This window comes from Haemaphysalis longicornis, unplaced genomic scaffold, assembly GCF_048455015.1.
Source record: "Haemaphysalis longicornis isolate Haplotype H1 unplaced genomic scaffold, Haemaphysalis longicornis Haplotype H1 scaffold_2, whole genome shotgun sequence".
NCBI classification, from domain to species: domain Eukaryota; kingdom Metazoa; phylum Arthropoda; class Arachnida; order Ixodida; family Ixodidae; genus Haemaphysalis; species Haemaphysalis longicornis.
In genome coordinates this window covers 7,143,641-7,215,563 of record NW_027526295.1, presented here as the reverse complement: position 1 = coordinate 7,215,563, position 71,923 = coordinate 7,143,641, and the positions used below count along the sequence as shown (strand labels likewise).

The 71,923-nt window shown below is 48.5% G+C and overlaps 1 protein-coding gene across 1 annotated transcript; it reads left to right on the top strand.

The window, feature by feature from the left end:
• Window positions 1–15,311: 15,311 nt before the first annotated feature.
• Window positions 15,312–68,965, top strand: LOC144166958 (uncharacterized). Its single transcript, XM_077696392.1, has 3 exons — window positions 15,312–17,870; window positions 47,413–48,234; window positions 66,579–68,965. Exons 1-3 carry the CDS (start codon window positions 15,336–15,338, stop codon window positions 68,814–68,816), a joined length of 5,595 nt encoding a protein of 1,864 aa, XP_077552518.1. The 5' UTR covers window positions 15,312–15,335; the 3' UTR covers window positions 68,817–68,965.
• Window positions 68,966–71,923: the final 2,958 nt, after the last annotated feature.

Sequence of the window (71,923 nt, the reverse complement as noted above, 5' to 3'; positions counted from 1 at the left end):
CCGAGTCACCGACCTTCGAGCCGACGATGTACGCCAGTGAACCAACGCGAGGCCTAAATGCAGTGATCGCTAGCGGAGAGTGGCTTATTAAAAAGAACGTGGTTGTTCATCTGCAATGTGGTTGAAGGTAAGATTTGCACGTTTTTTATTGTAACCAACATTTTGGGGACTTGTGCCCCCTTCTAGTGTCAAATACACTCGGTGTGTTTCCCGCGTCACCGCACGTGCGATTCTCCGCCACTGGAGGTGAGCGTTCTGCGTGAGAGAGGGCGCCACGCCCGGAACGTCACTGGCGAGGCCGAACGGTGTGAAAGCAATGCGTATTTGCGCTGGTCTCGAACAAGACACTCACTCGTTCACACTCGCGAGCTGAACGAACAGTGACCGCACTGTGAACGGCTGTTAATTCTTTTTGTTAGGCTGTGTCTGTGGCTGAAATTGGCCGGTCAAACGTCGCAGGGCCGCTTTTCTAGAGAAGTACGTGTGGTGCCCGCCGCGCCTGCTACAAGGAGGGTGACTGCCGCGTGCAGCCAGCGATTCATTGCTTTCACTGAAAAGGGAGAAGGTCGGGGCCCCGTGAGAGCTCTCCGTGTGCTAGGCGTGTGTTAACTATAACCAGCAAACGCCATTCGAGGGAGTATTCTGTAGAGTCGACGGACGACTCCTTATTTTAGTTTTGTGTAGCGTTAGCTACACTGGCTGAGGTTGAGCAGTTTCGCGTGGCTCCTGGAGAGCCGTGCTTCGCATGCGCGAGGATCAGTGACGTCACACGGCACACAAAAGGTTGCTCGCTGCCCGGCGTTTCTCACACACCCCACGTGCCCAGAGTCTTTCACCGACCTCCGTTCCGCACGTGGCGGCCCGGTCCACTTCATGATCACACGAGGGCTGGACAGGTGCCGAACCGATGGCTGGTGCGTCGCAGCAACACCGGCGTGTGCTTGTGGAACCAGCTTAGCTCTGGGGCGGTTGGTGACGCTGCGCCGGGGCCGCTTGATACATGTGAGTTAACAAAACTTGCTGCTCAGCTAGTTGGTACATACTTCAAGAAAGAAAAAAACGTGGCGCAAACTAGACATGGACGAAGAAAACAACGTAAGACATATACAGGTATATGTCTTACCTTGTTTTTTTCGTCCACGCCTAGTTTGCGCCACGTTTTCTTCCTTGATACATGTGCTACATGTACCATGATACATGTGATGTGATACATGTGTCGCGTAATGCGTATACCATGTGTGTGTCCTTAAAGCAGCAGTAAGGATGATAATCAAGTCAATCCTAGGCAAGTAGAGCTAAGGATGACCAGCTGAACCTTAGCTCGAGCTACGCACATCCTGGCATAGCCAAGCTAAGCCACTGCTATTTATTTTTTTTTTTTGAGAGGGGGGGGAGGCGGGGCGGGGGGCGCCAGCTTCACACGGAACGATATTTTTTCTTAACTTTGGGTGAGGGGAGAGAGAGGGGAAGTGCGGCTGGTAAAACGTGAAGCTCGCTCCCAGAACACTACACGCGAGGAAAAGAGGGAAATGAAGCATTCTGAGAAGTTGGTCGCCACAATGGTCGCGCTCCCTTTTGAACAGCACTTCATTCTGACCAACAGGTAGCGCAGGTGCCTCGGACGGAAGTACAAGTTTGCCTAGATTTAAATTACGGAAAGTTTGACACAAGAGGGACCAGTGCGGCGTCCTACAATGCCGTTTCTTTTTTTTTCCAGGTCGTATGCCCAATATGCATCTGTATTTGTTGACGCAGATTTAAAGCGTTTTGTTATCCCTATAATGCATGTGCTACTGTGACTTTCTGGGTAACATGACAGGAGGCGCGGCAACGTCAGCGTTTGCGAGGCAAGTGCAAGCAAGCAGCGCATCGACGACATGGTGACCTTATTGTTTGCAAATGGCTTACATATTTTTTTTTTGTTGAAGAGTGTTGTAGAAGATAAAGTTCTTACCAAGATACCGTGTATTGTCGTTGTTGGTGTTTTGTTGATTCAGTGTGTTTATTGTGTTATTAATATGTTCGCACGTATATCGTATTCAAGTAATTGCTATGCAAGAGATTAACTGTGTGCAAAAAACAAACTTTTCACGTTTTAGTATTCTACGTTTGAAGCGGAAAAAGACTAGCATGGCCAGGATTTCGGGACACGGCGTCGAGTTTCGAAAAACTGACACCACGTGGCGTCGCGACCTGAAGACACAATTCCTTCTCTCTTGTTCTCTCCCCCGCGGTGCGAGAAGCAGGGCCTTCACACAGGGTCTAGCCGCTCGCGACGGTTTCCCAAACAGGCCAGCTTTTCGCCTTTGAAATTCGCCGAACCAGGAAGGAAAAAAAAAAAAAACAAACAAGAGGGGAGCCATCACAAAACGACCCCGCATGGGCTGCGGTTCCCCCGTGTGTAGGGTGCCTCGATGCGCCCCCGCTCTGCGGGCGCGCATCGAGGCACCCTACCCGTGTGGACGGGGAGGGCTCGCCCCGCACGGACGCCTGCTTTTTTCGTGGCGCTCATGCCGCATTTCTCACTCGAAGGAAAGAGCCGGGTAAAATTTTCTTTCGACTTGTGAAACAATGTGCGTTAGTACGTATCGAGCAGGCTCGGGTCAACTGTAGCGTCGCTAATGAGTTAACTTTTGCCAGTGTCGTCTTGTCGTCTGCTACGGACGCATCGTCTGCTCACCGCGCCGCTCGACCAGCCCGGTGTCCTGGCTATTTCACGGAATGAAACGTGTTGTTGGGGGACGTCGGTTCCGAAAGCCTTTCAGGTCCCATGGGTCACCTTTTCGACATTAAGGGGTCATCTGTTCAATTTGTCACAGGGCATTTTTATTTCCTTCCGCTTGCATGATACTTGTTCGCACTTGGCACATCCCGAACTTTTTTTTTTTTTTGCTGTTGAACAACTTGCACAAATTGCGTTGGTACATTGATTCGTACATTAGAATTAATCAGGTGTCTGATATGTGGGCGTCTTTTGAAGACGTATGCAATTAAACGAAACGAGCTTTTCTTTTTCTGCTCGCTTTTAATTTCTACGCGCGAACATTCACACCCGAATTCAGGAAAATTATTTTTCCTATGCTAATATCTGCATTGACAAATAATTTGCAGCACAAAAACATTTTGCGTTATTGTTGCAAAGCACAAGCGGTAGAGCAAGATCATAATCTATTATTTCGGGGTTCATAAAAAACCAAAAATCAAATGCCTCAACCCTTACCTACTTTGCGTTAAGGTTGAGGTGCAAGTATACTAACATTATGAGTAACGGAAAACAAAGAAATACGCAATTAACGCGACAGTGTCAAAACAAGCAGATGAGCATATGCAAGTCTTCGGCAAGTAAAAGAAAAACACGTTATGAATGTTTTCTATTGCGTGGGACGCGTCCGCTCAACGGGCTTTCCGGTGCCTCCAAAGCTAAAAAAGACGCACGCCGGCCCGACGAGAACGCTTCTGAAAAGAGCACGTGCTGGATCGACTTGCACGCGCTAGCCCCTGAGGCAGCTTTGCTCAAGAAGAGAAAGGTGCTACTGATTGCGGGTAGGTTCTTCTTTTCTTTTAGACGTACACTAAAATATTTTAATACTCCCCGCCCCAACCACCGGCTAGTGTGCGACATGATCAGTGAACAATATTCTTGGACTAGCGCTCTTACGTGAAACGCCCTGTCCGTCATACTACCTGAAATGGGGTATGCTACCGTACTGTAAGTAGTATTTTTATTTACAGTACGTTCCCCGGGTATGTGCCGAGTCATAGTCACGAGGAGAAGATAAGAAATTGGCTGCGTATCTGGTTGCTTCGCTGCAAATGTATACCATAGCCTTCGGCCGCCCCCGCCTCGTAACATCCTCCCCTCTCCCCCTCACGCTGTTCTTCTCCCCCTGCCTCCCCCATAATTAATGAAATTGAAGTTTGATGAATTCGATTAAATTTTCCTTCGTTTTCTTGGTTCGCGCGCCACCTGTTGGGACCTTTTCTTTCAATTGTTCTTGGAACAGCGCCTCAAAAACCTCACCCCGCCTGGGTTCCTGGCTTCTCTACCTACGCTTCCAAGAGCTGCTGAGGTATTCGTGAACAAGTGCCACTCCCTAACCAAAGCTGATCTGCACCACCTCATTTGGTTTTGCCCCAAATTAACTCGCTATAGAAATTTCTCTGCCCCCACCAACCACCCCGCGATAGCCATAGACCCTCACTCCGTAGGCACTCCCATCCTTCACAAGATTGCTGTATTCGCAGTCACAAGCGGTCTAGCACGAGCTGTATAGAACGGCCGGTCTGCTCCCCTTCCTTACCCATTCCTTTGATCCTATTCCCCCAACAGGCCTAGGGCCAGCCTTGCCCCAAATAAAGGTTTCTCTCTCTCACTCTTGAGGAGACATCTTTCTTTTATTATATTTACTTTTATCTGGCCTGTTTTTGACACCGTCTTTTACCGCATTTTTATTAAAACCAATCGCACGTCTATTTTTGAATAAAAGAACGCTGCTGCGGCCAGTTATGCACTAATGTTTTGCCTCAATTATGCCTAATGCTTTTTTAAAGACGATAGTCTTTCTTGGGCTACTTAAACGCGATTGATTGATTGATATATCTTTATTTGGCGAGCATGAAGCGCAGATGTTAGGGCGCCCGCCCGGTGGACGGCACCGATTCAGCCACCGGTTCAAAAGTTATAAATATTATTAAACAAGACGCTTATATACGCAAAACCGTTCCAAACTTCTAAAACTGCCAAGATTTGTCATACATGTCCCAATAATATGGCGCGAAGGAAACCCCAGGTAAATTTGAGGCAAAATGTAAGCACATAACCGGGATTACGCGCGTTCTTTTAAATAAGCATAGACATGGCCTTGGTTTTCACGATAGCAATTCAAAAAAGAGGCGTTAAAACAATGGTTTGACCAAAAAATACGAAAAGAAGCTGGCGCCCGAGCCTCGAGCTCGAGCGCAACCCTAAGCCGAACAGTAGCAAAGGTTCCAACAGATGGCGTGCGAGCTCTGCAGCGCGGGAAAAGTGGATTTAATTTAGCTAACCTCCATCGCGTCAGACGCGCGAGGAGTGAGAGAGGGGGGAGGAGAATGTATGAGACGGCAGGGGCTGCAGAAGACTATCGCCTTTCGACGACATTTGCAGCGAAGCGAGCAGATACGCGGCCAAGTTTTTCTTCTGAACAATATTGATACGTAGAAATATATGCACTCCGCCAGGTTCAGTAGCTTGGGATGGTTTTGCCTATATATACTCCTTGTTCCAGCATTGTTTCATGTTTGGCCCAGCGTCTGAATCGAGTGACAGACGGACAGATAGACAGACAGAAAAGAAAAAAGGACGATTGAGAGTGCACGTTCGGCAACTGGACACTAATGCTTTCACAATCACTGTATCATAAAAAAGTGCTTAGGTGTCCTCGGAATTTACACCTAGGAAAGAGAGCTGCAATTATTGTGTGTGGCACCGAAGGGTGCACAGAAAAGGCACAGTTCAGAAGCTTGGTGCGCAAGCTTAGCAATAGACGTCTTTTTTTGGAAGTGCCTACGTTTGAGCAAGTTTTATTTGTTACAAGTCTTAATGAAAACCGTTTCTTCAGCTCATTTACACAAAGTTTCATGAACGACAGCATAAAGCTTTAAGAGCTGCATAATTTGTCCCTTTCGACGTCAGTGTAACATTATATGTGCCGTAACATCGTTAAATATCTCTTTTTGCGCAGATGCAAGGCGCCACACAAGGCGGCAAGAAGCTGCTCTTTTTGTGACTTTCTGAACCCTCGCCCGCGCCCCTAGAAAAAAATAAGATACATAATAATTGGTATTGCCTAAAGGAGTTATTAAATAAAGCTCTAAAAAATCTTCAATTCTGACCGAAAACTTTCAAAGCATAAACACAAACGATGCAATTAGTGCGTAGACAGTCATCCATAACCTAATACCTACGCAAATAATAAGTTGCCGAAAGTTTCACACAAATAAGCACACAAATCCGTTCGCAGAAAAGTTGGCGTACGAAAATGTCGGTGCACCGGAATGCTTGCACCGTAACATCCCGCATTGAAATGTTCCAGTACATCGAAATGTCCTAGACCCGTCTAAAATGGGCCGTTCATAGGCGTCTAAATAGTAGTAACTTGGAATCCCAAACATCAATGCTCAACATTGGGGTTAATTTCAGGTGCAGCGCTACCATTGCGTTCGTATAATTCACGACACTTTAACTGTAACAGTGTGCTGTAAATGTATAATTGCTTCCATTTCGGTTAAGCGCCATTGACTTTTTCACGTATATGTATGCTTCTTACGGCGTCGTTTATACTTTTTATAACCGTTTTTAACGCATATCAGTTTTTAACAGGTGCTGTTCTGATGGAAGCGCCTTGGAAGCAGTGGAGCGCGGCCACAATTTTAATATTTACAATTAACAAAATATCAAACACATTCTCTAGAGCGCACACAAGAATGAGAAAATTCGCAAAGCTTAAAGGCAACAAATATTGAACAAAAAGCTGCGAGAAAAAAACTGCGAAACTACGGCAATATACTGGGAATTTTTCAAAAGGATGAAAAACAATTAATTAAACTTGAACACACCTCTAATTAATATATTCCCTCTGGTAAAAAGCGTTTAAATAGCATTGGGATGAATGGTACATAAATTGAATAAAATAACAATTTAAACGAAAAAAACCAACGAACATTGGTGAATTTATAAACCGGCATTCGAGAAAACGATTTTTGATAAAACGGACGCCGCTTCGATATAATAGCGTTAAAAAAGCGGCGCTCGTTCAGCTCTTGGCAACCCCCCTTGCGCCATAATTTCAGTCTCAGAAACTTGAAGATAGTGCTTTATTTTTATTTATTTACTATTTATTTCATACTTCCAGCCTGAGTGCCAGGCCTTAGGCATGAGTGGGAATAGATATATACAGTAACAAGTACGGCATGATTACCTGTATACATAAGAAAAACACAATACAGCAAAAGAAGAGAAAACGCTAAACAGATTACAAATACATTCATACTAATCCGTATGTAAAAAAAGACAAAATGGCATACCTGCGCGCAAACATATACGTTTTACACCATTTAACGCATCACTGCAGGAAACCGTGCGGATAACTTATTTTCACATTTGACACCGTACTAACATAGCGTTATTTGCCACCTCAGAAAAAAGAAAGAAAACGAAGAAGCAAAAACTGTACACAGTAGCGCGTGTGGACACGTCGTAGGTCCTTCAGGCACAGTTCTTGTGCTGGAAAGTCTTCCCCCCCCCTCCCCCCCCCCCCCCCCCCCCGCGCGAAAAAACCAGGGGAGCACGCTTTGTTTGCTCTGCGCAATCTAAAAATGAGGAGGGGGGACAGTCAAGTCAGCCAAACCTTTTCAGTGGCAGCAATTATCTCCCCCACTTCCTTGGGATAAACCAGGGGAGCAGGCCTTGTTCGTACTCGTGCACACTACCGACTGCCTCTTTGTTACTCTCAGCGACAACAGATGGGAACCCTCCCTGGTTCCGCTGAGGAGAGGCGAGTGTTCGGGTGGAGACGGTCCTCCTCTCCACTCCTTCCAGGAAAAAGGAGGGGGACGGGGGCGCCACGTAGCGTCAGTTTTTCGAAGTTTGTGGCGATACGCCTCACCCCGGGCATGAAAAGTGTTGCAGGGAACCTACACAAACAACGTTGCAAAAAATCTACAATAACAGATTTGTAGCCCACAACCTGAAGTACTCAAACCCGGGAGTCGTTTTTTCTATCTGTTTTCTGAGCGCCACAATTTTGTGTTAACTAGTGCGGAACGACCTGAAATCCAGCCTGTTCTCATAGGCCGCAGCAGAAAAATTTTAGACGGCCCGGGAACCTCGTGAGTTAGTCGTACAAGCCCAATATTTTGCCACGGCATGCCGCTAGAGCCGTGCTACGGATATCCCGGAGTCGATTTTTCTAGCTGTCTTCGTTATTAAACGGCGGCCGTTTCTTTTTTCTGCCCCATTCAGTTACGCCCCGGACGGGCGAAGCGCCGGGAGAGGGGCGCAGTCAGGTTTCCGCGGCGCGTGTCCCTCAATCCTGGGGATGAAATTACGTAATGCTGAACGAAAATCAAAATACGGCCTGTGAGCTCATTAAGAACTCCCAAATACCGTGATAAATTCCTCTACGGCGGTTATATCAAACGGCCAAAACAGAAAAAAGTACCTCAAATGCAGGTCAACATTACTCCCAACGCGCCCCCTGAAAACTCCCAGGTGGAGGAAATATATAAAAACTCCCATGGTAGTGGCAGTAAAATGAAACTCTCATATACTACTGGAAAAACTGGAAATACTGGGAGTAAGGCGATACTCTCATCGGAAGGAGTTTTGAACACTTCGAATTTGTACTGAGTTATGCGACAAGCCGTTTACTCCAATTTCGGCTTATTTGTGTTGTGTGTGTAACACATTTGATAATATACACTGTACACACAATGAACACAAGCAATGCTGACATGACACAACAGAACAGATAAACAGCCTAAAGATTAAAGCATCTCTATCGCTATTACGCTTAGAAACATGTAAACTTGTATAATCAGTCATTAACAGGAACAAAACAATATTCCGTGTCAGTACGATCAAACCCGGTTATAGCGAACTGCATTATGCGCCACGATTAGTTCGACATATCCAATAGTTCTAAATAGCCGAACCCGCCTATAACGAATTTTTTGTTACGAGTTCGCAATACACGGGACATCCCCCCCACCTTCACGCCCTCTCGTTCTGCCATCCCCGCATGCAGAAACGAACATAATAAACTATGCCATTGCCTTACATAAAACTATCTATTCATTGCAAGCAATAAAGCCACTTTCCGCTGTAAATACCTACTTTCCTGACCCGCCGCGGTGCCTCAGTGGCTAAGGCGTTGCGCTGCTGAGCACGAGGTCGCGGGTTCGATTCCCGGCCGCGGCGGCTGCTTTTCCGATGGAGGCGAAAAGCAAAAACGCCCGTGTGTACGAGATTTCGGCGCACGTTAAAGATCCCCAGGTGGTCAAAATTAATCCGGAGCCCTCCACTACGGCGCGCCTCATCGCCTGCGTTGCGTCGGCGCGTTAAACCCTACAATCAATCAATACCTACTTTCCCAAAAAGCGGTAATTCTTGTTTTCAATGTCATTTTGGCGGCGTCAACTAGCACAGCATTCTCTCCATAAGACATTATTTGCATCAGTTGTAGTCCACGTCCTACAATATCAAAGCAATTTGGTGGAGTACATTGACTGCCGAAAGCGCTTCATTAAGCATCGGACGGCTTTCACTCGCGACGTCCTCTGCCTCTTCGGTGCTTCCAGCAGCGCCAGTAGCTATGACATCGACAACGGTGTCCGAGGGGCTCACAGTGAAGGCAACGTCGTCGTCGACACTCAGGCAATCCTCGAAGGGCACTCCTGTCAGCACAACATCGGCAACTTTGGCGAGCTCTTCTCACAGTTCATCGATGCTTCCAGCTTGGTCCGTACTGGATGACTGGGAGGGTTTAATCATGAGAGAGGCGCGTCGGAAACACTTACGGAAATGCCGGGAGTCACATCACTCCATGCGAGGCTCAACATCTCAATCGCAATCAGTCAACATCTCAATCGCCGTTCCCAGACCATGCATTTTGACGGCAATTCTAGGCGCGCCGAGTTCGATATATCAGATGTGAACTTCGTTATAAAGAATAAGTTTCGCGGGTATTTTTGTAACTGAGTTTTTCTTGTTCGATATATAGCATAAGTTGCTCTATCCGGGTTCGTTATAATCGGGTTTGACTGTATACTTTGCAGGGAGCACGACCACGCAAGAAGCAGGAAGACTAAAAAGCGTTTAACTAAAGTAAAAAGATAAATTGATTGCTATGGGACAGAGAAACATACAGTACGTTTCTATAAAGGACAATATGTGCGAGTCACGGATAGCTCTGCTAATGTCTGAACTGAACTGATGGAGTGATCTGTTAAAAACATTGGTCAGTAGAACAGGGGTTCTACGTGCTCTGCAGCCGGAGCAGTGGACAGTGTCTGTTACACGCGCGGAGAGTACGAAAACGATAGCATTTGCTCGTGTTTTTTAGCGGAGCCGTTTTATGTAGCTTAGAAAGACGATCAGAACGGTCAATTTGACCATGTATTAGCTTAAAGAGGAATAGGTCAGCTCTATCGCGCCTTGCTTTTATATCAGGCAATACTTCCGAGTGCCGTGCTACTAAATCAGGACGATAATACTTGCGAAGGAACGGATGTCTAAGTATCGACAGGAACTTATTTTGCACTGTATCAATAGCCACGCTGTTAGATGTGCACGTGCCGTTCCATACAACCAAGGCATATTCGAACAAGGGACGGCACAGGGGAGTACAGTTTGAGGAAGGGTGTTGCACAAGGAAACTCTTTAGACGTCCTGCACACTATGCCCACACTGCGGAGAGTTTGCTGCCAAATGGATCTAACATGCATGGGGTCTGAAGGTCAACTGGCTGTCGAAGAGCACAGCTAGATCAGTGGTTGTTGAAATGCGAGGCAAAGTAACATCATTAACGGAGTTTTGGAAAGGCAGGCAATCGGTTTTACACGTGCAAGAAAACACTGCTTTTCGTTGCGTTCACTATCAGTTTGTTCACTTTGCATCAGTGACCAAATGCATCTTGATTTCTTCGCAAATTCTTGCAGTCGCTGATACGCGAGGCGTCTTTGAAGATCTTGATGATATCCAGGTAAAGGAAAGTGGACGAGTGCTTTGATTGATTGTAGGGTTTAACGCGCCGACGCAATGCAGGCGGTGAGGCGCGCCGTAGTGGAGGGCTCCTGATTAATTTTGACCACCTGGGGATCTTTAACGTGCGCCGAAATCTCCTACACACGGGCGTTTTTGCTTTTCGCCTCCATCAGAAAAGCGGCCGCCGCGGCCTGGAAAAGGGAAGGGATGAGTGCTTTATATCGGTCGAAACACCTTTTACAAACGCAGAGAGGAATGGTGGGCCTAGAACAGACCCCTGCGGCACTCTACTTAAGGCACAGTAGAGAAAAGACTACTTGCGGTTAATATTTATGTAACAGGACCGCTCAAGCACGTAACTGATTAACAGAACAAGAAATGGGTATCTGTGTTCAGGAGGGAGAGTAAAGAAAATAAAAATTGGTGACCGACGCATCACCAGTGTTGTACACGTTCCTCTAAAATAGGAACGAAACCTCGTTCCTCGTTCCTTCCCAATTTTGAAACGAGTTACCGTTACAAGTTCCTTTATTTCGAAAGGAACGCGTTCCAGTTCCAGTTCAAAAATTGGAACGTTTCGTTACTTTAACGTTACATTCGATTTTTTAAATTAAAATATAGGGTCTGATAGGTAAAATAGAGTTGGAATTTTAAAACTATAATCGAACTACGCATATTATACGAATATGAACACCGCCGGTAGCAGATTATCTAGAAATAAAAAGAATCCAAAGGAACGCTCCCTGACAAAGGAACGCTCCCTGACAAGGAAGCACCGCACAAACCCCAGACATGTCTAACTGCGTTTTTGGTGCTCGTCTATTATAGGTGCAACACATATAATAGACGCAGTAAGGTTCCTGCGCGTCAGATGTGCAAATACAAAGTTACTCACGTGCAGGAAGGTAATTAAATGTCTTGCATTAGATTCAATGTTACAGTTTATTTAAAATGCTTTACAGGACCCTTTGCAGGATTTGGTTAAGGGGGTTACAAAAGTGAAGCGTTGCGGATCGTACAGCACAAATTTAGGAGTAAGAAAACACATTGCAGCAGGCGATAGAATCCAGGTTGGTCCCGGAGCAGGCAAGATGGCGTTCGATGATTCTAAAATGTCCGGTAGACCCACGAAGACCCAACTTCTACTTGCTCAAACAAAACGAAAAAAAAACCAGCTATCTCTCTCTCTTATGGTCAGTCTCGGCGCCGCGCGATTCCTGCGCCCCCGATAAACGAAGTTCACATAAAAAACAGAGAAATGCTTAAATTATCTCACCTAAACCAGAGTCTTCTCTGGCTAAACCTAGCTAACTCACGAGGGGCTCCGCGTTCGCTCTGGTTCTGTCAAGCGACCGGACTCAAGCTTCTGTAAATGGACTTTATAGTTCTCGCTCTGACTGTCCAAGAACACCAAGCACTTCGGTTTTATTAAACTAAAACCAAGCCTCGAGGACCTACTAAGTTCTAACTAACACACACTAGGCCGCTGATTGGCCAGGTCAACAAAACCCAAATATTTGTGCACAAACAATCACGTGATCCACACTAACACTCTCACTCAAACTTCCAGGTATTCATCAAGGCACAAGTATAACACAGGTTTAAATTGAAACCGACCAACTACAGCAACTCTGAGCGCTGGAAGTTGACCTTCGGGCGGCCTCTCTCAGGTATTGTCCATACGGCGCGCGACGGAAATATGCCCAACAGTGACAGAATTACTGCGCTTTGTCAACCCGACGCATGCAATACAAAAGCACCTTGCACTCCCGTCGGCCCATTCCCGCCAGATCGGCGACAGACCACGCCGTGACGAATTGCGCGCGTACTCTGTAACTTCGAGCAGTACAACATCCCGAGACACTGCGGTGCGCCCAGCTCTTTTGAGAGCCGGCGACCCTTTGAATGACCTCACAGCGAGCAGAACTGCCCCGACAACAACGCACCCGCGCCTCGCGAGCACTAATGCTGTAATTACCCCTGACAATATACAGAAGGGGTGGTTTCACAAGGAACCTGCGGCGCCAACAATTCTATCGGCCAGACGTGCATTTTGGCCCCCCCAGACAAACGATTAAAGGTGAAAAGCATTCTTGCGGCAGCGCTGTTCACCCGTCGAACGCCAGGTAAGCTCAACCGGCATGAAAGCAAGCCTAAGCTGCGAACCACTGCCTGGTTATTTTTCTGTCTTTAATCTTCGAGGAAGCACAATCCGCTGAAGGGCGGGCAAATTGGGCAGCTTATAGGAAGAGAAACACGACGACTTGTGATTTTTGTACTCGAGCATCAAAAACAGCCAAATCCTGGCGATGTAACAGCAGGAACGCCGTTCCTGCCGTTTCTTCAAAAATCTAACGAGTTACCGTTACAGTTCCACCGATCCTTAATGGAACGGTGGCGTTCCTTCGTTCCTCCAAAAAGGAACTAGTTCCAGGAACGCCGTTCCTTGGAACGCCGTTACGTACAACACTGCGCATCACAGGCTAGTAAAATCAAAGACATCAAATGCTAGTAAAAAATGTCATTGTCGTTGCGTGCTTCAGAGCAGCGTTGTTTAAATCGTGCTCTCATTCGGTAGGCCAGGCCTTCAGATTACAGGTTTCGCGGTTGAAAGAGGCTGGATATCTGCTAAATGTTTTGCGAGCCTCTTGTGACAGGCTACTAAGAAAGCTTAGGCATGACACGCAAGTAAGGGTAGAAGGAGGACAAGCAGAAGAGCGCCCCAAGGTTTCTGTAATTCCATATGTACATGGCCTTTTCGACCGAGTAAAATAGGTGGCCGAGAACTTTGAAGTGAAAGTGGTGTTCTCTGCAAAAAACAAAATCGGTAGTGTCTGTCCTATGGTAAAGTAAGAATTTGAGGGTAAGCATGAAGTAAAAAGACGCTGTACTATTAACCACAAGCGTCCTTTTGTTGAATGTACAAAGAATGTTGTCTACCAGATTCCATTGAGATGTGAGCACGTGGTCAAAGTGGAAGGTTCCTTAATATAAGATTATTGGAACATGCCTCGAGCTTGAAAGGAAGGCCTTTCCCGCACTTGGCCACGCATTGTAAAGACTGTGGCTGCACACCCCTGTTTGAAAAAACAGTTGTTTCGTTTACACATCACAATCGAACTTCAAGACAGATTTTGGAAGCGTTTTATATATCTAAGTGCAAAAACAGGTGGGTAAGTCACCCCTCTGTGGCCTTATTGGACAAAGAAATATCGATGCTATCTTGTATGTAAAGTCTGCAACCGACACGTGTTTGCTGTGTGCGCTGTAAAAACTTTTTTGCTATGATGATGCGGAGTTTTGTAGGCCTTTCGCTTCAATAAATGAAATTTCGGTTGTTAGAGTGCGCTTGTCCTTGTCGTTTTCTTCTTCATCCTGGTTTGGTTTTTGCGCAATCGGTGACTTGCAAAAGCCTGCCTTAGGTCAAAATACACAGTGTCGAGCTACCTCCTACAATGAACCGCTTCTGACGCTCGTTGCATAAAAGCAACAAGGTTAGTGGTTGTGGAACGACCAGCGATAAACCCGTACTGTTCGCAAAGTAGTGTACGTGGCTGTAACACCGGAAGACAACATCGTGCGAAACTGTCTCAAAAATCTTATACGCGGCACATTGAAGCGAAATAGGCCGGTAGTTACTAGCATTAGCTTTAGCGCTAGTTTTAAATACCAGGACCATGCATGCTATTTTCCAGGCTTCTGGAAAGTAGCAGATTGAATTGAATTATTAAATACGGCCGTTTGTGTTACAATTTTTTAATATTTACAATTTCTAATATTTTTTAGTAATTGAACAATTTTTTAATGCTTACAATTTTTTAATATTTCAGGCGAAATGCCGTCAGGGCCGCAGAAAAATAATTGTTTGAAGCACTTGAGAGCATTGACAGAAACATTTTTGCTAACGCGTAGCCCTGACTCCTCCTCGACGTATCACGAGCATACAGTTATCTACACAAATGCCTGTGATACCTATAGTCTTGTCTCAAAGCTTGAGATGGATCAAATGGTTTATTACAACAAAATACAGGATACATATGTGGGCCTGCCAAAGCCAGAAGAGGCTTGAGGCGCAGTGCCCGGAAGCTGACGACACTTCTGTACATTGAAGCTTGCCGTGATGAATGCCATTCACGTTTCAAAGCGTTTCAACTATACAACTTTAACAGTGCAGACATTATTACTTTACTACTTTTCAACAAAAAGACTTCGTCCGGTGAAGTGTTTAGAAGTACCTCACGAGGTAACGGTGTTTTCCGTCAAATCGTCGGCCATTACACGACTGTGGGTATGTGCTGCACTCCCATTGTGTATCTCTACAGAAGGACGACCCAAAACACCCCGACCAAGTAGGCGCTAAGAGTTCCGCTGCAAAACACTGCTCTGAGCAAAACAAGGGCACCACCCCAGGGGTTCCTCGAACAGCCGTCCGGGCGAGTGCGCTGCTGTGCTGTCGGGGACAAGAAGACGACGAGGCACGCTGGCCGCCGCATGCATCTCCGCGGGCGATGGCAGCCACCGTGAGCGTCCAGAGATACTGAGCGGAGTGCTTCCCCGTCCCTGAGAGCGCGCAGCTGCGCCGAAGGCGGCGATGGCGGCTCCCCCAGCGCCGCCGGCTGCCGCGCCAGCGGCTGCCGCGGCCCCGGAGGTGACTCCGCTGACGCGACGGCCCGTGGTTGAACAGGAGGAGGGCTACCACTACCGGTGGGACATCTCGATGGGCGACACGCCTTCGGACCTGGACTGGGGGGAAGAGATCATCAAGGCGGACAAAAAGCTGTCTTTTGAGAAGGACGTGCGCGTTCAGGAGTTCGACAAGCACCAGGCGTCCGACGTGGTCACGCACATGACGCGCCGGGACGACACCAAGGAGGAGGCCGTGCTGCCGGAGAGGCCACACGAGGAGACGCTCAAGCGCAAAAAGAAGAAGAAAAAGAAAAAGAAAAAGCGCCGACGCAGACAGAAGAAGTACCGCTTCGAGCTGGGTAAGCCAATCAAACGGGATGACGATGACGACGAAGACTCGAGTGGTGGAAGCAGCAGCAAAAAGAAAAAGAAGAAAAAGAAGAAAAAGAAGAAGAAGCGCAAGAAGAGCAAGAAAAGCAAAAGCAAGAAGGGAAAGAAAAAAAAGAAGGGCAAGAAGAAAAAGAAGAGCAAAAAGAAAAAGAAGAAAAAGAAAAAAAGCAAGAGTAGCCCTCCCCCGACGCCAGCAGGGCCGCCTCCGGTAGCAACGGCGCCTCCTCCACCCGCACCGCCAGTGGCACCTGTTGCGACAGCCCCAGGGGAGCCGCCGCCTCCGCTGCCGCCGATGGGCTTCCAAGACGGCATGATCATGATCACGCACGAGCGCTCCTCGTCCACCGATCTGGGTGAGCCCATAGTGGAGCGAATAAGGATGGTCGGCTCGCCGGAGACCTTCAACAGGCTGTCCTCGCTGGAGCCGCCATACTTGGAACACCTGATCACGGACGGGGCGCAGCCGGTGTGCACTGACCAGCAGTTTAACGTGCAGGCCATTCCTAGCCAGCAGTTTAACGTACAGGCCATTCCTGTCGCTAGCCAGCAGCAGCTGGAGGGGGGCCTAACGGAGCAAATAATTCAGTCTCCAGGCGGACCACAGATCAAGATACGCACCAAGACCGAGATAGAGATGATTCAGCCTGAAGAGGAGCCGCCACCTCCGCCGCGGAGGGGCATCGAGGCCATCACGCGGCAGCAGATCGAAGAATTCCCGTCGCCAGATGGTGGTGAACCGCTCTACTCGACGTCGCAGGAAAACATCGTGCGCCGAGTCGAGCTCCCCGGGCGACGCACGGGCCGCCGTCGGTCGGGTTACTACTACGGAGGCGGTAGTGCCACCCCAGGCCTGTGCTTGAGCCCCGACGCCCGTATCATCCGTACCACGTCTAGAAAGGTGACGGGCCTGGACGGACAGCCCCGCATGGACACCAAGGTGGCTATCAGCCCACCGCGCGTGCAGGAGGCACCGGCGTACACCCTTGTGGCCGATCCCACTGCGTCGGGCACGACCGTTCAGCGGGAGGCGGCGCTGCTCAACCAGCTGAGCATGTTGGTCAACGATCGGACCGACCGCGAGCTCAAGCGCCTGAGGAGCGGCGAGCGCCGGCGGAGAAGACGCAGCTCCCGCGAGCGGCGTCGCCGCCGCCGCCGGCGCGGCCGCAGGAGGATGCGCCGGTGGGCGAGCGAGGGCTGCCTGGCGCAGGAGGTGCCGCTGCACGCTGTGCACAGCCAGATGCTGAACGCGGCCATGATGGCGCACGGCCAGCCTCACGGCCAGGCAGCGGCCAGCGTGGCCAATGCGCTCGAGCAGTGCTGCCAGGTGCTGGAGAACGTGGCCGACGAGTTCCACTACATGCCGCGCGCGTCCCCGCAGCACTCCTGGACGAGAAGGCGCGGGCGCCGAGCGCGACGAGGCTCGGAAGCGGGCATCGATACGCTGTGTTCGTGGCTGGGCCTAAGCCAGACGAGCCTCGAGCGATGTGGCCGGCGGCGCCGCCGGCGCTCATCGACGACGCGCCGTAGCTCGTCCGGCTCTTCATCGGGCAGTTCTTCTTGGTCTTCGTCTACGGCGCCCACCTCGACGTGGGCGACACGGCCCAGCAGCCGCTCTTCCCGCTCTCGCCGCTGCTCGAAGGAGTTTGAATTCATCACGCATATCACGCGCGTTGACCCCAACAAGCTTCGCGGCGGCAAGCGCTACAGGCTCAAGGGCGCCGACGACCCGTCATCGAGTGACACTGTGACCACGAGGCAGTCGCTGACCTGCTATCAAGTCGCGACGCCGCAAGAGCTGCACGTAGGCGACTGCAACGTCCAAGAGCTCCAGACGCCGTGCGACGTGCTCGTAGAGCGGGATGTTGAGGGCGGCGACCACTACGAAGGCTACGGTGCAAGCGACAAGAAAAGGCGTCGCCGCAAAAGACGGGGCTGCCATTCAGACGCTACTGGTACCCACGACCGTGAGCCGTGCCTCGCAAGAGCGAGCACGTCATGCGACCGCGATCGACATCGCAATTCGGCTGGCTATGCAAACAGCTCTCAAGCACCGCTCACGGATCGTGTCCCTGTGAACCAAGGAGAAGCCTCCCACATCTCCGCGACGCTGGTAAGGTTCTGTGCTAACTTGCGTGCCGTACCCACCTTGTTCCTAAAGAAAGCAAGATACAGGAATCGACTTGCCTAGGAGGGAATATCTTAAGGGGCAAAACCCTCTTCTGCCACGCTCGTCGGGCCTGTCCTAATCCCGTCACTTTGTTCGGTAGTTTGTAACTACCCCGACTTCTTTGTTTACCTTAATTAATTTAATTATTTTAATGTTGGTCGTGCTGTTTTAATTAGCCCGGCAATAGTAAGGTAGAATTTCATGTATCAAATCCTGCTGCTGTTTTAAGAACTGGCATAGAACGGGCACAAAAAAATAGCCGCGCATCTTCTCCTTTGGTTGCAAATGCTGACCAAGGACAATAGACGACTGGCGCCCCTGCCAAGTAAATTCCTCCCTTTAGTTTTGCGCTCACCTCTCATGCTGTTTCTCTCCCGTCTTGTTCCTCGCAAGATAACACGCTAGAGATTTTCCCAAGTAAACTTAAACTTACCGCGTTGCACTGCTACAAGTCGGTGCCTCGATGCCAGCCCTGACGTACGGCGGAGACGCGCGTGAATCGAGGCTACCTACTCCAACGTTTATAGAACCACGTTTCCCTACAGCCCCTACTCCACGAGCGTTCCAAGCGCAACGTGACACCTATCCAATTGAATGTTTCGTTACTGTGGCCGCTTGATTTCTTAAACGCCGCTAGGAGCTATAGTAGCGCGGGCGACGGTTTTCGGCAGTTATGTAGTATTTCACTTGCTATCGTAAAATCCGCGCATTCATGAATTTTGCAATAAAGTAACACTGGAAATCTCATATACGTATTGATTTTGAGCGTTATATGTGCGTAATGCCTTGTTCTTCAAAAATGTTGACAATTATGAACATTGCCACCGGATTTAGATTTGGCCGTGTGTATAAAACTATTGCGCAGCTCCTGGTTCTCTTAAGCCGGGTGGCTGAATCGAGTCACGGACAGACCAAAATTTCTGGGTTTAAGTAGCCCAAGAATGACCATCTCGTTCAAAATTTTAGGGACCTGCCTCGAGAAGCGGGAGTTCTGTAACAGAGAGGGATTGCATTTGTTGTACTATCTATCGTTGCCGCCATGCGGTATACTGTCTTTTAAGTACGGAGAACTTTAGAGGCTCGTGTTTTCTTAACAACTCGCTGTAACGGTCGATTCACACAACTGCCGGAATCAGGCGGTGCCGCGAGATAACGGACCTAAGTAGAACCCGGCGTTCCGTCGTAGGGCGTCCCGCAGAGGCTTCGAAAAGCAAGCGGTGTACATAGTCATAACCGTTCGAAACTGGTGAAACGCTGGTGCTTGTCATGCATCTCGCCGTTGTTTAGCGAAAAAAAAAAAAGCTCCAGGTATATTTGATGCAAAATATATGTAATTAACTGGAAGCACCGCGTTCATTTATTCCGGGACGCTCGTTGGGTTGGTTATTACGGTAGTAAGCGAAAAAAAATGTGGCAGTGCAACGACGACCCGTGAGGGAGGAAAATCAAGCACAAAACGAACAACTCCCGCTGTCACTGTTTCAGGTACGGAGCACGCGAACACTACGGGGGCGGGAAGTTTGAATTGCTTTGGATGGTAGCAGTGAGCGGATAACGGCGCTGCAGCTCATTATGGCGAATCACTTTCTCTGCAGCTTTCACGTTGAGTGGAACGGCTTTAACGTTTATCCTCTCAGCTCCAAAGAGCCCCGACAGCACGTGTCTTTCCCATACGTATGCGCTTTGTTTTCAATGCCATTGGCAGTTTTCCGCTCCTATAGCAACGCGGCAAGGACTAGGGGTGGCCAGCTGGGCTTCCGCGCCGTAATCCGGACGCGCGGGTGTTTTGCCTGCCGCGCGACGCTGCAGCCACCGAGTCCAGGGGCGTTTGCATTGTGGTGGGGGAGGAGTTTCGCCACACTCCCCGCCCCGCTACTCTCCCGGGCTGCTGTGGTGTCCACCCTCATGTAAATTCTCGGTGCTCTTGGGATGTTCCCCTAATAAACGAGCCTTTAAAAAGTGTAATGGGATGTGATAAAAACAATACGCTCTGGAGGGGATGGGGGAAAATTCTTGTGCTGCAAGAACTGCCAGGGTAAGACCAAAGCGCGTGATCGCAGCTTTAGTGGCGTGATATGGGAGTCGATAAGGTTGTCGACATGCGCCATTTGTTCGGGAGACAAGGCGGTTAAGAAATGAAGCTCGGGATCGCGAGTGGTTCTAATAACTTCTTTGTGGAACGTTTCTCTCAGTAAATAAGTTATTCATCGTACCACCAGTTCGTCTGGCCTCCCGCACCGCACGAATCCACTTCACTGTGTGCCGCGCTGCGCAACGGACTTGCTCACGAGCCCACATGCCGTAATGCACGTTGCCCTCTCGTATGAGCCGGCATGGGACGCGGATGGGGCGTGCGCATGCGCATACTGTTCCGCAGACCGAGTGGAATTCGCTTTTAACCAGCTCTGACGTTCGCCCGTGTGCGGTGGAGCCCGGCGCACTGCACATGCAAGTCCTCTTACGGTAGGCAAGCGCATCTGGTGTGGACGCCAGTTGCAGAATCTCCTGCGTGTAAACGACGGCCCCCAGGAGTGTTACCGTCTCAGCCACCCATCCATGCACAACCATGTTTATGTCCACTGCAGGACGAAAGCTTCTCGCAGTGACTCGTTCTGCAATGAGGGCCTGTTTTCAAGTGCACAGCACTTTAGAAGCTTGCCTTGTCGTTATAACTCGCTCGCTGTAAAACTGCTCGATGCCAAGCGACTGCCTTAATCATCGCCGCGCAGCGAGATAATGAACCAAAGTAGAGCCTCACGGCGGACCGTAGGTGCGTATCAGAGGCTTTGAAAAACAAACGGTTTATATAGTCCTAACTGCTCGGAATTCATGAACCGCTGGCACTAGTCAAACACCTCCCCTTTGTTTAGCGCATAAAAACTGCAGGTGTGTTTCAGGCAAAATATATGTAATTAACCGGCCGCCCCCGCGTTCATTTAGTGAGGAACCCTCCTTTGGTTGGGTTTTACGATAGTAAGTTAAAAAAGTGGCTGTGAAAAAAAAAAAAAAAAACTGCGCAGTAACGCGCCGGCTCTAGAGGGATGAGAAGCAAGCACGGCTTCAACTGGCGCTCTTTCCCGCAGGGGAGCGCGAACACTGCGAAGCCCGGAAATTTGAAATGCGGTGGGCAAACCCGCGTTAATTCATCAAGAGATGAGTGCGACAGTGCGGCGAAGAGTGTGATGGGTGGCAGCAGTGAGCGGATAAGGGCGCCACAGCCCATTATGGCGAATCACTGCTATGCACGTCCGACAGCTTTCACGTTGACTGGAACGGCTTTATTTTTTTTTTATTAATAAGCGGGCCTCAATAACAAGGCCCTTTATTAGGGACACCCGCATGCTGTATTCCATGAGCTTATACGGGAGCCGTGTGGTTTCAGTAAATGGCTGGAAATAAAGTTTTCTATCAGTCATTGCGACACAACCACGGTTGCGACACAACTTCTGCATAACCACCGTTAGTTGTCATCTCAGCAGGCTTGGTTGATAAGTATCAGTCGCGGTTTTATAGCATATATCCTTGCCCCTACGGGACGCGGGCGGTTATAAATACCTGCACGCTCCCGTAGCGAATAGTGCGCGAGCTACAGCAAAGCGGGAAACTTGATTTGAGTCGAACAATCCTCCAGTGTGTTTGGGATGCACCCCGATCAACAGGCTGCGCCCGGTTCTCCGTCGAGAATTTAATGGCTGCGCTGTCCAACGACGTTCCCACCGTGGCTTGGCGGCAATTTTAAAAGACGATTGTATTTATTGGGCTGCATATACAGGGGGTTTCACCTAACTTCACAGAGTTTAAAATATGTAGACACACTCCATGACGACCCAACCATACGCATTTTTGCTCACTTTGTTATATAGTTTCTCACACTATTCTTGTATTTTGTTTAATTAGATAATTAGTCAATTTTAATTAGCCAACTTTTGAACGAACAAAGCTAAATAAGAAATCCGAATTAGAAAGTTCCAGAACGATTTTTAAAACGTCCGAATGAAAAGGTTGCCTTTTTGTACCTTAGGTACCAGTGGTTTTCAGCTTCTCGAAGATGCCCGTGAAATACAAAAAAAAAATGGCAGCGTCTACACTCCGTGGATGATGGCGAGGGTGCAGAGTGCGGGGACTTGAAATGACATCCAAGTTGCGCCCCGAGTGACATTCCATTTGCGCCCCGACCGTCATTCGATTTGAGCCGTGAGTTGCACTTTGATTATTCCTTAAATTAAACTGCAACTCACGGCTCAAATCGAATTTCGCTTGATTTTCGGCTGATGGTGGTGTGCGCACGGTTGGACGTGTACGGACATTGGGAAGTCCTAAGGTACTCCGCACCGTTACAGGCAAGGGAGTAAGACGTTTGACTCTCGGGTACTAACTTACGGTCGTAGCGCAATGAGTAAGACTAGTGTCACTGGATAAGCTTACAGAGTATCGGCACTCTTTTCTCCTATTGTTCCATGCCGCCGCCGCGATCATTGGTCAGTTCGCATCACGTGACATTTGTTTACCCTGTGACGGTTCATGGGCACCGCCATTTTGTTGCTTATCCTTTTTCTGTCGGTCAACTGTGGTATTCTCAGCTTCTCCGCCCTGCTCTGCGGCTGCGCACGACTGGCGTCGTTCCGAACGCGAATCAAAGATAACGCGCTTCGCAGCATTTCAGCTGCAGAAGTGTGTCCGAAGATGCCGTGTTGCTGCGTCTTCGGCAGGGTTGTTTACGAATGACCTCGTCAAAGTGAGCGGTGAGGCCGCAGAAGCGGCAGTCTGGCAACACTGATAAACACCAAAATGGCCGCCGTTGCCCACTTGCATGTCTCAGTGACAGTACTCTGTAGCTTATCGAGTGACACTAGGTAAGACGATTGACACAGAATCCTGCCGGTGCCTGCGGGATTTTTTGCGATTGTAAATGCTATGCGCACGGACGCGGACGGACATTTTGCGGTCCTAAGGTACTCCGAACCTACAACACCACGGATCGTTCCGGCTTGCCCGTCTTCATTGCAGTCACGGAGTGCTCGCAACGTTCCGGGCACAAAATGCCATAGGCGCGCTGCCGCTTAAAAGGTAACAGGGCAGCAACGTACGCGTTGGCTCCTCTGATCTCTACTGGTCAGTGGTTGGCTCTGGCATTTACGCCAGCGATGTGCTTCTCACGACAGATCGTCAATAGCGATAAGCAGACGTAGCGGTTATCGCTTGTGCTGTGGAATCAACATGTTAGTCATCTGCCCTGTCACTTCTTAAGCGGTTGCGCACGTGTGATTGTTTGTACGTAGATCGTTTGGAAACACTGCAACACGACGCACACGCAGGCATGTCACGTGGTTTTTTTCTGTATTTTGCGGCCACCTTCAATGAGCTTAAAAACACTAATACCTAATGGACACAAAGACAAACTTTTATTCGGACGTTTTAAAAATCACTCTGCAACTCTCTAATTAGGCAAAAGCTCTAGGCGAAAAATCCCTAGCTTCGCTCTTTCTAAAGTTGGCTAATTAAAATTGACTGATTATCCGATTAAGCAAAATACAAAAATAGCCTGAGGAACTACATACAAAAGCGAGCAACATGCGTTTGGAGTGCATCGACATATTTTAAACTCTGGCTAAAATTAAGTTTAACACCCTGTATATAAATCTAACGAGTAACACATTTTCGATTAGAAGTGCCTGTTGGATCGGTTTTTCCGAACGAAAGGGAAATAGAGAGTGCGGTAAAACGCGCCGTGAAACAGATGAGCGTGGTCTCAATAGATGGCACGCGAGCAATGCGGGCTCTGGAAAATTCAATTGAATTGTGCGAAGCTCCAGCAAGGTATTTGCGAGAGTAGAGGGAAAGAGCACGGGCGGGGGAGAGAACAGTTGTACTTACATGACAAGTGTGTAGAAACTTTATTGGTGTCATCATTGCTGCACCGATGAGATCACCATCATCGGTGCCCATAGGGAGGCGAAGCTAAAGCTTGCCGGGCGAGGGAAGCACTTCCCTCTCCCCTCCGGAGGAGTACGCGGCGGCGGCCGCCGCTTTGGCACGTGCTTTTTCCGCTGCGCGCGTGCTGCATTTTTCGCGCTAGGAAGAGGGCTGGGCAAATTTTTTTTTTTTTGACTTATGAAACCATACGCGTCCGCACGTGTCCAGCAAGTTCGGTTTAAACGTAGAGTGGTTACTGAGTTCATTTTTGTCGACGTTTGTCTTGTCGTCTGCTACAGACCCGCCGCTCGACCGGCAGACTGCTCCGACGATTTTAAGGGGGGAAACGCGTTGTTCGGCGGTCGTAGGTTGCTTTTTTCTTCTGCAAGGCGACAGCTGTTCAGCTTGTCACAGCGTACTTTTCTCTTGTTTGTTACTCCCTTCGCGTGCTCGCGCTTCGGACATCCGGACTTTCTGGACTTCAGAAACACTGAGGCTTCCAAGAAATGTAAGATAAACGTGATTGATTATGGTTAATAGCTTACTTATTACTCTTGAAACAATCAGCTGCATCTTATAAAAACGCATTAGGAAGGCACACGCTAATTAAGGGGTGCGCTGGCAGCGCCGCATTTCCATTTTACTTGTCCTTGAAGAATTTTTTGTTCGCAATGTTTGTCACCCGCTTGGAGTACAAGTATGGGTTAGCGTGACAGTTCGCGGAAACAGCAGAACAGCTTGTGGCGTATAACTTTTAATTACTATTAATACGCAGAATTTGGTGTATAACTCTTTTAATTACCAGTATTTGTAAATGTGGGAAAAAAACGAAAACGCAGCAATCCCGTCCAGAACACAAGTCACAATGACAAGACGGACTAGAGCTACTACAGCCAGGTAAATCGCTAGAAACTATTTTTTTTTTACCCATGCAAAATATCAACCTATTATGTTATATATGGACGATATCGAACGGCACCAGCTAAACAACTCCGAAGTTCATTTATTATAGCTAAAACAATATTTGGCAGCATGCATTAAAAAATGTGTAGAAAGGAGAACTCCTTAGAACACTGGTTCGCAGTTTCAAAGCCGGGTAATGTAAACTGAAAGCACACAGATACAAACAAAAATGTGTCAAATTATTTCACCTTTCGAACCGCAGTGATCCATGCTCACCGTCTATCCTTTTGGTGCGCTTTCGCGGGGAATATGCAGAATTTAACGAATGAATCCTCTTCTTCACTGTCGTTGCAGCTGACCATGCAACAATATGGGGGGTTTGCTTCGCTTTCAGTTTCATCTTTTCGTTTCGGGCTACTGAGGAGTGTTCCCGCCGCTCTTTGTACGTGCTGGCTTAAGTGGCTCGCGCAGCCGGCGGTCGCTTTGTTCGCATTCGTGTGTAGGAGGGAGGAGCGGGCCGGGGGGCGTCTGCTTAGGGCGCTGAAAAGCCGTTCACCAGACGCAGTCCTTTCGCGATGACTGAGGTGGTTAGACCAGCCAAGGGTCGCCCACAAGAACACTCTTTATGCCGTGAAACCGCCGGGGCGCTCGGCCGTTTGACTGGCGCGTAGCAGACGACAAGACAAGCACCGGCAAAAATGGACCCAGTAGCTACTCTACGTGTAAACCGAACTTGCTGGACACGTGCTAATGTGTATGCTTTCATAAGTAGAAAGAAAATTTTACCCAGCCCTCTTCCTAGCGCGAGAAATGCAGCACGCGCGCAGCGAAAAAAGCACGTGCCGAAGCGGCGGCCGCCCCGGCGTACTCCCCCGGAGGGGAGAGTGCAGCGCCACCCGGCGATCGTTCCGGAGCCTATAGTTGCGCGAGCAGCCATAGCACGCGCTGCTTCGTCTTTCGCCAGTCGCCATCTTGGCAATGGAAGCACCATTGCATCGCCGGGAGTCACGGCTATTGGTCTCTCGTATTTATTATTTTGGTGCCGATAAACCCGCGAAGAACGCCCAGTGCGATTTGGAGTCATCGGAACTTTGGCCTACGAGAAGGAGGACCCCTCGATGCCGGCGACGGACCGTTTGATGGACATATCGACGAAGGTGCTACCCATGGCCGACCGACGCGATGGGCAGCCAAGACGACAAGGCATCCCCCCCCCCCCCTCCTAGGATTTTCTTCGATGCGTCTAGAAAGCGATTCTGCAAAAGGTGAAAGGAACGACGCAGCTCATCGCGCTTTTAAAAACAGACTGCCTTTGCTGCACGAACAGGGTGTTCCTCAACTTAAGATGCGCCTGCACGAACTGAAGATGACAACAAAAAGGACGCGGTCAATTGCTCGTGAACTACGCAGAAATGCAAAAGCCGCATTAGGGCTGACGGCAAAGATGAGGGATGTTTGCGAGGTGTTGACGAGCTTTCTGCGCCACCAACGGAAAATTGAAGTTGAACTGAGAATGTTGAATGTGGAAATGGAACCGCTTATTCACATCGAGCACTTTGATGAGGAATTCGCAACCAACGTAGAATACTATAACGAAATTCCTCACGTTATGATCCAAGTATACTATCGATTGAAAACCTAAAACTACGCCACCAAAGGACATTGCAAGATCCTCGAGAAATTGAATTCATCTACAAGTTTCGGAGAGTCTTTTACGGTTACAGAGCAATGCGACGACCCACGTGATCTCATAACTTCGGATGAAGAAGCCGTATTGACAGAAACGTCGCTTAAATCAGATTTCCTACCGCACGCAAAACGGGAGCATGCCACTCCCTCGCTGGCTGCGCTTGATGTTCAAACTGAAGATGCCTTACTCTCATGTGTCTTACACGAATCCGTCGACACTACCTCGACTGAGACGGTGAATGCATTGACTTCCACACCAGCTGCACAGGCTACCCATGACGAATGTGTCGAGTGTATTACCTGGAGAACATCGAGGGCAAGCCAAGGCACCAGGAAAAGCGATGCACGACACTCAAGAGCGGGATGCTGACGTTTTCGAGAGATACCTTAAGAGGACTGCTGCTAAACCGACCAGACAACCCAGTGTCAGAAAAAGAGTTTGCGGAGAGTACGCTTTAAAGAAACTGGAAACATCTGATAACTGCAACCGAATTGTCAGTGTACAGAGCTCCAGAAATAAGCAGAAGTCTCAGGGAAACTGTTTTCGGATCTCGAAATCTGCATTTGAAGAACTAACATCTGAGTGCAAAAGCGTCGAAGACGGCTTTTCTGGCGGGATGCTGACGTTTTCGAGAGATACCTTAAGAGGACTGCTGCTAAACCGACCAGACAACCCAGTGTCAGAAAAAGAGTTTGCGGAGAGTACGCTTTAAAGAAACTGGAAACATCTGATAACTGCAACCGAATTGTCAGTGTACAGAGCTCCAGAAATAAGCAGAAGTCTCAGGGAAACTGTTTTCGGATCTCGAAATCTGCATTTGAAGAACTAACATCTGAGTGCAAAAGCGTCGAAGACGGCTTTTCTGCCTGGCTGCGTCGACTGCGTCTATAGTCCCAGCGAGGATTCAAAAGACGGCACCTGCGGCAGTTTCCCCTTCTGACTGCCTCACCGGACAAGGATGGACTCCGCACCTGCTGAACGCGAACTGAAAACGGCTTATGCGTGGCTGGGGAAACTTCGAAGGTGTCATCATTGCTGCATCGATGAGATCACCATCATCGGTGCCCATAGTCGCGCGAGCAGCCATAGCACGCACTGCTTCGTCTTTCACCAGTCGCCATCTTGTCAATAGAAGCACCGTCGCATCGCCGGGAATCGCGGCTATTGGTCTCGTATTAAAGGGGTCGTCTGTCGGCTACATTTTTGAGAAAGCCCCACGGTACACTCTTAGCCAAAAAGGAGTAACGGGGCATCGGCGTTAGTCCTTTTGGGGACTAACTGCGTTGCCACTAGAATTAGTCCTTTTTGGGACTAACGGCAAGGGTACAACTGTTAGTCCCTCTACACTTAGTCCCTTGATGGTTCAACTGTTGGTCCGCCATAAAGACTAACTGTTGGTCCCTTGCAGATCAACTGTTAGTCACCCCTGTTAGTCGACTGGAGACCAACCGTTGGTCCTCTGAGTATCAATCGTTAATCTTTCCTATTACTCCCTTTGGACCAATTGATGCTTTCAAGACTAAATGTTCATCCCTGCAAATGCTCCCCTCTGGATTAACCGTGCATACTAAAAGACGATGTGCTGGCTCGTGCAAGTACTCCATGAGTGACTGTCGTTCCATTAGACCGACAATTCAGAAGACAGGAGTAAACACAAGTGACCAGAAGCAGTATTTCTTGGCCACTCGTTCACGACAAAGTACTCACTACAAAGAAAATCTTACTTTCAAGCTTTTTATTGCAACACTGTGTGAGCAACATATACAACAAAAGTAAACCGTACTCTACTCTTGACGTTGGAGTCTCTATTTCGAAGGCCGGTACGGCACACCTTGTTGAGGCGATGCGCCCAGTATTCGGCTATTTCGGGTATACATGGCTGCTGTCCTTGGCGCAAGCGTGCTCCACTTGTCTTGAGGTACTTGTCCGTTGAGAGGAGACAGCCATCCTCCGTGACGCTGTCGGCAATGGGCGTATGTCGTCACGCTCCTGCAGGAAATAAATAGGGCAACAAAACAAGTGTTTTTCATGGTAGGACGCAAAATTGAGAAAAACGCAGTTTCCAGCAGCCCTAACAAGCATCCGTAAAAAATACCCCAAAAAGCAAGAAGAAGCAAAATTAACGCTTTATGTAGTGCAGCCAAATGTGGCCTGGGAATTGCACTGAGTATAAGACTACGGATTAATTAAGAACATGGCCACGGTAGTTAACAAGCGAAACTCAGACATTGTTGTTTTTCCGACTCCAGCCGAAAAGACGCCACTCAAACCAGCAATAGAACCTGGGGACTCATGCTCCCTCACTCAACGCATTGAACCACTGTATAAGGGCAACAGAAAATAGAAAGATTGCTCATTTCTCGCATGCAGGTTCGCTATCATTCTGAGGCTTACGTAGCACGAAACAAGGGCCTCTTCCCCCTCTTTCACAAGACATGTAGGGAAAGAGACGCTTCCTGTCAGCACCAGCTCTAAATCAAAATGGTTATACTGCAATCAAAAATAAAAAGAAAACAAGAAGAAATATTTAATTATTGGAAGAAAACCTGCTTTCCTGCGCTGATGGTGTGGGTTTGTATAGAACAAGGTCATTATTGATTTCTGGCTGTGATGTCGGTGTCGAAGAATGCGTTTTTATTTCAAAAATGTATTAAGAGCCAAATTTTCTCAATGTTTAATAAATTTAACAATGTTTAAGAAATAGCCTCGGGCGAAACAAACAAAACGGCGTCCTCTCAGCTTTCTGCATGGGGAGTGGCTATGGGCTGCACGTTTTTATTTCCTCTTTGCGGACAGTTCACAGTGAGTTCGTACGTGCACACAAAAAAAGGCTTTCAAAGAAAAGTGGCAAAAATGTTTGAGGCTGACCACGCTGCGAGCGCTTGGCTACCAGTGAGGGAGCAACGAAAATGAAAAGTGAAGGAAGCTTTCGGCCACGTTACATGAGTCACGCGAGCGTGCGCCTGCTACTGTGAAATTCATGTGAAAGGCACGGGTGACGGATGAGTGCGGGAAGGACTGCAGGACGAGAATGTTTCGTGAGCGAGTTCGCCGAAAGCCAAACAATTTTGGGGGGGCGCGTTACTGCCAGTTAGGAGGTTCGCCGTGGCGGCCACAAGGAGGGCCGGTACTGGAAAAGGGGCCAGTAGATGACACTGTATTCTCAAAAAGAAAAAAAAAAACTTGCCGTGAGATACATAAAGATTCTACGATTTTGTTAGAGGATTTTTATTACGGAAGACTTATTACGAGGAAGACTTCATTTTGCCGTTCTGCTGTGGTCCGGCAGATTACAAGTTCGGGTTCCGCAAAATATGGAAAAAAATGCCTTACTCAGCCAATTTACATCAGATTTTAACCGTTTTTGTCTAGTTTTATTCTGGACGTAGTTGCGCTTACGAAGGTGCAACTATTTTTGCCCTAATCAAGCCTCAGAGTGTAGACTTCTTGTAATTTTCCTGCTTAAAATATCAAGTTTTCATTTAAAATTTAATATGTCTGCGAGTAATTCTTGTGTCCTAACAGCACCATTTTGTTATTTTAGTGTTCATATGTTTGCCTAAAAAGTTAGAGCCCTTCAAGATTCTCGGCCACGTGTTAACCACGCTTTGACATTTCTGGCTATAAATGTATTAAAACTGCAATTTCAAAAGAAAAGAATTTAGCGGTTAGCTTCCTTTTTGTACGCTGCTCCTGCTGGGACGGTTATTTATGCGGTTGGGCCACTTGTTTAAAGAGAAATTGCATTTTTACTATTTGAAACAAATAAAAATTAGGTCGTCGTTTTGCACACGGCCCTAATCTTCGCGCGTTTGGTCTTTTGGGGACTAAATGTTCCTCACGAGGCGTAATTGCTGCAGTTAGTCTTATTTTCTCCCATTTTGGCTAAGAGTGTAGGCGGTCAATTGTTTTCACTCCGGATGGAAAAAATAAAGCCTAATTCAGCTCCCTCGCATTAATAACAATGCACTGGCGAAATTACAATCCTGCAGGTCCAGCATTTTGTGCTGGACGTTGGCATCACATCGCCACTTTCAACTCCGAGCGAGGTGGGGGTACATCTCAGTAAACCTTTTACTCGTTGGTTAGGACAAAATCTTGAAATTGTTTTTGGGCATTTCTGTCCATGGGTTACATCTCAAGGCAAACGTAAATTTAATATATCAACGGGCTCAACCATGGAGGGAAAAAATGCTTAGGAGAGGCCCCCAGCTATCCCCCCGCATTGGCAAAAGTGTGGAGGAAGTCACGTGTTTTCGGCGGCCATTGGAAGTCGCGTTAGCAACGGCGTCCTAGCAACGGCCCGCCCGCCGTCCGCCAGTCATGGAGGAAAGGCAGCGCCTGCCTTGTCGTACGATTGCGAAAATTGCTGCTTCGCTTTGCTGCGCTGTGGTCTTGTGGAACTCGAAAAGGATTCTGCGAGTTGCGACAGCTGCGCCGATGTGAATGTGTCATTTAATTTCTACTTGCAAGTGCACCTTGTACCGCGCCAAGCTTTTGCTCCGGTCGCGATCACGACGCGCCTATTGAAGTGCAGATATCGTGAACGCGCCGTCCTGTCGTATGCGCGGACACCTGTCAGGTAGATTTTCGGGAAGTGATACACGGTGTGCAGTACGTAGGGGACTTGCAACCGAACGATTCGCAACTCAATTTTTGGGTTATCGCCACTGCATGTAGTTTGCTAGGCCGGCAATGCGCGGCAGTGCTTTTGCAACTGTTACAAGGTAGATTCCCAGTTGATATAATTCCATCGTCCTATTACCTTAGTAGGTGTCCGTCTGTTGACTGGAAGAGTGCTGGATCTGGAATCTGGATCTTTTTGTGGTCTCGCTCTGGATTTCGCTTTTCAACGCTTCATACTGCGATGTTAGTGTATGAACGTTTTCAACTGATATCACCTTGAATTTATTGACACTGAGACAAGTTGAAACTTGGCGAAAAAAAGTTTATTGACGCCACCCACCTTCTCATTTTTTTGTACTCAATAAAACGTTTTGCCTCCTCCTCCTCCTCCTCCTTCGCAAAAAATTCTATCGAAGGCACGCGAACAATGGTAAAAACATTCCACAATTTTTTAGCTTCAAATCTGCATGAAGTACTGCTTACCTATATATATAGAACGGCTGTTTTATTGACTAGTCATCTCTGGGATTGCCAGTGAAACTGCAACGCAAACTTGGGCACTCTCCAGTCCGGTAGCCGCACGGCGTTCGCCCACTGTTTGCGGCGTTCTCCATCGCTTGGGAACCTATAAACGGCGGCGATTGCAAACAAAGGATGAATGCACACCAGTGTAGAGCAATACTAGTGAGCGGATTGATGCACTAACTAGTGGAAAGTGACGCCCAATTCCTTGGGTACCGATCGCGACTTGCAGCCTGGCACCGAGCATTGCGGCATTGTTAGAGCGAGCCGCTTCGCAAAGCTGCTGCGGCCACACTGAAGGCCGTGCAACGGTGTAACCGCGCGTTTAGGTTCACGATCACGCGCTGCAAAACGGCCTTCTACCTGCCTATCAGCTGATTTCCGCCGGCTCGGCGCTGGCAGCTGCAGACGACAAGAGAGGCGATACAGGACGGAGGAGGCGGAGAAGGTGCACCGAGAGAGAGGGAAAAAGAGTCCGCCATTCGACTTACAAAAATGGCGTTTCCGGCTGCGCTGGGTGTGACGTCAGGGCCTCTCCTAAGCTTTTTTTTCCTCCATGGGCTCAACGAATATCGAGAAATCCATACAAAACACGAAATTTGCCCAAATCTAAATTATCCGTATAAGGCGTTAGGCGCAACTCAGTAAAGTAGTTTTTAGACATTATTAGACATTAGAATGAGTAACCCATGTCAGCAGGAAAAAATACAGTATTTGAACAGGCTCGCGATATATAAGGAATTCATGCCAAGGATTGAACCCTTTTGTGTCTCCAAGTTGTGTTTTTTTAAATAGTATTGCTTTACTGAGTATGTGCAGCATACGCAAAGTATACTCCCAGAATTTCAATCCTGTTGGACAAGTGGTATGGTTGGGCGTTTATCACCTGTTAGACGTTATGCCCTTCCAGTTTGTTAGGGGTGTGATTTAAAAAAAAATGTCATTCTCGCCCTCGCGAAATTCTTAAAATTGTTTGGTTCATTTGTATGGGCAACGTTAGCTGCATATATGCTGGAGCTTGTGGGAGATGATGTATCAGATATATTGTAGCTACTGGTGCAGATATGTTCAGTTTACAGCAACCACTGGTTATTGCTTCCGTCCATTTTTAGCGGCACAATTTTTTTCACGCAAGCCAACAGAAGGCAGGCATTTCGCATCCAAACGTACATTGAACAAAACACATATGCGCGGCGAAATCATTTCTTTGCAGCGCCTCAAAGGGGCACTACAAACACTGTCTGGGCGAGAACAGTTCTTTGTACGAAGGAAGCAAATGCCACTCACGATTTATTTTGCACCCCACCTTGCGTCAGGCGAGGGAGGAGATGGTTCAGTCCGATTGCTTGGCAATGTTCAAAAGGTTCGTCCTCGAAAAACACTCTCGAGCGCTGCCTACATTGAGTGTCAGTGTTACTGAGGGGAAGATATATCTTTTCGCATTGCTGCATCTCTTTCAGCGGCGAAGCATTTTAGGGGCCCGGGGCTCGCGGCCTCTACTGTCGTGTCTCCTGTAATCACGGTACTAAAACACCGCGAAACTGATTTTTGAACGTCTCGTGCTAGAACGTGTCATCTCCGTGGTAGAAAACGCGCACTAGAACACACCGGGACACTCGTTTTCCACCGCTTCGTGCTAGAACGCTTCGTGCTTCGAGAACACGGGGCTTTTACAGCCAAGCTGTATACCTTACCACCTCACCCGCACGGTTACATCCCCGTGGGCAAAATTACGGCCAGTCTGTCTCTCATGTAATTGCTTAAATTCAGTTCCACGCAAGAGAGCGCGCCACCGCCTCAGCAAGCACGCGTTTTCTCCTCCTCCCAAGAGAGAGATTTACAATATTTGAATGCACTTACACGCTGCATGCTTCGCCGCTCCCAAGGTTTAACTTTAGTGGAGATGGCCTGGGATGTTTGTAGCGTAGGCTACACTGGCCGAGGTTGAGCAGTTTCGCGTGGACCTAGAAGGGCCGTGCTGCGCAAGCGCGAGGATCATTGGATTGGATTGGATGGGATTGAATTGGATTGGATATTAAATCCAATTTGAGTACGGGTGTGTACAGAATTGGGTCTGCACACTCGCCGGTCTGCGCATTCCAGAGGAGTAGCGTCATAGCCGCGGCAGACGCACTGGCGCCGGCGTTTGCCCATCTGTGCGCCTCCGCTGCGCAGTAGCCAAGTCTGATGCTGTGCCGGAGCCGCTTGATAGCCGTTTCGCGTGGCCCCTAGAGAGCCGTGCTGCGCATGTGCGAGGATCAGTGACTGGACTAAACTGGACCGGACTGGACTGGATTGGATTGGATAAGATTGGATTGGAAATCGTTTTAGCTGCAGTAAGCATTATAATCAGCTAATCCTGAGACAACCACCGAAACCTAATAACCAGAGAATAACCAAAGAATAACCAGCTGAACCTTCGCTCACGCGACCTATATCCTGGCATAGCCGAGCTAAGCCACCGCTAATTTTTCGATATTGTTGTCTTCAGGTGTATTATTTCGCGTGCTATCCCGGGATTTCGCTGTTTCTTTTTCCGAAATTTCGGTACTAATTTATAAGGTCATGACGCAGTAATGTCATGCTCTGACGTCAAGGTCATGAAATGCCACCATCCGAAGCTCAATGTACAATGAGAATGACGTTGCTTGGCGCGTCGTAGCGCTCAACTTGAAGGCTGCTTAATGGTAGGACTAAGCATAGGCCATCAGGCCTAACGTCACGCTTTGAGCGCTAACTTCGTGAGCTAGCGCCCATCGGAAAGATGTTCTTTCTCTACCTATTGTACGTCAAGCTGCGCGTAACGGATGACGTCGTCAGATCTTTCTCTTTTATTTTCTATGTGCAAGTGAGGAGTAGGCGTGGTTGTCGAATTTTATGTTGTTTCGCATTCCTGCAGTGGAAATGAAGTATTGTATATTTTTAGAAACTTATCGAGAAAACTTGTAAATGCGATTATAGGATTACGGTCCCTATAGATGTGGTCCAATGTTTCAAGCTCCATGCGGTAAGCAAAGCTTTCTAACGATTCTTTATTTATTTGGCATATCAGAAATTTACCACTCCTGCAATATTTTTGGTTGTTACAGCCTCAAGACAGAATATTGGCATATGATCAGATAAGTCACCTGATGGCACACCACATTTAAGACTAGCATTTTATGTATTTGTTATACATGCATTAAGCCAGGTTGCTGTGGCAGTCGTCACGCGAGTAGGCCGTGTTACCGTATTTTCGAAAGCATGGGCATGAATAGTGTCTCTTAACGAAGGGCTACCAGAATTTGAATCGATGTCTGTGCGTGCGTGTCCGTTCGTGTTGGTATGTGCGTGTGCGTGTGTGTGTGTGCGTGCCTGTGCGTTTCTGCATGACCGTGCGTGTGCGTAATGTGCCCGAGTGTCTCTGTGTGTGCGTGTTCGTGCGTGCGTGTGTGTGTGCGTGGGTGAACGCGTGTGCGTGCGTGAGTTAGTGCGTGTGTGTATGTGTGTGCGTGCATGCGTGCGTGTGTATGTGCGTGTGCGTGCGTGTGGATATGTGTGCGTGCGTGTGCGTGTGTGCGTGCGAGCGTGCGTGTGCGTGCACGTTTGTGTGCGTGTGTGTGCATGTGCGTGCGTGCGTGCGTGTGCGTCCTTGCGTGCGTGTGCGTGCGTGTGTGTGTGTGCGTGCCTGCGTGTGCGCGTGTGTGCGTGTGCGCATGTGCGCGTGCGTGTGTGTGTCTGTGCATGCGTGCGTGTGCGTGTGTGTGTGCTTGCGTGTGCGTATGTGCGTCTGCGCGTGCGTGCGTGCGCGCGTGTGTGTGCGTGCGTATGCGCGTGCGTGTGTGTACATGTCCGTGCGTGAGCTTGTGTCTGTGCGTGCGTGCGTGTGCATGTGTGTGGGCATGCATGTGCGTGCGTGTGCGTGTGCGTGTGTGTGTCTGTGCGTGTGTGTCCGTGCGTGTCGGTATGTGCATGTGCGTGTGTGTGCGCGTGCCTGTGCGTTCGTGCGTGACCGTTCGTGTGCGTACATGTGCGTGAGTGTGTGTGTGCGTGCGTGTGCGTGTGTGTGTGCGTGCGTGCGTGTGCCTGTGTGTGTGGGCATCGCCTCGTGTATATTTGCAATGCCAAACGCATCAGCCCGGTCCGGCCGACCAAGCCCTCTCCTTCTACTCCGGCCACTCTCTCCCAATTGCTAGCCTTGCCAGCGCTTTAGTCATGTGATCGGTTCATCTTGGGCGACGCGTGGTGGAAAGCGCCAACGTTGGCGAAACGTGGTCCGCCGCGGCTCTGAGTTTTCTAACGCTGGCAGGAGCGCCATTAGCTGGGAATCTCAAACATCAATTGGTTGCCTTGGCAACCAGGTACAAGCCTCTCTAGAACTCAGTTACGGCTGGGTGATCCCGGTTCAGATCGGGGCCCTACCTTACGACATGTGGGCACTGCAGGCGTGCCACTCACTCCCGTAGGGAAGGTCGCGATGCGTTTGGCATTGTAAAATACAGGAGGCGATGGTGTGGGTGTGCGTGGGTGCATGCTTGCGTGTGTGCGTGCGTGCGTGCATGTGTGCGTGCGTGCGTGTGTGTGCGTGCACTTGTGAATGCACATGCGCGCGCGCGTGTGTCAATGAATGGTCGCAGGCAATCAGAGGCTCTCTCAAGACACACTTGAAGATTGCTGGAAAGGTGATGCACCCGGAGGTTGACCTCTACATTGCGAAGCTATGGCAACAAGGCAGGAAACTGGCGAAAAGGTGGAAAGGACATAAACACAGCACACATTTCGAAATACGACACAAAACGCCACAAAGCGATCCCAAGAACATACACAGAAATTATTACATCCGAATTGAAACGCATTCTGCGTGAAACCTAGGGCGCACTAAGCACATAAAAAACTTGGGCCCTAACAAGAAGCTCGATGTGCCCCACCTTACCAAGAGGTTTGAAATCCCAACTACTTCAGAATCGCACTCAAACCCAAAGAAGATGCGGAGCTTGTTAAGACCCTCAAACGGAAACAAAAACCTACAAAGCAGGCAAAACTATCGTATAATACACAGTATGAAGGAGGACCACATAAAATGTCTGGAAAATCACACTAGAAGCTTCCCATGAAATAACTAGACGAAAAAGAGCTCGCCTGGAGACGATGGCACTCCATTTAGAATGCTTCAATCTGATTCAATCTGATCTGCCATACTTGATACGTTGATGTTCTGACGTTTGGCAATCAGTTCTTAGGTTTTCTTAGTTTTTCAGTTTGCTCCCTAGAGGTTCCTTCTATCACAGCTGTGGCTGATTCACTGATTGCCGATGCTTCGTCGTCATTAACACTAACTTAAACTACACTAGACTACACTACACTGTATACACTAACCTCGTTCTTCTCGCTGTTGCGACTGGGAAGGCCGACCCGAGCCGAGCTCCGTCGCCTCCGACATACGTGTGGTAGCGTGGTGTGAAGCGAGCGGCCAGTCGCTGTTGCAGCCGAGAAACCCAGAAGCCGTAGGCTAACGTAACTTTTTACTTCATAGCGACAGGTCAGCCGAAGCCAAAGGACAACGCCCCGATGGGCGAAGTAACAGTACAGGACTCTAGCAGAGTGACAGCCTTGATTCACTGCTCAAACAAGAATGAAACTACAGCGCTTGGGCGGGGTCTATTTATACCCAAAGCGCTAACGGTAGAAACCGCGTTCCCTCTAGGTTGTGCACTGGCCATGAACGTCACAGACACACACAACACTCTTTCCAGAGTTCGTGAGCAGTCGGTAGTAGCGGCGCAGGCCGAGTCCGAGAGAGGGGTGAGAGGAGGTCTCTGCAGCGGACGCGGGGCTTTCGTGTCCTTGGGGCGCGTTGAGATGTGCCTCGCCGGCAAACGTCGAAGTTTGACACGCGCCGAAAGCGAGGCGTCTGACCCAGGCTTGTCCAGACGTGAAAGCGTGAGTCACCGACACAGAGGGCTTGCCTGAAAGGCGCACGTAGTGGAGGCTTCGCCGCACAGCCGAGGAGTATTGAAACGAAGGCCAGCGGCTGGCTCATACGTAACAGCTTCTCCCCCTGGGGTACGAGATCGATGGATAAAAGTCTTCAACCGTTGTCCGGAGGGATGCTTTCGGAGAGAAGTGCTCGCCAGATGCTCGACTCTAGGCCTAGGCAGTACGACACCGTGCTGGAGCTTCACCGGGCGGATCACTCGACGAGTAGTGGCTCCCAAAGAACGTCTCTGGCTTGGTCAGGCAAGCAACCGAACAACACAGGAAGACACAACCGCGTCGCCGGCAAGTGCGAAGACAAATCCACACTGAAGCTCTACCTGGGTTTTCGTTGGGATAAAATACGCTAATAACTAACTGCACTAGTTATATTTTAGCCCACCACTACTTCAGACAAGCACACAAACATGAAAGGTGACATTTCGCGTAATTGGAAATATCCGACACAAAAAGAAATGTAATCGTAACGGGCGAAACCTGCTCCAGGAAAAACAATGACATTGAGAAGGTCAGGCGTCTACAGGCAACTCCTCGCGATGAGAACTGCGATTTGTGCTCTCGTCATTGCCCTGAGCTTTCCCTTGTTTCATTCGCGCCTTAGGTGCGGCCGCTCTCTGAAAGCGACTGCGACCGGTCGAGGGGACATCGGCCTTCTTCCGAGACGTGTCTCGAGCTCGGAGAAAACTGCTCTACTTTCCACTGCTCGAGCAAGGCGTGCGCTTTCGTTCTCCGCCGCTCCGAGGTCCACTGAGACCCGGCGCAAAGCGTGCGTGTGGCGCTGCCACTCGGCAGGCGCGCATGAGAGCTCTCGCAGCATTTCTTTGCGACACTCTCGGCAAGCGAACACCGCAGGGGGATTTCGCTCTCCTTTCCGGCTGTCAAGGCAAATCTAGGTACGGCAGCCCGGTTTTAGAAGACGGCTCACCCCCACGCGACACCGGAATGGTTTCGTGCTCGTCTGGCCGTTGCCTGACATCGAGTATGTGAGTTTCAGACGGAACTCCAGCGACTCGCTCAGTTGTGCTGCCGTCGCTACGCTTAGCTGCACCACGAACACCATCCAGTGTCTCGACTGCCGGCTCTGCCACAGCGTTCCTCGGTTAGGAAATCGCGTCTGGAGAAACAACCGCCGTTTCAACAGACTCGTGTTGCCCCCTTTCTCTAACGTCACGGTTTCGGCTTTCCCGCGGAACGTCGCTAGCCTACGAACTGCACGCCTTCGGGTCATAAGCCGTTTTCAAGGCCTCCCGTGAAACTGAGCACTTCCAACACGACGACGAAACATCTGCGCTCACTGTAGGGTCCTTACACACAGTGTACTTACGCTGCCCTCTGTCGTGAGCCACCACAACTGCCCCATCCTCGCTATCTGTCTGAGTCTCGCCATTCCCATCAGAGGTTGCGACACTACCGTTACTTAAGCCCTTTTCAGCGAGCCCAGCTGGTTCATTCCTCGGCAGTTTCTCTAAATTGTACCCCTTCTCGCGTAACAGCTGATCCGACCTGTTCCAGAATAGGTACCTGTATTCCGGGAGAAGTTGTGGGGATACTACCACCTGCGGGACACGTTCACCAAACGGACCTCCGATGCTGACCTTGGCAATCGGCAGGCGCACGTTTCGTGCTCCTACGGCTGGCTTCACCCAAACACACTGCCCCGTTAGCTGATCCGGTGCAACGTATTGAGGGTGTACCGTCGCCACGAAGTCGCGAAGAACTCGGCACGGTTTACTGTTGACCACTAGCTCACGTACGTACGGCTCTAGAAACTCTCTGTTGTCCTCACTCTTATCTAGCATGTGAAAAACGAGTTTTCCCTTCTTGCAACTCGCAGCGAAATGTCCCGTCTCGCCATAGTTGTAACACGCAGCCTGCCTGCGCGCTTCAAAAGCTTTCTTTCTGCGCTGCTCCTCAGCGTCTTCTGCTCTCTTTTCGTTTTCGCGGCCAGTTTCCCTATCCACGAAACCGATTTCCCTTGCTCCACCGTCTTCCTGGGGAGCTCCGCCTTTAGGCCATGACTTATCAGGTCTCTGACTAAACTCTTTTTGGCCGTCTTTCGGCCCCTGCGCACTTCGACGTGCGACGAACTAATCGGCTAGCATAACTGCCTGATCCACAGTATTTACCCCTCGCCTATCTTGCACCCAGAGTCTCAGGTTCTCCGGTAGTCAGCGGTAAAACTGCTCAAGACCGAAGCACTCAACTACCTTGTCGTGCTCTCCGAAAGCCTTTGCCTCTTTGAGCCACTCTTCCATGTTATCTCTCATCTTGTAGGCAAACTCCGACTACGACTCGCCCTTAGATTTCTCGGCTTCGCGGAATTTCTGGCGAAACCCTTCTGCTGACAGCCTGTACTTACGCAGGAGGCTCGACTTGACTTTCTCGTAGTCCTCCGCCTGCTCCTTTGGATGCCTCACCTGGCAAAAGCGTAAGCAGCTTTTGCGGCCATGAGTCTCGGCTAAACTGGGCCTTCTCGCATGTACGCTTAAAGGTGACCAAAAGAAGACCGATGTCTTCTACCTAGTAGGGTCGCATTAGGTCACTCATTCGTAACATAGGTCGCTCAGTCGCCGCAGACTGCACACTTGGCGCGCTGCGTCACTCTCACGACTAGATCGAGATGCCTCGATCTCTAGGCGCTTCATTTCCAGCTCATGCTGTCGCTCCTGTTCTCGTCTTCTATCCTCGCGTTCCTCTTCTCGCTTTCTTTTCTCGCGTTACTGTTTATGCCTCTCCAGCTCCTTCTCATCGCCTTCCTCAAGCTGGCGTTCAGCCTCTGCCTCTGCAGCCTGACGTTTTGCGGTCTCCCTGCCATTGATCATGTCAATGCACTCCGACAGCTCGTCATCGTCAACCCCAACAGCTAGTATAGCCTGTATCAGCTCTGGCTTTCTCAGCGCGTTCGTAACATCCAAGCGCAACTCTTTTGCAAGCTCCAACAACTGCGGTTTTTTTCAACGCCTTCACCATGGAAAGCGGCCCTGGCAGGCATCCTTGACTTGGTGCCACCTATGAAAACCGCTTTTCGCTACCCCCCTCATACATATTCTTTATGAAGTTTGTTCACTCAGCTAGTAAGTGGCATCTGTTTTGAGACTTCTTCAAAAACGGGGAAACCTCGAGGTGTGTCGTTTCTGAACGAGGGGGCCTATCACAGGAGTACAGCGGAGCCGGCGCGGGCCACAAACCCTTCCCAGTTTAGCAGGACCGCAGAGCGCGTGAATGAGCGACCGTTCTACGAGAGAGCGACAGTGGCTCGCTGCCATTCTCGCAATTTTTATATTCGTACCGGGTGCTCTGATATCACGAGAAATGTTTTATGTGATAGTGTAGGGGTTTTCGAAGACGAAAGCCCTGAATGGATCGTTAGGCAAAAAAAATTGGCCGCGTATCACCTCACTTTGCCGAAAATGTCGTAGAAAGACGGTGGTTCTGTGCCACCGCTGCCACATAAACGCCTATTTTGTCTCCCACGACAATCTGCCAGGCTTTTCTTCTGCCGTGTCTCTTTTCCCGAGCTAAACACAGTTTAAATTGTCAATTCATGGTAAAAGTCAATTCGTATATTTCACAGTTCACATGATTTTATTAAAATTAATGTCAAAAGGAAAATTCATGTTCGCCACGTTCCACTGCTGCCATGACATCTACTGGAGCCTTCAGTTACTGTAGGACAGTGACTGTAAGTGCAGTGCAACTGTAAGTGTAAGTTCAGTTACTGTAAGTGCAATGCCGCCATAATGAGCAAGCCACGGGTGCGAACGCTTTTTGCATTTGAGAGTCAAAGCGTTTTTTTTCTACGTGTAATGTTTTCGTTTTGTATCGGAAAAATCAAGCAGCGATGATATTCGAATAAAAGAACCCTAGAAATACCACTATTTAGTACAGATGTCGCCCCAAATACAAGTAAGGTGCTTTTTGTTCTGAAAACTGTTGAGAAGTATGAAGTGGGTTACCAGATTTAGTGCTTTCGAAAGTTCTACGTGTATAACCTTTAGATTTTTGTGTGTATAAATTTTTACCTGTACAAAAAAACTCTGTGAAGTATTCATTTACATTTTGGCCAACAGAAATACGGCAGAAAGACAGACCAATAGTCTCGCTCGTAAGTAACCCAAGAAAGGCATGCCGAATTCGGCACGCTTGCGGGCAGCTAACGCAGAGGCTGGGGTCGCGCACAGAGCCGCTCGACGGGTCACGTAAGCAGTCAAAGCTGACCCACGGGGGTCTGGGAGTTCATCGTTGCATATACAGTCAAATCTCGATACAAGGAATCACGCGGGAGCACCCAAAATCGTTCGTTATTTTGAAATGTCGTTGTAATAAAAAACTCGCGTTTATAAGCCAGTGCTCAAACACAGGAAACAAAATAACGTGTCTTTGAAGTAGACGTGTGTGCAGACGACAACACCGTCAAATAAAAATGTCGCTCTCGCTGTAAAGCTGCTTCATTCGAAAAAATCAGTTATGTTCCTCTGGCGTGTGTTACACGCACGACGGATTTAACTTTGCGCAATACCTCATCGGGTACATCATTGCACCGAGCGAAGGAAGTGTGATCTTTGTTGATGTGCACTAAAGCATCACTGTTCAACGCTATCTCATCTTCTTCTGTGTTCTGTGACTCACAGTCGTCTTCGTTCGCGTCGGGACAATGACTGTTTTCGCTTCTTCTTGGCTCTGTCGCTAGCTGCATTCCATCATTGGACATCTCACAAACTTCTCAGCAAGATCACTTACAGCAAAGAGATACCTGTGCGCACAAGTGAATGGCGTGAACAACGAACAGCCCACCGACGGGCGCCCAAAGCAGCGGAGAGAGAAAGGGGGCAAAGGCGGCTTTGTTGGCTAGGCTACCGCACATTAAGCTAGAGCTTTCGATGGCAATGAACATGGTGCTGGTCATAGCTACTGTACTTAGTTACTGCACATACACAAACGGCGGTTCGGTTTCACGCGAGACTTGCGGTGCTGCTACTTCACCAGAATTCTTAATACTAATGTTCCTTACTATACAGGAGAAAATAAATTGCGGGCGTTATTCTGAAATATGCGCGATATTAAAATTCGTAGTTCTGAAGTATTTTACAAACATATAGGCAGTCTTGCGGGGATTTTGAAAATTTTTGCAAATTTGCGAAATTTGTTGAAGTGTGGTTCGTACTAACGAGATTGTACTGTATATAGGGTGGTAGGGCGTTTCGTACCCCGCCGCACTATCCAAGATCGCGCAAGGGGCGGCCGTCGCATCGTCTTCAGAGTACTCCTGGGCCTGCGGAAGGGTGCGAAGGTTGCGGGCTGGCGGCGGTTGCGTACGGCCAAGGGATTACGGCCCCTCACGATCCTGTGCGGCAAGCTTTCGTATGACTACGGCAGTGGTATTTGCGAACTTCGGCACGCTGGCAGCCACCAACCCGCTAAGGCGGCGGTCACTCACAACGCCATTCGCCGCGGTATGTGCGTGCTCGAAGCGGGTCCTAGTCCACGGAAGCGAGTTTAACGGCGGACGCGCGGCGCGTGTTGACGTCTTGCACAGGACAGCCGTCCTAGCGGTGGCGCCATCTGTCGGCCAAGTGGTGAACCTTCGTCTGGCGGGACGTCATCATCACCGGTCATTGCCGCGCCTCTAAAAAACTCCGCTAATAAAAGCGGTGTCCAGTCTCTGTAACCGAAAAACAGCTCCTACAGCGGTGTTTCATTGCTCGGGCGTTCAATAACATCGAACGTTCCACGGCCCGAGATTGAGCGAAAAAGCCGGCCTAAAGCCAAGCTATGGTCCCTAGAAGCCAAGCTCTCCAGCGGCAAGATAGTTCGCATAGACAACCCATATGCCTCCTGCGCTGCCCAGGGGGCGCTTCGCAAGCGGCTTCCGGACAGTGCTTCCGGGTAGTACAAAGCTGCGCGGGTCCCATAGGATCCCGTGTTGACAGAAGCAAAATGAGCTCGACGCTCCCGATTATTTTGCGACGTGGTCACCAGCTCATCCCCGACGCGTCCGATCTATTTCAGCGATCAACTTGGCATTCGGGGAAAAGGCTTTGCAGCGCTAATCACGTTTACAGCGCCGACGAAAGTGCCAGGACCGTGACGGCGTCTGCTACTCGCAGGTTCACCGATCGATGGTCGTACGAAGTGAAATTTTCAGTGAAATTTCTAGCTTAAACTAATACTCTACGTGACAAAGACTTCTCAAAAACAGGCGATCAGAAAAGAAGAGTGACGCAATCGGCGATGATCGCGCTTTAAAAAGCCAGCGAGTCCGGCGGACCGCAGGCTCGCCTGCTGCGGTGCGCCGCTCTTTTGCGTACCTGCACACTATGCGTGCGCTTTCATTAAACAGTGCTCGTTTGCGTCGCCGTTACGAATACATGGTGCAGCGTTAGCTTGCCGTTTTGTTGCGTGTCTCTGTGACAAAATGCCGCGACCGTCAGAAGCGTGAAATCTGTTTTGCGATTCCGAAATTAGTGGCCGTAAAACAAAGTGGTCGGGTGAACTATAGAGGCCGCTCGCTTTCCTTGTTTGCTCTCGCTTTACTTAATTACGCTCTTGCAGCATACATTCCCAGTTCACACTTAATAGCCTAGAATGAGGGTCAGCAACGACACGGCGGAGGGTTGGACGGCAAATCGGGTGGGAGGTGGAGGGGGGCTTTGAATGCAAAGAGAAAAAATTCAGCGAATTCCGAATGATATTTGACAATAATCTGGCGAAGTGTGAAGATGGGGGGTGGGGGGGGGGGCAATTTAACTGGAAGACGCCAATTCTCTGTTCTTTGTCTCGCTGTCAAACTCCATTTGAAGTCAAAACTGGCATGTCGGCGATCAGATTCGACGACCCCTGCACTAGAAAACCAACACAGTCAGTGATGGTCGTATGTAAATATTCGGGCACCGCGCCGTGTATGCGGCAGTGTGCGGTTATGCTGTGTTATGTAAGGTTATAGAAGTACACATCTCTGCAAGCAGCGGGCGTGTGATTTGGTGCATGTTTTGCGTCCTTTAATAGCGCTTAATTTGTTTATTCGGGGCCATTTCCCCACCTACTCGCTAGTATACATGTACCCTACTGTTCGCAAACCGTGCGGCGTAAAACGTTACGCAAGAATCATTTAGTTTCCGAAAATACGAAACAAAATTTCCACTCGTTTCAAAGGCGGTGCCAGGCCAGCAGTGTCAGCTGAGTCGGCTGCGCAATTCTTGCGTTCGCTTGCATGCTCCCGCTGAAGCAACCTTTTGCAGTTACCTCAGAATATAGGATGAGCAGCGTTGCGTGTTTATGCTACTCGTGAACTTTCCTTTGTCGACCGCACGCAAGAAGAAAAAACTGTAACTGTCGTCAAACAGTTAAACCACCCGACCTGGCGATACTGTCCCACGCCGCGACCACCGCGACAGCTCGCTCAAAAGAAAGCCGACAAATCGGTTTCTTTTAGCGGATATTTTTTGTTTAACCTCTGCAGCTACTTTAAGGGCTATTTCATACAGTATGCAGTCATTTAAACACGCCACAAAGTGCCACAACCAACTTTCACTCAGGCTTGTAATTGAAAACACATGGAGGGCGGCGACAGTCGTCTGCTTTTGTACTACCAGAGTCCTTCAATGCTTAACTTCAATGCTTTACTGGTCAACAAACTGCTCCGTAACTCAATGGGAGAGCTTCATATGCTGCGTTTGGCCGCCGCGCGGTGGCGCCACCCTCTCACTGAGGTCACTCCTCGGGCGGCGTTGCGCTGGCTCGAACGGCGGTGTTCGTTTTGTGCGGGGAAAAAAATGTAACGTGCATCTCGCGCTCTTGTGATGCGACTTAATTAGTGCAATGACGATGCCTAACGTGTGTTGCGTCCCGGGATGTCGTTCCTTGTACAACGATACCACAGAAAATGTTTCCTTGTTTTGTCGACCGAGCGACGGGGAGCTGCGAGAGAAATGGAGGTGCGCCATTCCAAGGCAAGAAACGGGAGATTTCATCTTCGATTATACGTGTGTGACAGTGCGTGCAAATGCACTGTGTGCGAGAATGGAAGAAGCAATGTACCCTTTTGAGAGCACCGTGGACCTAGAATTGTACAAGGCTAACTTAAAGCTGGATTTTTGTCATATCAGTCAGGTTGTAGCGGTGCTTCATTACCTGTTTGCAAACTTGTATTACCTTGCGCTCAGGCTCGCGTGTAAAAAAGCTTTGGGACGTCCTTGTGCTTTTACTTTTCATATTTCCGCTAATTATCCCTTAGGGTCCGTCTTGTTTGTTTTGTAACCGCGCGTGGCCGGTTCCGGTTTCTTATCTGTCGTTTCAACCGGAGCGCCCGTTTGCTCTTTTTGTTGTACATCCCGTCGGGCAATATTGTTTGATATGAAAAGGGTGCCAGCTTGTCGCGAACTTGATTTTTTGTTTCTTCGACAATGTTCTCGATCCCATTTCAATGGATCTGAAATTAATAACGTTCCGAGAGTAATGCATGCATAGCAAACGCCGCGCAACTCGCTTTATTGACGTTCATCTGTGCACGTCACACTGCGGACTGCTTCTTCGACGTTTGTGTTTCATTCTAGTCTTCTGTAGAACAGGAGTTCGCTAGCTCGCTGCGTTCAGAAAAGCTTTGCGTCGTTCTTGGCTACGTGGCAATATTCTGTTTCCTCCGTGTGCTCCACATCGCAGCGCGAAAAAAATAAATTTTTGTACACTGGACCACGCTCTTTCGTCTCCCTTCGTAACATAAATTTTTTGTTGCGTGTGATAAAATCAGTTTTATTGTTCTTTTTTCGATTCCTGTCTTTGCAAGGATTGCAAAGCGTGGAAGCGGAAAGACACATCCTTCGCGTTTCTGCAGCGTTTTTAGATGTTCTCAAGTATGTACCCACTCATTGAAACGACAATACTATTGGGCTGTCTCTTTTAGTGTTCTGTGCATTCCAGAGCAATCAACGGATTCATTAAGCGTAGTCTGAACGACGCGTACTTGGTTTCTTTTAGTTTTTTTTATTATATTATCGATAGGCCAGAAGCAGTCCCTGACTACGCAACTACCGTATGTGTGGTATTTAGAACTTCTGCTTTAAGAAAAGAAGAAATAGAGATTTAAAAATCCGAAAACACGACGGCGCAGCGCTTGTGCCAGAGCACGCAGAAGCCGTTGCCGTTCGCAGCAGAAGTCTACGGTAATTTACTACGAAAAATAAAACCCCATAGAAAGCAGGTGATGACTGTACTATTCATCGCTAACTACTACGAAAAAAAAAACACAATCAGCGCGCAGACACCAAAAGCAGCGAGCGTTTGCACGCCAAGAGCAGGCCAATACGCCGCGAAAGCGGCGGCTGGATGACCTTCGTGTGGCGGTGGCGCCTGCAGTGGCGCGCGCGGTCCCTATATGAAACGAGCGCCGAAGTTTCGTGACTAAAGGACTCTGGTACTACCCAGAGGCGTCGGCCGCTAGGGGCGCTGCATGTCGCCAAAACTCCAGCGCAGGAGGCCTATGAGAAGCGCTCATGTATCCGCGGGTTTCTGTTTTTTAAGCCTTCTTGTGTAGCTTTACGTCATTCCCGGTATGGTGCTACGTGACCTTCGATTTTCTCAAAAGCGGGGGCATCTCGGGCATTCTGCAGACAGGCAACAGCCTAAAGTTGGTTTCTAGTCTGTCACCCAGCTGATTGTCTAACCGCGGCGATTTCCTATAGGGTAAAAATTAATCAAATGTGAGCATGCCCGAGCCGAATCTGCTGCAATGCAGGAGTAAGGTATACTAGCGACGAGGCTTGTACCTCAATTCGTTTAGTACGGCTGAGCCGTCCTCGCCACGCCGGACAGAAGAGAACTGCAGGCAGTGGTTACGTTGCTTCTTCGTGCGTTATGCCGCAGGTCATTCCCGACGGAGACACCGAGCCGCTGGTCCCCGCGGTCCACGCCGCGCCTTCGACGTCTGACCAGCGGCAGAGAGTGGGCGCTGCTGCGCACGCGTTCGCATCGCCCTACCCTGGCGGCGGCCCACACAGCCCAGCGCTTCACGGCGCAGTGTCGCGGGCTACGGACCGCACCTACACTTCGCGGCCACCGTCAGACGAGACCGTGACGGTGTGTACGACGCCGGTGCTGCCAGTCCTCCAGCTTGCTCGTCCACTTTTGCCCGTCGTGCAAGCCCAGGTTGACTTGCCTGCGAGCGGCGAAGAAGGCTCCGACGCGCTGTGCAGGACGTCTGTAGGGCCAACCGAGGAGCGCCTATCGTCTCGCTCCCAGGAGTACGCACCCGCGATCGTGGCCCAGCCGCAACCACAGTTCGTCTCGGAGACCACCACGGCGGCAGCGACTACGTCCGCGACGCAGCAGCAGCAGCAGCAGCAGAAGCAGCAGTACATGGTATACAGTAACCCTTACAACTGTTACGCTCCGGGGATCTACCAGTCCTCGGGCCCTCTGGTGTCGCCGTTCATCAATCCGATGGTGCCAGCGCCCGTCTTCCGGGAAATGTCGCGGTCATACAGGGAGGAGGAGTACTACGACGACGCCTCCGCTTCGGAAAGCGGGCCACGTGGGGCCCAGCACTTGTACGGAGGCAGCGTGGCCCAGCAGTCGTACCTGGCTTCAAGCGCCGGCTCGGGCCCGTGGGCGTCAACGGTGGCTGTGGTGCCGACCAGGAAACCTGTCTACATGGACCGCAGGGTTCTTACTGCGCGGGACCCACAGGTGAGGAGATCTTGCAGTCGGGGACCTCAGCTTCACGCAGGGAAAATGCCATTGCCTCGTTGGGCTTCCCCAACTTCCCTGACAGACGGGTTCCATGTTGCCGTTAATACAAGTGATGTAGCCGGATTTCCTTCATTTCACCATTAAAAGTTATCGTACATACCTACCTCAGCGACACAAGACACGGTAGTTGGGTCGTGCCGTGTTGCGCTTGCGGTTTGAGCTATAAGAGCGCGGACTTCACTTCTTGCAACACCATTTTCCTCAGTGGATCTCAGATTTACAATCCCTTTTTTTTTAGCTCGACTAAGCGCGGGACAAGCGTACGTCCATCACACTCTTCCAAAGCGGCCGTCTGTAGCGGCCCGTAGATTGGTTCCTTAGGTTTGCCGCTCGCCGCCGACGAACTTTTCTGAGCCAGCTAGATCGGCGGCGGACGATGTTTTTTTTTCCGCCGCCGGGCATCGGGCGCGCGCCGCCGTCCGTTGTTCGTCCTTTTTTCGTCGCAAATTCGCTCCATGTTTTCTGGCCTTTACGCACGCATGCATGTTTGGAATGCACAGTGCCGCGCGGAACGTGAGTCGAAATAACCGGCAGCTCTGCTGAAATCGGCGCGAGTATTCTTTCCTCCGTGTTGCGCACCTTTTATGATGCATAGTCTGTCAACTTTTTAAATGTCGATAACGAAGCCATGACAGGAGCAAAACAAAAACAAAAAAAAAACAAATCGAGGCATGCATTTTTTCAGTTTTATTAAGCTTGTTCCGTTCACTGAACGCTGCGAGCGATCGTTACATGAATTCATATTCTTGCACGTTTAGAATTGGCGGATGAAGTAATCGGGCACTTTTTACACAACGGCATTATATTATATACGCATGCAAATAAAACATCGCTGATGAACTCTTGTGCGTAAATGGTAGGAGTGCATCTCCATGCTTACTCCCGCAGTGGACAAGAATGAAGTCGCAATTTTACTCTTCCTACTGGAGCGAGAGAGACGGTGCGCAGGTTTACTCTTCACTGGTGCGGGAGCGGAACTGGGGCTGCCCTCCGCCCCACACGAGAAGAGTACGCGGTCGGTTTTGCTCTTCCTTCTCATGGGGAGCGAACATTGCATTTAAAGGGACACTGAAGTGAATTTGTCAAGCTCCCGTTTTTGCTTGCACTGCGTAGACTGGCTCAAATTAGCACACTTTTCATCGTTTATCCGGTTGACAAATCGGTAATTATTTTACAAAGCGCGAAAGAAGAAAAACTACCATGCGCGGTTTGCGGCGGCCGCACCAACTAAAGCTGTGACGTTGGGAGGAGCGGGCACCGTGATTGGACGATGCCCAAGGTGAGCAACCAAACAAGTTTCGGTTTCGGTTTCGGTTCTGTAAAACACAACCGGTGGCGTTGTTGGATGGGCATTCTCAATAACTCAGTAATCACGTTGGCAGCTGTAAAAATGCATAAAGATAAGCCTCCCAGGACGGCTTGGAATCGTAGCATTCACTAGCCGAGGCCTACGCAGTGCATGGACGCCCTCCGCGTACCCGCAGACGCCCAAATGTCATGCGCTTTTCCCCCATATTTGGAGCTTCCCTCACTCATGCCTGTACCGTAAAAAGCGTGTTCGCACCAGGCCAAGGGTCTGTTCATTATAGCCTGTGCCCACTGCCCGCAAGCAGTCGGTGCTTATGGCAACAGCACGCCAACGAGAACTCCCTAGCGCGCCAGTGCCGGCCTGCGCGCGTTCTGTGAACTAGTTCGTGGAGCCATGAACGTTGCGGCCCAAAAAAAGGTGAACTCAATGTAGAAAACATCGGACAGAAAACGAACAAAAAAAAAACACGTACCCGTGTGGACTCGAACTCGTGACTTGCAAAACACTAGCGACGATATACCCAGCGCCCCAGAAAACCCAGCCACGGGACGGGCTACGCCGACCTTGGTAAAATATGGTATATATTGTACAACAAGTTTACACTTTTATTTAGTTTTGGCATTTCAAGCAGCTTAGGTGACTATTTGTTGTACTGAGCTCGTGCAGTAAGCGTCGCCCGAGTTTCCACAGTAGCTCACGTCTAGCAATTGCATTTCGTAGACGGAAAAGCGTTCGCAGATGCGTAGTCGTGCTGCTGACCGCTGTGCTTGTTCGCCCAGCGCAAGAAAGTGCTTCCCGCACCCTATTTTTACGCTGTACGGTAAAAATATCAGTTGATTTTATTTCCTTAGCACCTATATTGACTTCGCTGACTCTTCTCCCGCCTTCAAGAGGCCTTATATTTTCCTACTGGCGTACCAGTCAGCGAAGCGTCGCGTGTGCGCTTGTGCAGCGCTTGTGTGAAGCGACCTTGACTTGGAGCTAGATACAGAGTACAAACTAACAAAGTAAAGAAATGCCCATTCTTCCATTCACAAACGTGTCCTGGCTTCGTTTCAACTGAGCGAACGAATTGCGACGACCCGTCGGCGGCCGGCGGACGAAACGCTGGGCCGACTGACTCTGTCTGAAGGCCGGGGAGCCGTGCAGTAGCGCAGCCAGTTGCGAGCTCGGCTCCTCTCGACGTCACACGAAAACGCCGCAGAAAATGGGCGAGCGTAAAGAGAGGAGGACAACATTTTCGAATTAATTTTTCTACTAAATAAAATCACGTAAACGCGCCCAGAGTGGTCGTAGCATGGCCTGGGGACTCCGGACTACAATTTCCGCAAGTAATCCCGCAATGTTTACATATCATTTCAGTGTCCCTTTAATTCCCCGCAGCTTTCGAGGCGCAAGAACCTAACTCCGTCGGAACAAGGTACCCTGAATAGCCTATCAGCCAGAACCTACATAGTCATAAACCCAGCCGACAATGGTGGTAGCGTATTTGTTTTACCAATGGGAAAATACAAATACGAAGCAGCATAACAACCCTTGCCACTACAAGCCCTTAGATTAGAGTATACTAGAGGTTCTAGAGTGGCCCGAGCAGCGGCCTGTCCCATTGCTCCACCGGGTCGACTTTCGCGCACAAAATAAAACCGGTATAGCGGCGGCGCTGCTGTCGTCAACAACTGAACAGCCGGCGCTCCCCGGCACCAGCTCTCAGCCTGCGCGCGGAAAAATTTGCGTTGCTCGCTGCGGTGTTTTGCGCTTGCGAAGCTGATTTATTTTGAATTATGAGGTTTAGCGCGCTGGCGCTCCACAGGCGATGAGGCAAGGGGTACTGGAGGGCTCCGGATTAATTTTGACCACCTGGGGATCTTTAAAAGAGCCATGAAGAGAAAATTCAAGTTGGTTTTATTCGATAGATTTCGTGTTTTATAGTGCCCCCAGCGCTTGCCCGGATACAAACGGTGCTTTATTCACTGAGAAATTAAACAATTTAGGTTAAAATTTTGATTTTCCCGCTCAATCGTGCGTTTTCGTGCTCCCAAGTGACATCACGGGAACCGACCGCTCTGCAGGCTAGAGTACCTTCATTCACGCATCCGCCGTACAGGGTAGAGACACGTAACGCTGGCGCCGCCATTTTCGGTTGCTCGCTCGCCGCCGAAGCAAGTCATTGTGTCAAAACCGCGCTAAAATTATCGCCGCAACGCGGTTTACTGAAGAAGTTTGAATCATATTGTCTGTTTCGCGTTGCTAGGTCTCGTGGGAAACGAAAAGAATAACGCGTTGAGCCCGTTGGCCCAATTGCGGCGGCACGGGACCGTTCAAAGGTTGTCTCCACCCTGTACAGCGGTGTTGGTTTGTTCCCGCGTTTCTTTACGTTCCGTAACCTAGATGGCGCCACCATACCGTGGCAAGCGTTTGGTTTGTTTTTGCCCGCATTTAAACCTGGCTTGTTTTTTTTCTGGGAGAAAATATTCGTTCCCTGAAACAGTACTCGCTCGACAAATGGGGTCACGTCAGACACCGTTGCTTGCGTCAATCGGCCAGTGTCGTCTGAGACAACCCCAAGCCCCGTAGTGCTGTGCAGCTAAACCAAAGCATGCTGTGCGCAGTACGAACAGCAGAACGCATCAGTACTTCTATGTTTACATGTGCTTTCGTAACTTCCACTGTTTGTCCCATCATTCTTATTGCTTTGTAAAGAATGTGCCCTAAATTTAAGCGCAAATCGCTCGTTCGTCTAGGTTGTAAGTTCTACCTAATTAGCGTCTGCTTCTGCCAGCCTCCGCCAATCGCAGAGCTTAGCCCATGTGACGACATAGGTTCTGTTGCGGGAAATGAGCTGGTGGGTCGCATGACCATCCCCGTTTTTCCTAATTATGTAGCTTATTTGAGCGAAGTTTACGTTAAAAGTGGTGTCAGTATGATTCTAACGACACAATCTTTTGAATGAACCAAACTTGTGTTTTCTCTTCATGGCTCCTTTAACGTGTGCCGAAATCTCGAAGACGCGGGCGTTTTTCGCTTTTATCCTCCATCACAAAAGCGGCCGCCGCGGCAGGGAATCGAACCTGCGCCTTTGGTCAGCTGATTTAGAAAGTAGACGCAGAAACGTTATGACTCCGCTTGAGCAAACTTTAAACTAGTGCGACCCGACATAAAACGACATAGAATTATCGACCCCCACCCCCCCTCACCCCTAACGATACGTTCTCATTTTTTATGCGTTTTCTGAAAACGTTATTTGTTGATATGCAGGCAGTAATCTCTCGTTCACTCAAAGTCGTAAAATTAGCTGAAAATGTTGAGATAAGCGTGTAGTTTCGAGTTAAGCCTAATGCAGAAAATTTGTAGCGAGGTCCCTGAAATAACAGGTAGTGCTGCTAGCAAAAACACTATTGCACAGGGGAGATTTCGTAATAAAGGCAAAATAATTTGCAGGAAAAAGAAAGTTATTATTCCAGAAGAAAGAACTGAATATGAACATCTTCGACAGAACTCTGTCTGGTTGGGTTAAACTTAAGAGGCAAATACACCAACCAAGGGCGTTTATTCAAAGCGATCCCAACGTTTCGGAGCCAACTCGGCTCCTTCATCAGGGGTGACTATGTACGACAAGAAGCAGCGGTTATATAGGTGTCTTCTTCTTTTTCTTTTTTCTTACTGGATTCTTGCCCTTGCGCGTCGGAGGCCGTGGGCGTAGATGGTGGGAAGGGCTCCGAGGGATCTGTTCAGGCCTTGCCGGTTTCCTTGTATGTGCCAGGACTCGAGCAGTAATCTTTGTGAGTAATTCGTTTCGGTGCCAATCACCTGCGCGCCGTCAAAGTTAATCCGGTGGTCAGCTTTTTCGCAGTGCTCGGTCAATGCACTGCGCTGAGTGTCGCACTTGCGAACGTCGTTTTTGTGTTGGCGGAGGCGTTCCGGGAAGTTCATGGTCTCCCCAACATAACTAGCGGGGCATTGTGCGCAAGCAATTTTGCAGACCATTTTTCTTTTGGCGGCTGCTCTTTAGGTCGAGGTATGAGCCGTCCAAGAGCTGACACTGGCTTGTGGGAGATGACTGGATCTTCGCAATGGATCTTCGCAAGGAAGGCATTGTCATCTCCCACAAGCCAGTGTCAACTCTTGGACGGCTCATACCTCGACCTAAAGAGCGGCCGCCAAAAGAAAAATTTCAAGGGGTCGTCTACAAAATTGCTTGCGCACAATGCCCCGCTAGTTATGTTGGGGAGACCATGAACTCCCCGGAACGCCTCCGCCAACACAAAAACGACGTTCGCAAGTCCAACACTCAGCGCAGTGCATTGGCCGAGCACTGCGAAAATGCTGACCACCGGATTAACTTTGACGGCGCGCAGGTGATTGGCACCGAAACGAATTACTCACAAAGATTACTGCTCGAGTCCTGGCACATACAAGGAAACCGGCAAGGCCTGAACAGATCCCTCGGAGCCCTTCCCACCATCTACGCCCACGGCCTCCGACGCGCAAGGGCAAGAATCCAGTAAGAAAAAAGAAAAAGAAGAAGACACCTATATAAACGCTGCTTCTTGTCGTACATAGTCACCCCTGATGAAGGAGCCGAGTTGGCTCCGAAACGTTGGGATCGCTTTAAATAAACGCCCTTGGTTGGTGTATTTGCCTCTTAAGAAGAAAGAACTGTGTTGCGCTCGGCTGTTTCGCGTTCGCATCTGCATCCCAGAATAGCGCACCCGAGAATTCTCAATGCATCGCATGCATTGGTGGTCGCCACCGCTACATTCTACCTTGTTACAAAGCAGACGCAGCATGTATGTTGTTTCTGCCGTTGTAGGCACTTCTGGAGGCTCCTTCCCGTCCGCATGATCCGCTGCGTCGTCCACAGCTATCTTAATGATGTACGCGCCAGAAAGCATTAATTCCGGTAACGGGGAAGCGTAGTCCGCGTAAACTTGCACTTCACGACCGCGTTCGGCGAGTAGTGGGAGTAATCATTCGAACGGGGACCTTATCAGCTGCCTGCAGTGGACTTTGCCTTGTGTCCTCTCTGCCAGTATTTCGAGACATCCGTGGTCCTCCGAAAAAACGTTTCGAGATAAAGCGGGCAAATGTGTAGTGCCTATGGGAGGTAAACACACGGTGAGAAAAAGTTTCGAGAAGATATTTTGAGATACAGCAGAGTTCGAGTTGAAGAGGGATAAATGTGACGGACAGGCACCAGGAATGTTTTTCCCTTCCCCTTCTCGACTTTGGGCATGAAGCAAAAGCGGCGGGGCGCCCATTTTATAGGCTGCAAAAAGTTTACTGTTTTTTTACGTTCCTATTTGGAACGAAAACACCAAAAGCCTTCTTCTGGGATACCCCTACCGTTGATGCTTGTACTGTTGTTAGTGGGCTTTCTTATTTTATTAACCTGCTATGTCGCATGGTAAGGAAGTGTGCACTGAAAACGAAGTGCAAAGTCTGCAGGACCAATCCTGCTTGCCAGGGGAAGATACCGCTGTGTTTACTACCTCTTGTAATTTGGGGGGATTTCTGAAGCCATCCGCGCATTTTTCAAAGTTTATTAGCTATCTCTAGGACGTTTTTGCCAGTTGCTTCAGCGACAAGGAGCTCCCTCATGACAGTGTTATGGATGTGCTGCAGCCCTTATTCGCAACAAACACCTTAACGGCGTTGGTTGCGACCAGCACATGAGACCTTGACAGCAAATTTGGTTTGGTTCTGTGTACATTGTGAGACGGATTTATGTCTATATAAAATGTTTAAACAAGTTCCGTTATTACATGCGATGGTGGGAGCAACACCTTAAACTTAGCCGTCGCTAATGATCGAGGGCGAGTTATGAAAATGCGTTGGCCAAAAATGTCAATTTAAATCACCATGTTAGCGTTATTTCTAAACTTTTACCTGTGGAGTCTTTGTGCATGATTTCCCGCGTTACATTTCATTTGCTGGGCTATTGAAAATAAAAAACAAATATGTATTTTGTTCCAGTTCCGTTTATTTGAACCTCCATGTTAGCGTTTTTGCAGCTTTATCTCTATAGTAGACGTGTTATATTTATTTTTTTTTTCACTGTCAATATATTTTCTGATCTATGTTTCGCATTTGTTTTATGTGCGTGTAATTGTACTCTCAGGATACTTGTGATTTAAATTTGTGTTAATTTATTTCAACTCCTTTCTTGATCGAATCAGGTGAAAGGTGGTGCGAATAATAGAACGTTGCGGGAATAGTTCTATGAAAGACGGTCACTGAGACAACTGAGCTAACCACTGGGCTAACCCCTTTTTAGTTAAAAAGATATTTCGCTTGCGCGTGTCATTTTCTGTTCGGCCACCATGGTGACCCGTAATTATTACAAGTGGGTCACTGGTTAAATACTGCTATAATAACTACTCACGCAATAAAAAACAAACGCAACTTATGACATTAACCCACATAACTGCAGTCCGAGCGTAAATTGCAAGACAATAACTAAGAAATTCTTCTGAGAAGCTATCATCCGAGTCCTCATATTTTTCGTGTCATGTCCATCAAGCAGCGCAATAAGGACACAATCATAACGCAGTCATGAACTGGTTCATATTAGGCAGTTCAACGCAAAATACTTTTTATGGGAAATTGGAATAGCGAAAATGTCGCTGCAATTACTTTATTTACAATCCGTTACGAATGCTGCACCGAAGGAAAATCCGTAATTTCCCTGGTCACTCGAACGGGAAAGGCAAAACTAACGCAAAATGAGCTGCAGCGTTTATTTTTCATTTCGTTACCCACAGTCCACTGTAAATACAGCTCATTTCAGCAATTGGACGACCCGCAGAACAAATTTCCAGCGCTCCGCGCGTAAACCGTTTCCTGGCTCGGCTGGGCGCGCGGCCGTGCGCGCCGCCAGCCGCCGCTTTCGCTTTCAGTGGTCGTTGACTACAGCGCCGCCGCTATTTTCTGCGCGAAACAAGCACCTCTCCGGGCGGCCGGTCGGGCCACTCTAAAACTTCTAGTACACTCTAGTCGTAGAGTTCCTCATAGGGAGGCGAAGTTAAAGTTGGCCGGGCGAGGGCAGCGCTGTACTCTCCCCTCCGCGGGAGTACGCGGGGGCTGCCGCCGTTTTGGCACGTGCTTTTTTCGCTGCGCGCGTGCTGCATTTTTCGCGCTAGGAAGAGGGCTGGGTAAAATTTTCTTTTGATTTGTGAAACCATACGCGTCAGCACGTGTCCGGCAAGTTCGGTTTAAACGTAGAGTAGTTACTGAGTTCATTTTTGTCGACGTTTGTCTTGTCGTCTGCTACAGACCCGCCGCTCGACCGGCAGACTGCTCCGACGATTTTAATGGGGGAAACGCGTTGTTCGGCGGTCGCCGGCTGCTGTCTCTTCGTCTGCAAGGCGATAGCTGTTCAGCTTGTCACAGAGTACTTTTCCCTTCTTTGTTACTCCCTTCGCGTGCTCGCGCTTCGGACATCCAGATTTTCTGTACTGCAGCAACACTGAAGCTTGCAAGAAATGTAAGACTGTTTATGGTAATAGGTTATTTCATACTCTTGAAACAATCAGCTGCATCTTATAAAAACGCACGAGAAAGACACACGATAATTAAGGGGTGCGCTGACAGCGCCGCATTTCCATTTTTCTTGTCCTGTAGAAATGTAGAAAGTGTTTCATGAACAGTGAATTCTTTTCTTGTGAGTGCTTTGGAACGCACTAATGAAGCTACGATGTTTTTCTATCCCGTCGCGACGATGTGTGGCAGCTTTTTCATGGTTCAGTTTATTCAAACTAATATTTGGTGGTGGTGTGCTTTCTTGCGCGGGAGCGACATTGTTTGACTTGTATCTGTATCTGTTTATTCACAGGCCACCCTCCCTCCATCCGTGTGAGCAAAAAAGTTTGAGGTAATAACTAAATAAATAAAAAATAAAACCCTTACCGAAGCCCATCGAGCCCAAAAATTTAAGGTGAAAGGTTACCACAGAAACAAGCGTTAGGAGTGCGTGAAAAATTATGCACCCTTCCCTTCAACGACGACGACGGTTGATCACGTGACGGATTCTTTGGTTGCGGTCTAAGAACCTTGCACCCCTCTTTAAATCCAAACCTCTTCGACCATCGACAATGCCGAAATGGAGCAATGGGATGACGAGACGTACCCAAATCAATTCCTTCACCGACTATCATTCTTCCCCCACTTCATTCATCATCACCATCATCAGAGGGTGTTTTCGCGTTAGAGATGCCATCAGTGAAAACACTGAAGCTGCTCTTTAAAAAGCCGGGTGGGAGAGATTTCAGCTCGAACAGCGAGTCGAGCCTGGGATGGTTCATGGGAAACGGGGCCAGGAGCTTTTTTCTTTTCTTGGGGGATTTTACATACACACAGCAGCAATAATACAATGCACAGCGCCACCATCCGGATATGTCGCCGGACTTCGGCATACGCACAAAAGCAACAACGCTAAGCGGTGCAACGTGAAAAACAAAACGCAGAGTGCCACCATCCGGGTCCCCATCATTCTCACTGGTTCTACACGTGCAACCCAATCAGCTACGAAGCCTCAAATTTTAATCACCTCAATACACAGCGTCACACTCTCGCGGAGCATCTCCCTCGCAGGCCTAGCTTCCATTTCGCCATGCAGCCATGGGCCACGCGTGCTCTCCACATACTACGGAGACCCAGGAGCATATGTATATCGTACGCGACTCCATCCTCATGTTCGATAGGGAGGTAACGAGTGCCGTGTTGGTCTAATGGAAAGTCTTTATGCAGAGTTCGCCTGTAATACATCCCAGAAGTGTACCGCCATTCAGCAGTGTATGAGCACATGATCAATGCTTTCTGGATGCTTACATATTTTGCAATCCGCGCCCCACAATACCTGTAAACCCTTGTTGTGTAGCGACGTTTTCACTTCTTGGTATGGTGCTTCAAAAAAAGGCATTTGCCCCGGCGGGAAGAGGCATTTCTTTTACTCTTTTTAGTACATTTTTCTTTGGGCTTTCAGAGTGCGAAACTCGGTACCGCGGTGCAGGGAAGTGTATATCGCATACATCGTCATACAGTCCCCTTCAAGAGACTGTACTCAGGTATTCCGAGGAGAAGCGAGACGACAAGAGTCTCATTTATAACATTATCTCTCTATAATAGCCAAAGATTCCTCCCTGCACGCGACATGATGACACCACGAACTGCGGCACTGCTTCTCATAAGCGCATTTGGGACCAGGAGTAATGGAAGGTCGATAACTCGATAGCGGTTGAAGATATGGAAATTATAGGCAAAGGACGAATTCCTGCAGCACTGCGTGGCAGCCGTAGGTTCTGGCGATCTATTCGCTGTGCAGTGAAAATAACTGATCTTGTTGTGCAGTGAAAGCTTCTAAATTCGAAACTTAATCATTGGAATTTATAGATAATTTGAACTTTAATTTGATAATTTGAAGATAATCCGGCCAAGGTTCATGGAAGTCAACGTATAACGAAACTCGTTAATTTGAATGCGAGTGTGTTCGGCGACGGGTACTTAGGGCCACGCACAACGCAAGAAACGCACCCGTCGCCAATGTACACGGGGGCGTTGCCTCTGTAGAGGTAGAACGCAAAATTAGGCAAAACTTGCAAGAAGTGCATAACCTGCCGATGCCAGTGAGCACAGCAGGAGCAAAGCGGCCACGTGCTGCGGAAGTCATGGCTGCATTGGAAGCCGTCCGACTCTTCTTCAATCTTGAAGTAGGCAAAGACAAGATCTGTCTCCACATTCGCTCCTAGGAGAAAAGTGCTGGCTGTCGCCCTCAAGGACAAACTGCAGTGACGAACTCTTTCAAGCATTACGTGTTGACATGCCCTACTGCTTTCCATTTCCAATTTACTGTTTTCGATGACTTTCGCTAGTTCAAACTTTCGTGAATTTGAACTAAGACGCTTTCCCCTTGCGGATCGAATCCACGAGCTGTTCTGAATATGTATAAGACATGGAAGAATTTCCTCGTTAGAAAGAACCTTCGCTTCATTTTTAGGTAAAGGTATCGTGGCCATACCCCCCCCCCCTTCCCCCCCGCCGATGGAAGTTACGAGAGGTCATCGCGCTCTCGCTCACTATAATCTGCACCCTCCTGCCAACTTTAAACGTAGGGCCCGCCTGCAGTATTTCTAGGTGTTCATCCTTTGTTCGTATACAATGAAGCAGCTCGTAAAAACTACAGTGCACACTTACGATTTTAGAGCAGTACGCTATGGACGACTGGTGCGGACTGCGAGTAAGAACCGAAGCAGAGCATGAACGAATGCGTTACTTGGAGATGTAAGAAAAGCCTGTCATGCCAGCACTTGAGCAAAAGCGTGAATCGACTTTGGAGGAGGTTTGCTGACCTAGTTTCAGGCTAGCAGCAGACGTAGGGCGCTCACCGCTGCCTTTCAAATGGACTTAACGGGCACAAAGTTTTTTCTACCGCAAAGGGCAGTGCAGCAGCAAACTAAGATTGTAATTTGTTGTAGAACTTTTGGGTACAAAAGCGTTCAGTGGTGCCCGTTCCCACCCCCTCCCCTCTCCCTATAGCGCGAAAGGTTTTTCCTGTCGTGTGGGTCGCTACAACGTAGCATAAAATATGTTCGATCAGCTTTGCTATACATGAAATGGCACATAACAGTAAAGTATGAGTGATCGGTTGTGGAAGCGTTCCGTTTGTAGGAGTGCTTCCGTTGAATTGAATTGAATTGTTGTTTATTATTCCAAACGGTGAGAAATACATACAGATTAGTATACAGACAAGGGTCCCATAGTCAACAGACTGCAACGGGACCCTTGAATAATTAATACAAAATGAAGAATACACAGAAAGCAGCAAAATAAAAAAAGAACAGTAACTAAACGCAATGAACACAGCTTAGGCAGCGCTAAAGTAGAGTAAGAAAATGTGACGAAACCGGTTAAACAAAAATGCAAAAAAAATACGCGTAGCATATTGCTATCACAATACTAATTCAAACAAAGAAAAAAGGTAAAAAGGTTGACAACAAAAAAACACATTAAGTATACACTTGCATTACAACTACAATCAAGCTGAACTAAAAAAAACTTGGGCAACGAAATGAACAGTAACATAGCAATACAGATAATAAAAACAATACATTCATCGATTCAACAAAAACGTTTTCAGCAAGTGTTTGAAGGAAAAGAATGATGATGAAGATTTTACCCATACAAAAATATTGTATGGTCGGCTATAGAAAATCCTTTTTATGGTCGTCTTTAGCTATTTGGCCCAATAATCTTTAGACTTTTCTATGGCTGTCTTTAGCGATTCGTATCGCCATTCCTATGGGTGTCTTTAGCTTCTTCTATAACCGGTTCTACGGCTGTCTTTAGCTATTCTTATCGACATTCCTATGGGTGTCTTTAGGTTCTTCTATAGCCGGTTGTATGGTTGTCTTTAGCTATTCGTATTAAAATCCCTATGGGTGTCTTTAGCTGCTTCTATAGCCCGTTCTATGGCTGTCTTAGGTCTTCTTTGGATATCGCTATGGCTATAGAAGAATCTAAAGACACCCATAGGAATGTCGATAGGAATGGCTAAAGACAGCCATAGAAATGTCTAAAGATAATTGGGCCAAATAGCTAAAGACAACCATAAGAAGGTTTGTCAATAGCCGACCATACAATATTTTTGCATGAGCTGCAGCCAGAAGAGAATCACCACTACTTGAAACACAGCGACAGCAGCAGCCGCTGAGAAATTATTAGCACGCTGCCATGCCGGCATAGAGCCTTGAAGATCTCTAGAACTTGTTCTGTGGCACTTAGGTGCATTCTGTAATATATGCTCCGTGAACACTTCAGCGATATAGGGGGATAGCGAGGTTGCGATTGCAAACACTTCGCCAGTTTTCATTCACAAAAGGCTTAAACACAGGCATTCAAGGAAAGCAAAATCAAGGGGTTTATTCATTCCATTCATCACATAAATGGCTACTATCTACGCTACTTCACCACCAGTAAACAGTTGTTCACATACGCCGATCGAAAAACACAGCACACGCATTCCAACACCCTGGCTCACGCTTAAGTGACTCGCTCGACAGCCACACTACGCGGCACATTCCCCGCGAACGTCCGCCGAGACACAAATACCTACAGGTGCTGGGTAGTCCATAGAAAAGAAAGCACTCAGAAGTCGTTCATTACACTCAGTACTCAACGCACACAGCTGCAAGTTCGGTGGCTAAAATGGAAATGCACTCTCAATAAAACAACGAAGATGGTCGCACACAATGCAATGATAAAAAAAAACGTTTTTCCAAGTTCATTCAATTAGTTCCTAGTAAGTTTTCTCAGTTCGCGAAAAAATTATTTTTGTCACATCACCGCGGCCAAATCTTCACTTCTGTCTACGTTGCAGTGCCCATGTGGTGCAGGGTAGTTTAGAAAAGTATTCGTGAACACCAAAAAAAGTCCTGCATTTCTCGCACTATAGAGTCTCTTCAGTTCGTAAGATCACTCACCCTAGAGTTTTGCGTACGATGAAATTCCTGTCACAGTATCGCAGGTATCCATTTTCGCATGACTTGAAGTTGATGTTGAATTAATCGTAACACTGTCACCGTAAACACCGAAATTCACGACACCAAAAAGCGACATCACACCATCTACACGAGCACATTGCCGTCGAGTCCAAATTCCCAGCACCAGGCAACACGTGCCATGCCCGCGCACATGAACAAGGAGACGAAATGTGGCTGACTGAGTACATCCAGGTATAAGCAGGTCCATCGCGATAGCAAATAGTGCGGAGATACATGCTCATCTTTCGATCTTTTTTTAACTTGTTTGCTGGTAATTTTTTTTTTGGTAAGTACAAGATCGCTTAACGTTTTGTTTTCTTCATCCGAAAAAAGTTGTATCTGTTCTCAGTACTCAGGGAACATTGTCTGTCACTAGCATTGCTGCGCGCAGGAATACTAACACAGCGCGGGCCGCACGGCCGTGTCCTTCGGTACCCATAGCCAAAACCAGTATGTCAAACAAACAAAAGAAAATAAAACAGGAAGCAGGGGTGTCCCTTTACCCTTTCATCGCTTCCCAGAATTTCTTCACCGCGCCTCCTTCGCCCGGCGTGGGTCCTCTCCCCCTTTCTCAATGACTAATCTGAAAGTGGGGTCCGCGGGAGAAAGAATGCGGTTGTTCGCAGCTTCCACCATATTTCTGAGAGAGCGTACCCTGGGCTGCGAAAGTTATTTCCAATCTGCTTCGACGCTGTGAGGGCCGTTTTCAGAGAAGCCCGCTTTTTCACTTGACCGCGGCAGCGAAGGGCCACAGAGGAATAATTCTACGAAATTATACGTCTTTCGGTCAACGTTCATTTGCAAGCTTTGCGGACGCGAAGTATCCAAAGTTGCAACCTGAATTTGAGCGTTAATCAGTAGCTTCTTTTAATTGTACTTTCCCGTATTGTTGGTATAATAAGTACCTAACCTTATTGAACAAATACGTTCATATAACCGGCCGATCAACCTCATCATCGTTATCCAATCTGTGTTGTAGATGTAGCTAGGCAAATCATGAGTATATGAATTTCGCGTCATAAGTCATATTGAAACCAGTAGAATAGGATTTAATGGTTGCTCGAATTATACCTTTATAGGCGAACACTTTTTGATTAGCGGCTGGAAACTTGGAGCCGTATGTTACTATGTAGTTAGTTAAAGAAGTCTTTATGGATGCAGGCTTGTCAGTTCTGCGCCAAACGCTTTCTTAATGCCGGCAAAATGTTGCTTAATTATCACACATCTAAAGGTTTACAGTTATATATTGTACTGTACCCAGCAGCAGAAGCTTTTATGGCTGCCTCACTTTAGCTTTAAAGCAAATTCTCTCCAATAGCTGGCAGAAGACATCCGTATGGTTCCAAGTTTGTAGACTTAGAGCTAAACAACGGCCCATAGCCAGCCAAATGAGCTTTTATGGCTTTCTCTCTATAGCTTTAGGACGAACTCTTTTCAATAGCTGGCAAAAGACAGCTGAATGGCTTGAAGTCTGTAGACTTAGAGCGAAACAACGGCCTATAGCCAGCCGAATGAGCTTTTATGGCTTTCTCTCTATAGCTTTAGGACGAACTCTTTTCAATAGCTGGCAAAAGACAGCTGAATGGTTTTGAGTCTGTAGACTTCAAGCTAAAAAATGGTCTATAGCCAGCCAAAAGAGCTTTGCCGCGGCTGGTCTATAGAACTAAAGTCATACATATTTCTTTAGCTGGCTACAGTTACCTGAATAGCTGTGACTCTATAGACTAAACACATTAGGATGTTCTATAATCGTCTAAAGAGAATTGTATGGTTTACAGTCTTTAGTGCAGGATCTATAAAAACTTCAATAGCTGGCTATAGCCTAATTTATGCCTTTTTATGGGTGACCATAGAGACCCATAGGCGGCCATAGCTCACCATACATTTTTCAATAGACGCCCATAAGACATTTTTGTATGGGTAGTTCTACCGAAAGACTATTCCAGAATGAGATAGCTGAAAAAGCGGATGTCATCTGACCATAGTTAGTATGAACTATGGGTAATAAATAATTTTCGTTGGCGGCAAATCTGGTGGAATTGTTATTTTGTAATAGTTGCCTGTCAATAAATTGGTACGATAAATTATTAACACGCAGCTGAAACAAAAACGTGGCTATGTTGTAATAGAATAAATTTTTGACCGATAAGACATTATTCTGTTGAAGCAAAACACAGGCGTTAGCACGAAATGAGCTGTTAGTAATGATACGAAGAGCCTGATTTTGAATATGTTGTAATGGTGCCAGATGACAATCATAAGTGTTACCCCATGCAACAATACCATATGGGATATGACTATGAACGAAGGCAAAATAAAGAGACATAAGTGCTTGGCGTGAAAAAAATGGGCGGGATTTTATCAGAGCTCGAATGCCAAAAACAGTCTTATTTCTAAGGTGATCAATGTGTTTATGAAATTTCAGATGCGAGTCGATGAACACTCCAAGAAAAAGGACGCTGTCACATGGGGTTATGGTACTCGAACAGAGAGAAATGGTTGGAATATATGACGGGCGCTTCTGGGGTGGTCTAAAAATCACAAATTTAGTTTTTGATGGATTGATTAGTAGGTGGTTGATGAGGCACCAATTCGTTACTTTAACCAAAACAATATTTAGGTTAGACGTAAGATTGGACAAAGATTTATCAGCCGAAGATACTGTGGTGTCGTCAGCATATAGAACACAGTGTGAGGCATTAATGGAATCAGCAAGGTCATTAATATAGATAATAAACAATAAAGGACCTAAAATAGAACCTTGCGGCACACCTTGATTAATCGTTTTAGTCATAGAATACGCATTATTAAGCCAAACACTACCTTCCCTGTTAATAAGAAAATTCTTCAGGAAATTTAAAGCTGGTCCGGTTAATCCATAGGATTCAAGTTTGTGAAACAGAATATCATGATTAATAGTATCAAAAGCTTTAGTAAAATCTAAAAAAACAGATCCAACAAACATACCTAAGTCGAACGATTTTTTAATAAAATCAGTTAAAGACAAAAGTGCAAGATTAGTCGAACTTCCAGAACGAAAACCAAATTGACAGGGCCTAAGAATGTTGAATTTAGTTAGATAGTTATTTAGTTGATTAGCAAACAACTTTTCGATTACTTTACTAAGAGAAGAAAGGGTAGAAATAGGCCGGTAGTTAGATATTAGGTGCTTGTCTCCTTTCTTAAAAACAGGAATAATTTTAGCACGTTTAAGAAAGCTTGGAAAAATGCCGAGAGCGAAAATCTTGTTGATAATGATGGAGAGAGGAAGAGAAACACAATGAGCAACAAGTTTTAGATGATATGCACACACGTTATCTAAACCAGCTGAAGTATTCTTAAGGGTAAGGAGCGTGGCACGAACTTCATCGGGAGTGACAGGAAAAAGATAAAAATTATGTGAAGACCGACACATATTAACATTTGCTACTGATTGGCCTGCTGCAGGGAGATTCGAGAAATAGTCATTAAAAGCATTAGCAATATGATCCGGTTGATGAAAGGTACGACCGTCATGAACAATTTTAGAGAGGGACATTACGTGATGCATTATTTAAGAAATTGTTTAGAAGCTTCCATTGCATTTTTGGATTGTTCTTGAATTTACTGAATTCCTTTTCGTAGTAGAGCCTTTTTGCGTCCTTTAACATAGCATTTAGGATGTTACAATAGTTTTTGTATCGATTAGCAAGAGCTAAATTGAACGGCTTCTTTTTAGTTTTCTTATACATATTTTCCTTTTTACGCATGCATTCTAGTAACTTTTGCGTTACCCACGGGTTACTCGGGTATTTATGCCTTTTTTTACATTTAATTATTTTTGTGTTTAACGAAACAGCCCCTAGAAATAGGTTACAAAACGTCTGCAGCGCTTCATCCGGGTCACTTAAGGAATCAATTACAGAGAAATCAGTTTTTTCTACTGAATCAATGAATTCTTCTTTGTTAAGAACGGAGGTGAAAAAAGAAGGAACAGAGTTTTGTGCGTTAGTGGGAAACGTAAGAAATATCGGGTAATGATCTGAAATATCGCAACTTACTACGCCAGATTCAGGTGACGGAGATATATTAGACAGGGCGTGGTCAAGAAGTGTTTGCGTTACGCATCTTGTGGGATGCAGAATTAAAGATTCGTAACCAAATCCGCTAAAACAATTAGTGTACGCTAAATATGAGTTCGAGGTAGTATCGAGCAAGTTAATATTGATATCTCCTACAATTACCGCGCACTTATTTTCAGCGGATACCTTACTGAATACCGAAGCTAAACCGAGCACGAATTCAGGAATGGAATTCCTGAAGTTCTTTTTCTAGATCACGCTGTTTAGTACTCCATTTGCAATAATTCCTAAATTTGGTGTGCCGTTAAATTTAGACCAAAGGAAAGCGTAGGCTGTTCAAATTTTGGTGTGGCAATTCGGCTGTTTCTGATTGCGCAGGAGAAATCGAGCAAGCTGTGCCTGGGACAGAAGGGCCGCACGTACGACCGATGGATGGCTAACCAAGCGCGTTGCGAGGCCAACCGCGAGAGCCGGAAGACGGGCTACCAGGTTCACATCATCGTGGCCTTCCTGATGCTGCTGGCCGCCATCATCGGGGCGCTGGCTATTCTCAGCGTGTACGGCCGGCGCCGATACATGGCCGTGTTTGTGGAATCGGACGAGTACAACAACACTATGAACAGCCCCTGGTACAAGTACTTCCTCCGCAGCCTCAGTTTTAAGGAGAACCAGAGCGGCGGCGCACAGGAGGCCTTCGGCCTTTGTCGGACACCCGAGTGTCGCAGGGAAGGCGCGTACATAGCCTCCGCCCTCAACTGGTCCATCAACCCGTGCACCGACTTTTACGGCTTTGCCTGTTCGCTGCCCACAGGAAGGCCCGACTTTCACAAAGCCGACGATGTAATCGTCGGGAATGTAAAGAGCGCACTCCTGAAGCTCCTCCGTGAGGATCGGCGTTTTGTTGATAGCCCCGTCGCGAGTGCGAGAAATTTGTGGCTAGAGTGCATGAACGTCACCGCGCTAAGATCTCTGAAAACAAGCGCGTTGGAGGACGTGCTCAGCGCGACAGGTTTGCATGGATGGCCGTACGAATCGGACGGAAGCCACACGGTATCTAGCGTGTGGAATGCTTCCGCGATGATTCTAAGGTACTTTAGCATACCGACGTTCCTCACCATTCATCTGACGAAGGTTTCGCGTACATCAGACGCCGTGGTTGTCTTGGACAAATCCGAAGCGTTTGGAAGTCTGGTGGATTTTGAAAACAACTCTACCGTAAGTGAGCGCTCGCGTTCTCTGCTTGAACTGATGCGTCTCGTCAATGCCCAGGCTCCTCAAGGCCTATCAGATGAGGTTCTTGAGTTCATGCACTATGTTCTCCGTTTGACTCAGTCTTCTTCGTCCAAGGGCAGTGGAGAGCAGGTCAGGAGTCTTGGAGATTTGAGTCTGTTCCAGCCTTTCGTTATAGGTGCCCTCAATGGTGTCCTGGATAACGTTACAGGAGATCCGGTTCTACTCCTGCAGTCGTCAGACTACATTACGGACCTCATAGAGGCTATTCGCCTCACTCCGCCCCATGTCAGTCTGAACTATTTGGGCTACATGCTCCTCGACCACCTAAGGCCGTTCATACTTCCGAGCTCGTGGAACGCGACTAACCGTGGACACATGTGTCTCGAAGCCGTGGACAGGGCTCTGCCGCGCATGGTCCACTACATGGCCTACATGCAGTTCAAGAGCACCCTGGAGAACGTCGCCGTGCGAAACATTATCGACGACTTGAAGCACGAGCTCATGACAGCCATCGCCAAGACGTCGTGGCTCGACGTGACGACCAAGTCGCAGATGCTGAAGCGACTCACCGAGATTCAGGTGCACGCCTTTTTCCCGCACTGGATGAGCAACACGCAGATCGTGCGCGACTTGTTCGCCGACACGCCCAACGTGCTGCCCGGCCTGGGGCTCCGTTCGTACCAGCAGATACGCGCTCACGCGTTCCGTACCTCGCTGGTTGACCACTTCGACAAGAACGATTTCTGGAAGGGGAGTGTGTTCGACACAGACTGTTCGGTCGACCCCGAGTTCAACAACGTCTACTTCCCCGTGGCGCTCCTCAACGTGACAGGTCGCACGACGCAATTCTTCTTGCTGTTCCAGATTCCGCGCATTGGCACACGCTTGGTGCGATGCTTGCTGCTCGTGCTTCTCGACGGCGGCGGCGGCCAGGAGCACTCGTCTTGGTGGTCGCCTGTGGCCCGACAGGGCTACGAAACACGCAGGCACTGCTTTGGAATGCAGCGGCCGGACGTTTGCGACGACGCCATGGGCCACAGCCGTGCGCTGCTCTACGACGTCGTCGAGAGCGCAACACTGGCGCCCGTGATGAGGCTCTACAGGATGTACATTACATCTCGAAGCCGACACAGGACGGACTATCGCTTTCAGAATGCCGAGGGCGTCTCGACGAACCAGCTGTTTTACGTGTACCACGCGCTGAACCTCTGCGAGCCAGACGCCGCCCAGCACCCATCCCTCGCGGCTGCCACCGGAATGTGCAAACAAACTCCTAGGAGGCGCGTCAACGGCCCGCTTATGAACGACCGCGAGTTCGAGAAGATATTCGGCTGCAGCTCGGGCACGAACATGAATCCAACTAGCAAATGCGCTTTTTGGTAGATCCTCTTTGTTGTTTCCCCAAAACGTTGCTTCCAACGTGCAAAATACACATTTTCCGCCATTACATTTGTTTGCGCGTCTGCATTTACGGCCCTTATTAAAGAGCTTGAACTCAGTACGGCAGACGTTTTCTTACAAAAGACAGCTATTTCAGCGATTCTGTCGTAACTTACATCTCCTGCATGACTCTGTAAAGCTGGGCGCCAGATTGATGTTTTAAGTGCGAATGCACTTCTTAAGCGAGCCTGAATCGTCCGCCGCCGTAGTCCGCATAGCAACAGCTGCGGGTGCGCGCGCTCCTCGTCTTCCCTAGCAACGGGGGGAGATGGGCGCGCGCTGCCTGGCCAGGAGTGGGGGATTGGCCAGGAATCGGGCGTGAGAAGGGCTAATGCACCCGCTTAAAGGAGTACTGACACGAAATTTCAAAGCTGAGATCCGCTCTAGCAATCAAGTACAACGACAACACAAATAGGTGTCTGTGAATAAATGCATCTTTCTTTGTAGTTGTGTGTGTGTGTGTGATCTCTCTTTCGCGAACATTACCGAACCGCGCAAATTCAACTCGTGCATTCGCACTTTCACATTCTTCCCCTCGGGGAAATGCGGGGAATTTTTTTATTGCTATAACGTGTCTGCATCAGTCATGGTATAACAAAAGGTAACAATTACAAAATCAGTTATTGGTACACCCTAAGTCTGGTTACACAACTTCCTTGCAAAAAAGTTTATTTTGAAGGGACACTAAGTGAGTTTGTCAAGCTCCTGTTATTGCTTGCCCTGCTCCTGGCTCAAATAAACACACTTTTCATGGTGTGTCCGGTGGATAAGGCGGTATTTATTTATAAAGCCCGAAAGAAGAAAAATTACCATGCGCAGTCTGCGGCGCCCGCACCACTAAAGCAATGACGTCCATACCATACAAGGTGCTACGTGATTGGAGGATGTAAAACAAAAATTCAAACCAGTTTAGTTTCGATTTGGGTTCTGTGAAACACCATGCTTGACATCCGATGTTGTTGTTGGATGGGCATTCTTAATATCTCAGTAATCGGTATACCGCGCTTCTGCCGCGTTGTTGGCTGCAAAATGCGTCAGATAAGCCTACCAGCGTGCCTTGGAATCGTAACCACCACTAGCCGAGGCCTACTCAGCGAATAAACGCCCTCCGCGTGACCGGAGGCGCTCAAACGAGATGCGCTTTTTCCACCACCTGCGGAGCGTCCCTGCCTCGTGCCTGTATCGCAATATGCGTATTCGCACCAGGCTGGTCGGCTGACTTGGGACTGTGCCCGCAGGCAGTGGGTGCTTATGGCAACATCACGCCAACCCGAGCTCGCCAGCTCGTAAGGGCCAGTCTTCACGCATTCTGCGAACTCCCTCGTGGAGCAATGAATCTTGCAGCACAAAAATGGTGAATTCTGGATAGGAAACATCTCCCAACAACAAATAAATCAAGTTTAAAAAAAGTACAACAAACATTGCCTAAAACCAATAAATCAACGAGAAAAAACCTGTGCTACCGGGTATCCGAACTTGCAAATTGCAAAACGGCATAAACAGTGTTCCAGAACCCTGCCGGAGGCGGAGGCGGAAATGTGGAACTATAAAGTATTCAATATAAAGTAGCCAGTTTACATTTTCATTTAGTTTTAGCATTCCAAGCATCTGAAAGTACTATTTCTTGAACAGCACTCGAGTAGTAAACGTCCCCCGAATTTGCACAAATATCTCACCTCTAAGTACCGTATTCTATAGGCGGGAAGACGTTCGCAGATGTGTGGTTGTCCTGATGAACGTAGAGCTACTTCACCTAGTGCTGAAAAGGACTTCCCGCACCTTGGCGTTACGCTTTACGATAAATGTTTCGGTTGTTTTAAATTCCTTGGTACCTATATTAACTTGGCTCACTCTTCTCCCGCCTTCAATTGGCCTTAGATTTTTCAACTAGCGTATCTTAGCGAATCGTCGCATGAGCGCTGGTGTGGAGCGACTTGGAACTAAAGGCACATTGTTTCACACGCAAACGTGCCGTGACTTAGTTTCAATTTAGCGAACGAATTGCAATGAACCGACGGTGGCCGCCCGACTAAACGCTGGGGCGACTGACTCTGTCGGAGGGTCGGCGAGCCGTGCAGTAGCGCAGTCAAGCCAAGCCATGTCGTTTTGACGTCACACGTCAAAACGTGTGACTTCTTAGGAAATCGGATAAGGAGGATGCTGAGAGTAGGAGAGCATTTCGAAATGATTTTGTTTACTCAATAACGTCGGGTAGACGCAGCAAAAGAGGTCGAAACATGGCCTAGAGACTTCAGACTAAAATTCACGCTAGTATTGCCGCAATGTTTACAAATCACCTTCCCTTTAAGGGGGTCTAACTCAGTGCCGTCATGTCCGCTCTTTCTTGATGGCGCTAGCGTTTCACCGGACAGAGCGCGAGAAAACAAACAATAAAACAGGAGGTTAGGACGGAGCTAGCACAGTTAACGGTCTGGCGCTCACCCCTTCTGTGCAACTACTACAAAGCTTGGGAAGTTCACCCGGTTTGCACGGGAAATCTCCCCCATGGAAAGGGGCGGCTGAAAAATGCAGGAACTTTTAGAATTGCGCACTGCGCGGTCAACCTGGGCGGACTTTTTTTTTTTTTTTTTGTACTCCGACAACAGCGCGTTTCTACAGTGGAGGACAGCGGAACGGCACAGAGAGCGGAGGACAGCCGAAGCTGAGTATTTACCGGCACGGTTCTTTCTCGTTGTGCAGGGTTTCCTGCCGAGATGACGCGTAGAAAGCTAGTACAGTGTGGTAGCTGACCACGGCAAGTAGACGTAGAGGAGCTTCAGCGAGATGGCGGCGAGGCAGACGGAGGGGCAGGTATGCGTGCCGTTTATGCTTAGTGATGTCGCGGCTAGAACGCGTAGAAGTGGATAACTTGGGGTTAGCTAAGCGGGTTGCAGAACTGGAGGCAGCGCTAAGTAACGTACGCGACGAACGGAGGGCCGTTGAAAGAAAAGTAGGAACAGCTGAGAGGACGCTAGAAAGGAGCATTATTTCGCCAACAAATGAACACCTCGCCCCATGCAGCGGAGCGGAGCCATGCGCCGAGGTGACAC

Excerpts from the sequence above, each read along its gene's own strand:
- LOC144166958 (XM_077696392.1), top strand. The coding sequence starts at position 15,336 with ATGGCGGCTCCCCCAGCGCCGCCGGCTGCCGCGCCAGCGGCTGCCGCG. Across the intron at positions 17,871-47,412 it reads CCCACATCTCCGCGACGCTG|GTCATTCCCGACGGAGACAC; the intron begins GTAAGGTTCTGT and ends GTTATGCCGCAG. Across the intron at positions 48,235-66,578 it reads TTACTGCGCGGGACCCACAG|GAGAAATCGAGCAAGCTGTG; the intron begins GTGAGGAGATCT and ends CTGATTGCGCAG.